The sequence below is a fragment of the Stomoxys calcitrans genome, chromosome 2 (assembly GCF_963082655.1).
Source record: "Stomoxys calcitrans chromosome 2, idStoCalc2.1, whole genome shotgun sequence".
Taxonomy (NCBI): domain Eukaryota; kingdom Metazoa; phylum Arthropoda; class Insecta; order Diptera; family Muscidae; genus Stomoxys; species Stomoxys calcitrans.
In genome coordinates, this window is record NC_081553.1 from 65,121,652 (window position 1) to 65,193,740 (window position 72,089).

Sequence of the window (72,089 nt, forward strand, 5' to 3'; positions counted from 1 at the left end):
CTGCAATAAAATTGTCATTTGTAAGCCGATTCTCTTGATATTTGGCAGGAAGGATTTTCTTATGACTCTCAATATTAAATGTGAATATTATAGAAATCGGTTCATATTTGGAAATAGCTCCCACATATATGTTGGTCCGATTTGCAGTAATACTGCAATAAAATTGTCATTTGTTAACCGATTCTGTCGAAATTTGGCAAGAAGGATTTTCTTATGACTCTCAATGTTACTGGTGAATTTTATAGAAATCGATTCTGATTTGGATATAGCTCACATATATATGTTCGTCCAATTTGCAGTAATACAGCAACAACGGTCATTTGTTGACCGATTCTCTTGAAATTTGGTAGTAAGGATTTTCTTAAGACCCTCAATTTTACTGGTGAATTTTATAGAAATCGGTTCCGATTTGGATGTAGCTTCCATATATATGTTCGTCCGATTTGCAGTAATACAGCAATTAAATTGTCATTAGTTAACCGATTCTATCGAAATTTGGTAGGAAAGATTTCCTTTTGACTCTCGACGTTACTGGTGAATTTCATAAAAATCGATGCAGATTTATATATAGCTCTCATATATATATATATATATATATATATATATATATCGGCCGATTTTTTCTCCTTGAGCCACTGCAAGCGCATTTATTAACCATTTTTCCCATAATATTGTACAACGCTTTCCTCTACAACTACAACAATATCAAAGAAGTTTGATCAATATCGGTTTAGATTTAGATATAGCTCCTCTATATACGTATATGTTCGCCGGATTTTGGATAATTTGCCATAATGTTGTCATTTGTCAGCCGTAGTTATAACAGTTTGAACATATTTGCTCGAAATTTCAGGTCCATAAAAATTTGGTTCAGAATTAGATATAGCTCTCACTTTGTATTTATAGGGTAGGTGTAGGGTATTATACAGTTGGCACCGCCTGACTTTTGTCATTCCTTGCTAGCTTTTAAAACTAAGTTTTGTCGCTTGACATTTCGCACAAATGTTTTTTATTAAAGTAGTCATGTGTCTAAGATAGTCATCCCTATCTCTTTTGCTAGTGAAAGTGTTGTGATTGACTTCTAATTTACATACATATTTATTCGCAAGCATATATCTATTTTCGCTAATCGCCAATCTGTATTTAGATTTTGGCACCGTCCGGGTTCGTTCAAAACAAAGCGATGAGTAAGAGAGAAAAGACATTTTTCTAAAGATTAACCTTTCTCAACTTTGCTACTACTATTGTTGCACTGTAAGGTTCAGTTGAGGTAAACAACATGAGTTCTCAATCAGTTTGAATATCGCTATTGATGCAAACAGACGCCGGAATCGTCTCTCCTCTAAGTCGTGATGTATAAGTCATCGAGTGCTTTTCTGTTTTTGTTGCCGGCAACACTATACCTAACCCTGTTTCCTGCGATTAATGGAGCCAATATTTTTGTTATACTACCCACCTTTAGTCCTTCCCATTTGATCTTTGAAACTTCGGTGGCCAAGACAATGGCCGAAAGAGGCCACAATGTAACGGTGGTATCTCTGTTGCCTCTGCGAGAGGAATGGTTACATCCTAGTATGACTTACATACAAATGGGGTCGGTAAAAGGAAATTCAGATTTGTGTATATCAGCTACACGAGGATTTGGCATAAGAAGGTTTCTAAATGCCTTGGATCTGATGGATACTTTGAAACGAGCCATGGCTGAAATGCTGGAGCATCCTAAAATGCAGGAACTATTACATAATCGCGACAATAAATTTGATCTCATTTTATATGGATACATGTATATTGACTTCGTCTATGGTCTGGCAGAACATTTTGATTGTCCAGTGGCTTTGTTATGGGCCAATATGCCTGTAGCTCCTTTGATGCAGATTATAGGAAATCCAATGGAGATGAGTTATACACCTTTGGGTGTAATGAATTCCATACCCTGGGATTACAACTTGGGTCTTTTATTTCGTGTGAAGAATATATTTTCAATTGCTGCAGAATATTTTATGCTGTTGTTGAATCATTGGAGCATCGAAGGAATTTACAGGTAAGAAAAAAATATTGGAATTTGAAAAGCTGAGCAAGGAGAAAATTTCAAAGACTATTTAAAAATAGTGTAAAATATTTAACAATTGGTTTTTTGCTAAATATTTCCCAAAAATACAGGGATTAAAATCATTGTGATGATAATGTGTTGGGTTATGATTGGCAAACCTAACAAAGGTTTAAATTATTTGATTTCTTTGATAACTTAAAATGGCTGTAACTCCTCAATTATCGCGATTCCATGTGCGCAGCCCAGTATTCAGTTATAGTTCCTGTAATAGTACTCAGTGGCCTATGATCAAAGGCCAGCAGTTCTTTCGTCCCCCTCCTATTGGCGGTCAGACTGTCCTGGAAGTTCAGAATCCAAGAACCGACCCCTCACCTCGGCAGTTGCGAGGCAACCAGTTGTCCGACAAGTGGCACGTATGCAAATCCAGCAACTGTTTTGCTTTCAGGGTAGGAGCCATTCCTGTCATAATCGTCATACTCCTCATTTTCGGGAATGCCATCGTTTCCGGGAACCCAAGTCAGCACTATGTTATGAGCCTGGAGAGGGATTCATGATGATGACAACCTCATCTCACTGTCCCCGAACTCTAGCCGTGAAGGCAGTTATACTGTCTAAATCGTGAGTTTCAAAGACGGTAAATCATTTCCCAGAATTTCCTTTATGGCTACCGCTATTGCGCAGACCTCTGCCTGAGAGACCGCACACTCGTCCGGCAGTCTCACTGACATGCCGATATTGAGTGTCTCGTTGTATACCTGACTACTGGAGCAATCTATAAAGATCGAGCTCTTATTCTATTTTAACACAGCCATAACCTTCTATTCCTCCCTGGAAAGCGAATGTCGAAAAACCTTTTTTGAATTGCTCTCGGTGCAAGGTAGTATCAGACCCTCCTCAGTCTGCACAGGGCATCCATAGAGTCCAGTCTGAAACCGTGGCTTCCCAGGAAAGCGAATCTCGAAGAACCTTTTTTGAATTGCTCTCGGTAGAAAGTAGTATCAGACCCTTCTCAGTCTGCGCACGGCATCCATAGAGTCCAGTCTGAAACCGTGGCCATATCCTCTCTCCGTCATTATGCCAAGTACCCTCAGCCTAAGAGCAACCTTGGAGGCACAGTTCCAAATATAGACCTCGATAAGTTGCATAAGCATCATTGTTTCCACGCTCTCGTGATTCCAACGTCCAGTCTTTGGCCCTTCCGGGACTCCCCGGAATCTATTATACCGCGATGGTATAACCTGTTCCTATCCTCTATCCATTCTCCCTTACCATAAGTCTCATAGCCGCTGTAGCTGCCTCACACTTGATAGGTACCTGTACAGTTTAATATTAGGTTGCTAATAATCTCCAAAAATACCCTTTTCTGAGGAGTTCCCTATGTCACTCGCCTTCTGATCACGCTATCTCTCAAGTCCGTGTCGATAATCCTTCAACGTAGCATACGCCCACTCGGGTAGACCCCAAGAGATACAGGGCGGCTACTAACGACCTTATCCAAATGCCTCCTTCAGTTGGAAAGACGTCTCGACATCTCGAACCATTTCATGGATGGCCTTCTCTACCAATTTTCCCTTCAGGTATGTATCTTCTGCCTCACTAAAGTCCGGCTTCCCTGCGTTCCATTAAGGTCTATCAGTCTTTCCAGTGTTTTGAGCAAAAACGATGACAGCCTAATGGGCATGGAATTCTTCGTTATGCTGTGATTTATCTTTTCCGCCTAGGGAACAACCACAACCCATATGTCTCCCCATTCCCTCGGTATGCAGAACAATGCCAGGTTCACCCTGAAAGTTCGTTCGCCGGCATCGCCGGAATGATTCTGTTCTGTCCGGGCGCTCATACTATCTTCTCCTCGTTAAAAATGTCGCCGATGGGCTCTTCAATAAATACAGCTCCTGTGGGTATTGCTGACTTCCTCCTGGCTACTGGGGAGTGCGTCCCCATCAGTAGTTCAACCGTCTCCTGGTCATTCTCTTTGTAAGTTCCGTTCCCTAATTCAGAGAGCTTGGCGTGCTGGCTTTTTCGAGAGCACTTTGAGCAACCTATATGCCCTCCAATTATCCGCAGAATTTCGTCTAGGAACTCTTCTTCGCTCTCCTCATACTCATCTTAAACCTACCCAGTTCCCTTGCGTACAATATAGGCTCCCCAAGCCTCAATCTGAAAACCTATCCTGCAGAGGTCCACCTTGTGACTTTGACCGAGTCACTGATAGTCCCCAGCGTTACATCCATATCCTGTTCCCGTTTGTAGAATGTTGGGGTATTTCCTCTGTTGCCAATATCTAAGTTGACGTTGTTGTTGTAGCAGTGTGTTGTACACTGAGGCAGCAGCCCTTGCCGTTGAAGAACTTCATCGGGTCAATCCGGTATGTATAACTGGCTGCAATGGGATCATGGTTATCTATTGTTCGTATTCACGCTTCTCCAAGTATGCATAGGTGTCGGTTCCAAGCATTTGGTGGTGTCCCTTGGCTTCGCACCATCTGACCAAGGCCTGGACCACGTTTGACGGGGGTTATCCTCATCATATGGAAAGTACATGGAAGCTATGACCTCTAAAAGCCTCTCCAGGCTTACTACCCTCAAGTCATCATTACTTTAACGAGAAATCATAGTAAGATTTAGAACCCTACTGGCTACGAATCAGCTTCTAATAATACCTTCTGTCGGGGGAGGGATGAATGTGAGATTGTGTGGCCTATGTCCAGGAACCTTAGAATCTCGTTACCAGGGTTCCTGCATGAGTGCCAAGTCAGTACCATCTCTTCTCATAATTCTAAGCAGCTTGTCGGTGGCTGCAACTGACTGGTGCAGGAAAATTTGCAACAGCTGCAGGCTCATGCGCCCAACTCAGTGGGTAGCGTTGTCGCCATCGGCCGGCAGGATCATTCATATTTTGTTTAAGCCTGACTATATCTCCTTGCGAAGACTTCAGGAGCGCCAATTATTCTGAAAAGACTCTCAGCCGGAGTTTTTTACATTTTCTATATCCATCGCATGTCCCCTCTAACCTCCCATAGAAAATGTTTATTCTACAGCTTCAGCTTATGGAGCATGAGTTCACCCTCCAGTACAGGAGAGGGTATCCCCACTCACAGCGTTGTCCAATGTGGGATTTCATCGATCGGGACCAGTTCTATAGTCTTGGGGGGTAAAGTAGATCAACTACTGATGCAGGTAGAGAGAAAATTTAATGCCTTCAAATGAACTTGTCGCTCTTCTGCCATTTTGTGCCATTGAGTTTCGTGAAGGAGGCAACCTTACCTTTTCGGCTGGCTTCCAATAGAGCTAGAATAATCCTCTTCTCAATCATCAACCATCTCTCAGTGGAAAGCCGGCTTTTGGGATTGTTCCGGTCCAGGATAGCCACTAGTAGTTCCGGTGCTGATGGCAAGCGGGTCGATTTCTTAGTCCGTATGGCCTCTGGTGCCTGCACATCGCCTGATCGCAGTCGCTTGCCCACAGTTTTGGTATTATCTTAAGAGTGAGGTGCCCTAGTGGGGAGTACATTCTTTTGGGTATATTAGTTAATAAAATAACCTTCAAATATTTTCAGAAAACATTTTGGTCAATACGCCAGCATGTCTAAGGCCAAGGAGCGAGTTTCAATGGTTCTCTTCAGCCATCATTTCAGTGAAAAACCTGTACCTTTGGTTCCAGCAATGATAGAAGTTGGCGGCATACACCTCAACGAACAACCAGATCCTTTGCCTAAGGTAAGTTTAAACCTCCCCTAAGGGCCCTGGATAACTACTTATCAAGCTATTTGTTTTTCATTTACAGGACATTGAAAACTTCATAACTGATGCCGAGGAGGGAGTCATCCTCTTCACTTTGGGCACAAATGTCAAGGAGGATCATCTACACCCTAAGACTTTGGATAAAATCTACAATGTTCTTTCAAAATTGCCCCAAAAAGTTCTGTGGAAGTGTGATGATGAGTACCGAATACCAGGAAATTCTTCGAATATACTTTTCCGTAGTTGGTTGCCACAGCGCGATATTTTGGCTCACCCAAAGGTGAAGTTACTATTTGGACATGGCGGCAAAGGTGGCATAACTGAGGCGAAATTTTATGGTGTCCCCATAGTGGGAATGCCTTTGTTTGCCGATCAATTTTTAAATATGAACGAAGTGGTTGTTAACGGTTATGGCTTGATGTTAGAACATGGTGAAGCCTTGAATGATGTTATCATCTATGCAACGGTTAACGAAGTTTTAGAAAACAAGACATATTCGCGAAATGTTAAACAATTTTCAAAACTGTATCGCGATAGACCTTTGAGCATTAAGGATAATGCTGTTTATTGGTTGGAATATTTAATACGCTACAAGGGGGCATTGCATATGCAGAGTCCTCTGAAAACCATGTCCTTTGTGGAAGCCAATAACTTGGATTTGTATTTATTGTTAAGTATTGCTTTATATTTACTTTGGAGAAGTATAAAATTTTTCGCCAAAGGAGTGGTAGACCTTGAAACGCATATAAGCAATTTTAAAATTAAAATGGATTAAAAAACAAAATATTTTAAGATGTATTTTTAGATATTAATAAATTATTTATTTATTGTCTTTGAAATTCGCTATAATTTAGTAATTAATAGGAGAAATTGGATGGAAAATAACCACCTTGGCAATGAATATTCCATTAAGGAACAGGGGCAAACTTCTCACATATCATCAATGGATACTGTCCGATTCAAGTTTAAGCTCAATGACTTAATTTGTATAGCCGAGTCCGATCGGCGATATCTCTTTGGGGAGAAGATTTTCCATGGCATAGTACCTCACAAATATCAAATACAAATTTTGCCCTTGAACATTCCACTAAGAAACAAGGGCAAACTTCTCACATATCAATGAGTGCAGTCCGATTCCAGTTTAAGCTCAATGATAAGGGGCCTCCTTTTTATAGCCGCGTCCGATCGGCGAACCGCAGTGCGACACCTCTTTGGAAAGAAGTTTTACATGGCATAGTACCTCAGAAATGTCGCCAGCAATTAGGAGGGGAAAACCACCGGTGAAAATTTTTTTCTGATGGTCTCGCCAGGATTCGAACCCAGGCGTTCAGCGTCATAGGCGGACATGCTAACCTCTGCGCTACGGTGGCCTCCAAATGTCACCACCGCTAAAATTTCTATATCCACCACCGTAGGATAGGGGGTATATTCATTTAGTCATTCCGTTTGCATTACATCGAAATATCAATTTCCGACCCTACAAAGTATATATTTCGGATCGTCGTGCAATTCTAAGAAGATTTAACGATGTTCGTGTGTCTGTCCGGCTATCCGTCCGCCTGTTATAATCATTCTACAGCCTTCGAAAAATTGAGATATTAAGCTGAAATTTGGCACAGATATGTATTTTTGATGCCCGCTGATTATGTTTTTGAACGGGCCAATTCGAACCATATTTGGATATAGCTGCTATATAGACCGATCTGACGATAAAGGGTCTAATGCCCATAAATACTTAATTTTTTCCGATTTCGCTGAAATTTGTGAGATGTTCTGAGCCTCCCGATATCCGATCTTAATATGGCTCAGATCGGTTTATATTTGGATATAGCTGCAAAAAGGCCAATATTTTGTTCTACAAAATTGAATAGTGACTTATATATATAAGACCACTCAATACGCTTAAGCTATCCAATTTTCACCGGATTGTGCCAAAAGGGGGTTTACATATACGTCTGAGGTGGTGGGTATGCAATGTTCGACCCGGCCGAATTTAATGCATCTTTATACCCACCACCATAGGATGGGGTTATACCAACCCAGTTATTCCGTTTGTAACACCTCGAAATATTCGTCTAAGACCCCATAAAGTAAATATATTATTGATCGTCTCGATCGTCTATGTAAACCACCTTTCTTCATAATCCGGTGAAAAATGCATAATTTATGCACCTATAGCAGCTCTATCGAAATACAGGAATGAGTTGGGGTCTACCTGAACACACTGTGCTAATTTCATCGACTTCGGGTAAAAAATGGATCTTTTATGCCCTCAATGCCATATATCAGGAGGTCGGACGGTCGGCCTAAGGGCAACCATATCCAAATATAGTCCGATCTGAACCACACTTCACAGAAATGGGTAGGGGTCTACCAGAACCCACTGTGCCAAATTTCATCGAAATCGACCAAGGACATCGAAAATGACCAATTTATTGCCTCAAGGCTTTAAGTCTGGAGATCGGTCTAAATCGGAGGATCGGTCTATATGGCAGCTATATCCAAATCTGGACCGATCTGAACCAAATTGACGAAGGATATTGAGGGGCCTAACACAACTCACTGTCCCTAATTTCAGCAAAATCGGAAAATAAATGTGCCTTTTGTGGGACTAGCACCATAAATCGGAGGACCGGTCTATATGGCAGCTATATCCAAATCTGGACCGATCAGAGCCAAATTAACAATGAATGTTGATGAGCCTTACACAACTCACTGTTGCAAATTTCAGCGAAATCGGATAAAAAATATGGCTTTTATGGGTTAAAATCGAAGTTGGGCTATATCGGACTATATCTTGATATAGCCCTCATATAGACCGATCCGCCGATTTAGGGTCTTAGGCCCATAAAAGCCACATTTATTATCCGATTTTGCTGAAATTTGGGTCAGTGAGTTGAGTTAGGCCCATATACATTCTTTGTCAATTTGGTTCAGATCGGTTCAGATTTGGATATAGCTGCCATATAGACCGATATGCCAATTTAGGGTCTTAGGCCCATAAAAGCCACATTTATTATCCGATTTTGATGAAATTCGGGACAGTGAGTTATGTTAGGCCCCTCAATAGCCTTCGTCAATTTGGTTCAGATCAGTCCAGATTTGGATATAGCTGCCATATAGACCGATCCTCCGATTTAGGGTCTTAGGCCCATAAAAGCCACATTTACTCTCCGATTTTGCTGAATTTTGGGACAGTGAGTTATGTTAGGCCCCTAAATATCCTTCGTCAATTTGGCTCTGATCGGTTCAGATTTGGATATAGCTGCCATATAGACCGATCCTCCGATTTAGGGTCTAAGGCCCATAAAAGCCACATTTTTTATCCGATTTCGCTGAAATTTGAAACAGTGAGTTGTGTAAGGCTCATCAACATTCATCGTTAATTTGGCTCTGATCGGTCCAGATTTGGATATAGCTGCCATATAGACCGGTCCTCCGATTTATGGTGCTAGTCCCACAAAAGGCACATTTATTTTCCGATTTTGCTGAAATTTGGGACAGTGAGTTGTGTTAGGCCCCTCAATATCCTTCGTCAATTTGGTTCAGATCGGTCCAGATTTGGATATAGCTGCCATATAGACCGATCCTCCGATTTAGGGTCTTAGGCCCATAAAAGCCACATTTACTCTCCGATTTTGCTGAATTTTGGGACAGTGAGTTATGTCAGGCCCCTCAATATCCTTCGTCAATTTGGCTCTGATCGGTTCAGATTTGGATATAGCTGCCATATAGACCGATCCTCCGATTTAGGGTCTTAGGTCCATAAAAGCCACATTTATTATCCGATTTTGATGAAATTCGGGACAGTGAGTTATGTTAGGCCCCTCAATATCCTTCGTCAATTTGGTTCAGATCGGTCCAGATTTGGATATAGCTGCCATATAGACCGATCCTCCGATTTAGGGTCTTAGGCCCATAAAAGCCACATTTATTGAAATTTGGGACAGTGAGTTGTGTTAGGCCCTTCGACACCCTTCGTCAATTTGGCCCAGATCGGTCCAGATTTGGATATAGCTGCCATATAGACCGATCCTCAGATTTGGGGTCTTAGGCCCATGAAAGCCACGTTTATTATCCGATTTTGCTGAAATTTGGGACAATTGTGTTAGGCCCTTTGATATCCCTCATCAATTTGGTGCAGATCGGACCCATTTTGGATATAGCTGCCATATAGACCGATCTCTCGATTTCAGGTTTTGGGCCCATAAAATGCTCATTTATTGTCCGATGTCGCCGAAATTTGGAACAGTGAGTTAAGTTAAGCCCCTCGACATAATCCTGCAATATGGCACAAATGGGTTAAGACTTGGATATAGTTGTCATATAGACCGATCTCTCTTTTTAAGGTTTTGGGCCCATAAAAGGTGAATTTATTACACGATGTCGCCGAAATTCAGGTATACAATTTTCACCGGATTTTGATGAATGGTGGTTTACGTATATTCCCGAGGTCCGGCCGAACTTAACGCCTTTTTACTTGTTTTATAGTAACTTATAGCTTTGAACGCTATTCGTGAATTTGACACATTTTGGCACCAAACGGCGCCGGGATAGAGTCTCATTTTCACATATCAGGCATATTTTCAGAGGCTGGATTGACAATATTTTGCGCAATAAGAAAGTGTCCATTCTTTGTATTCGTCACAAATTCTTGCAGTTTATAATAAAAATGGTCCCACCATTTTTCATAAATGATGAATTGAATAAATGAATGAATTATCTTTTTTTACCTGGAGTCATGTATATTATCAGATTTCTACGAGATTTCAGAACATATTGCCTTTTACTTGTTTTATATGAAATGGTGTTGCATGTATATTAAAAAGTAATTTACATATTAATTTTTTATAAGAGTCACAATGCGACTAGTTATTATCATGGAGCTATAATGACTTGCGTTCTTTGAGTGTATTATTATAAGACAAGACTCATTGTGAATTTCAAACTTGTTTATGACGTCTGATCAATAGACTCTCCGCTATCTAACACATTCGGGGGCTCGACAATCTATTGCGTCTAGTAAACAAAACTAAAAATTATCAATTAATCGGAAAAGAGCTCCAAAATTTCTACAGTGGCATATTAAGTGGCTACCACAAGCAATTTAAGGCAGTATTAAAGTAACTTTTAAATCGAACAAATGTGTTGCTCTTTTAGTTTGGTTACCAAATAAAAAAAAATCATAAAAATATTCTAAAAATGAAGGCTTGCCATATGCAAATTTTGTTATTATTGCTAGGAGTGTTCGCAGGCATCTCGAAGGCAGCAAATGTGCTGGCTTTTCTACCCTCAGCCAGTCCTTCCCATCTGATCATAGAAATGGCAGTGGTGAGAGAAATGGCCGAGCGCAATCATAATGTGACAGTGGTCTCTGTGCTGCCATTAAAACAGGAATGGCTGCATCCCAGCATGACTTACATAAAACTCGACAGAGGCCTCTTTGACATGAATTCGGCTATGAATGCAACCAAAAGCAATGGTCTCTACTTTATGTGGAATTTCTTTAAGATGTTTAGTGAAATGTCTTCGTCAATGGCAGAATCTCTGGAAGATCCCAAAATGTTGGAGTTGAGAAATAATCGTGGGAATAAATTCGATTTAATGCTGTATGGCTATATATTTGGTGAATTTTTTGTGGGCCTGGCAGAACATTTCGATTGTCCAGTGGCATTGTTGTGGCCAAATATTCCCTTGGTACCCATCATGAAATTAATAGGCAACCCATTTGAAATATCCTATACCATAGTTTCCATTTTGAATGTGAATCCAAATGGCAATGGAATTCTATTTCGCCTCAAGAATGTCCTATTTATGGCTGTGGAATATATCATGCTGACAATTCGAGAACAAGGGTCAAGATCTGTATATGAGTAAGTAGTGAGTAGATTTATAAATATATGTATTAACCATTAAGGAATGACAAAAGTCGGGCGATGCCGACTTTATAATACTCTACACCTACACTATTTTCAGAGGGTTATTAAACAATCCGTATTAAATTTCGAGCAAATATGGTGGACAAAAGACAACATTATTGCAAATCTGACAAACATATATATGGGAACTATATTTAAATCTGAACCGATTTCTAGCAAATTTCTTAGATATTGTGGTAGTCGTCGGAGAAAGCGATGTACAAAATTAGCGATGTACAAAAAAGATTGGTCAATAAATGCGCTTGCAGTGACCATAGAAGTGAAAATCTATCGATGTATATATGGCAGCTATATCTAAATCTGAACCAGTAATATCGAGAGTCATTAGAAAATCCTTCCTGCTAAATTTAGAGAGAATCGGTTAACAAATGACGCTTTTATTGCATTATAACTGCAAATCGGACGAATATATATATGGGAGCTATATTTAAATCTGAACCGATTTCGACTAAATTTTGTGGATATTGTGGAAGTCGTCGAGGAAAGCGTTGTACAAAGTTTTGGGAAGATTGATCAATAAATGCGCTTGTAGTTGCTCTAGGAGTGAAAATCGGGCGATATATATATGAGAGCTATGTCTAAATCTGAACCGATTTCTATGAAATTCGCCAGTAATATCGAGGGTCATTAGAAAATTCTTCCTGCTAAATTTCGAGAGAATCGGTTACCAAATGACCATTTTATTGCATTATAACTGCAAATTGGACGAACGTATATTGTATATAGAAGCTATATCTAACTCTGAACCGATTTTTTCCAATTTCAATAGGCTTCCTCTCTAGGCCGAAAAACGTGTCTGTAGCGAATTTGAAGACGATCGGATGAAAACTGCGACTTGTAGTCTGTACACTAATTAACATGGACAGACAGACAGATTCGTACAGACAGACGGACATAGCTAAATCGAATCAGAAGTGATTCTGAGTCGATCGGTATACTTATCAATGGGTCTATCTCTCTTTCTTTTGGGTGTTACAAACAAATGCTAATACCCTGTACCACAGTAGTGGTGTAGGGTATAAAATCTAAGTAAGTCGGATATACTAATAAGGGACCTCATCACACCACATAAACACTAACAGATTTATTTTTCCCCCCGGCACGTATTGACTATGTGCAACACACGGGTTGGAACTCTGAGCTCTGATTTGGGTGGTGTTCAACGGCACACAGTGAAATAGAATCGAAAAAACTAGTAAGACTATGCCATTTGAAAGCGGATAGAAATAACTCTTTGAAATTTGAAATGGTAGGTCCCTAGGTGGTCCAGGTGTCTCATGGCAGGCCCTTAAGTTGGTCGCCTCGGCATTTCAAAACATTCTTCGGGCTGCCGGGCTTATTCATTTGACCTCCAACAAGCGTGCCAAATATAGTATGAATCGGCCCATAACCTGACATTACTCTCATATAAACCGATCTCCGGAATTTAGTACTTGCGCCCCATAGGGGCTTATATACTTATCTTATAGGATCAGACTGAAATTTTACACAATGACTTCTACTATGGTCTCGTGCCCCGAATCGGCTCATAATTTGATATAGCTCCAATAGCATTATCAATATACAGCAATTCTTCTCCATTAGCTTTTCTTTGCTTATAAAGAGATATCGGGCAAAGAACTTGATTTTCTTTGATTTATACATACTAATTTCACAACTACCAGCCATTTCTATTTTCATTAATAAATTTTAATACCTTGCCAACCATAAAAGGGGTAAAAGTGTATGCACTAGTTAACCAATAATTAACAACCGATTTCTATGTTTTTAACGTATATAGTAAAATCATGTTAAGTAACTCCTGTTTGAAATCTGTACCCGTATACCCAACACTACGCATACATTGTAAAACAAACAAGTAGGAGTGTGCTAAGTTCGGCCGGGCCGAATCTTATTTACCCTCCACCATGGATCGCATCTATCGAGATCTTTGCGCAGTATCTCTTTTTAGGCAAACAAAGAATAATGAATATGGACGGAGGAGGGGGTCATAGTCCGATTCGGGTCTCAAGAAGCAAAATCGGGAGATCGTTTTATATGGGAGCTGTATCAAGCTATAGATCGATTCAGACCATATTGCACACGTATGTTGAAGGCCATGGGAGAAGCCGTTGTACAAAATTTGTGCCAAATCGGATAAGAATTGCTCCTTCTTCAAGAAGCAAAATCGGGAGATCGGTTTATATGGGAGCTGTATCAAGCATCGATTCAGACCATATTGCACACGTATGTTGAAGGCCATGGGAGAAGCCGTTTTACAAAATTTGTGCCAAATTGGATAAGAATTGCTCCTTCTAAAAGCTCAAGAAGTCATGACCCAAGATCGGTTTATATGACAGCTATATCAGCGCCTTCTAAAAGCTCAAGAAGTCAAGACCCAAGATCGGTTTATATGGCAATTATATCAGGTTATGACCCGATTTGAATCAAACTTAGCACAGTTGTTGGTTTATATTGGAGCTGTATCAGGTTATATGGGAGCTGTATCAGGTTATATGGGAGCTGTGTCAGGTTATAGACCGATTCAGACCATAATTGATAAGTATGTTGAAGTTCATGAGCGCTCTCTAGGGGCTCAAGGTCGGTTTATATGGCAGCTATATTAGTTTATGGACTAATTGAAACCCTATTTGGCACAGTTGTTGGAAGTCATATCAAAACACCTCATGCAAAATTTCAGCCAAATCGGATGAGAAATCCGCCCTATAGAGACTGAAGAAGTCAAGACCCCAGATCGGTTTATATGACAGCTATATCAGTTTATCAACCGATTTGAGCCACACATAACTCGCTTATTGGAAATCATAACAAAGCACCTCATGCAAAGCCAAATCGGATAAGAATTGCGCCCTCTAGTGACTAAAGAAGTCAAGATCCAAAATTCGTTTATAGGGTAGCTATATCAAAGCATGGACCGAAAAGGGCTCATTAACAATCCCAACCGACCTACACTAATAAGAAGTATTCATGCAAAGTTCTAAGCGGCTAGCTTTACTCCTTCGAAAGTTAGCGTGCTTTCGACAAATATGGCTAGATCGACTTAAAATGACATGACGATAAAGAATATATATACTTTATGGTGTCTCAGTGGAATATTTCGAAGAGTTACAAACAGAATGACGCAATTAGTATATCCCCATCCTATGGTGGAGGGTATAAAAATCAATTTATAAAGAAGCAATATAAGTTTTAGGATCGATACAAATCATACTAGATATGTATGCTGGAGGTCATAAGGGAAAGCCCCATGCATAATTTCGATCGAAATGGAGTAGTTTTCTGCCTTTTAGGTTGCCAATGAATTTACATCGGGAGATCGGTTTACATAAAAGCTATATCAGGTGCCCCACAACCTGATTCCGACCTTGTTTGGCATGACTGAGAAGATAAGTTGATAAAAGTTTAGAATCTAAACAAGTAAGAGCGTGCTTATATACCCTCCATCGTGGTTTGCATTTGTCGAGTTCTTTGCGTGGTGTCTCTTTTTAGGCAAACAAAGAATAGTGAATAAGAACTTTATGCTATTGTAGCTATATCAAGTAATAGTCCGATTCGGACCATAAATGAATTGAATGCTGGACATTGTAGATGTCATTGTGTAATATTTCAGTTCATTCGAATAAGAATTGCGCCTTATCGGGGCTCAAGAAGCAAAATCGGGAGATCGATTTATATTGGAGCTGTATCAAGCTATAGATCGATTCAGACCATATTGGATACGTATGTTGTAGGTCATGGGAGAAGCCGTTGTACAAAATTTCTGCCAAATCGGATTAGAATTTCGCCCTAGTGGCTCAAGAAGTCGATATCCCAGATCGGTTAATATGGCAGCTATATTAGGTTGTGTACCGATTTGCGCCATACTTAACACAATTGTTGGAAGTCATAACAAAAAACCTCAAGCAAAATTTCAGGCAAATCGGATGAGAACTGCGCCCTCTAGCGGCTCAAGAACTCAAAATTCTAGATCGGTTTATATATCAGCTATACCAGTTTAAGAACCGATTTGAACCATACTTAGCACAGTTGTTGGAAGTGATACCAAAACATCTTATGCAAAAGTTCAGCCAAATCGGATAAGAACTGCGCCCTCTAGCGGCTCAAGAACTCAAGATCCAAGATCGGTTTATATAGCAGCTATACCATGTTATGAACCGATTTGATCCAGTTATTGGAAGTGATACCAAAACACCACATGTAAAATTACAGCCAAATCGAATAAAAATTGCACCCTCTAATAGCTGAAGAAGTCAAGTCCCGAGAACGGTTTATTTGACAGCTATATCAGGTTATGAACCGATTTCAACCATACTTAGCACAGTTGTTGAAAGTGATACCAAAACAACACGTGCAAAATTCAGTCAAATTTGACGAAATTTGCGTCCTCTAGAGGCTCAAGAAGTCAAGACCCAAGATCGGTTTATATGGCAGTTATATCAAAACATGGCCCGATTTGGCCCATTTACAATCCCAACCGACCTACACTACTAAGAAATATTTGTGAAAAATTTCAAGCGGCTAGCTTTACTCCTTCGAAAGTTAGCGTGGTTTCGACATACAGACGGATGGACAGACAGACAGACGGATGGACGGACGGATAGACGGACATGGCAAGATCGGCATAAAATATCATGACGATCAAGAATATATACTTTATAGGGTCTTCGACGCTTATTTCGAGGTGTTACAAAAAGAATGACGAAATAAATGTGGTGGAGGGTATAAAAAAGTGGTATTTGCTATCAATAGTACATTGGGCTAGTATGAAAGGTATTATTTATAATCCCCCTTACTATAGTGGTGAATATAATGAAACTAATTTATTTTAATTGATGCTTACGCTAAGCTTCCCTAACAACTAAGTCGCATTTAAATTAACATGATAGGTACGTGAGAATCAGTGTAACAATAACCCTATCCAAGAGCGAATGTATTTACAATTGCATTTTGTAAAGAAATAACAAAAATACTATCGTGATAAGTGACAAAATGAATTGGTATAGCCTTATAAAATTCTACACTATTTTGCCAATATGCCTTGTGATCACCTGTTCGGAGGGAGCAAACATTTTGGCTTTTCTTCCATCGTCAAGCCCTTCACACTTAGTTTCGCAGATGGCTGTAGTCAAGGAAATGGCCCAACGCAATCACAATGTGACAGTGGTATCTGTGCTGCCTTTAAAGTCAGAATGGCTGCATCCCAGTATAACTTACATTAAACTCGATCGAGGTCATTTCGATATGTATTTGGCTATGAAAGCAATTACAAATTTTAATCTTGCCCGCATTTGGGACCTAATGAAGTTTTATGAAGATACCACCTTATCGTTGGCTGACTGTTTGGAGGATCCCCAAATGTTGGAATTGAGGAATAATAATGGAAATAATTTCGATTTAATACTCTATGGGTATATATTTGGTGATTTCTTTTTTGGTTTGGGCGAACATTTCGATTGTCCAGTGGCTTTGCTGTGGTCCAATGTACCATTGGGATATGTAATGAGGCTGATTGGAAATCCCTATGAAATTTCCTATAGCATTGTATCAATGTTGAATTTGGCAACACATCCTACAGGATTTCGCTTTCGTTTGAATAATGTTCTAACTTTGGTTGTAGATTTTGTAACAACAGCTGTACGAGAATATATGGAGAGATCCATTTATGAGTGAGTATGGAAATGGCTTAATTTATTGTGGAATATAGTGAATGCAATTCTTATTCGATCTGTCTGAAATTGAACACAATGACTGTTAAAATTTGTTAGGATTTTAAACAGCCATGACTAACAGTCCATAATTGTTGTAGCTCTCCCATTTAAGCCGGTCTCCGGATTAAAAAGAAACAAGTAAACCATATTGAACACGTATGTTGAAGGTCATGGGAGAAGGCGTTAAAAAAAACTTTCAGCTAAACGGATAAGAGTTGCGCTCTCTAGAGGTTTAAAAAGTCAAGATCCCCGATCGGTTCATACGGTAGCTATATCAGATTATGGACCGATTTGAACTTAGCACAGTTGTTGGAAGTCATTATGAAACATGTAATGCCAAATCGGATTGAAATTTCGCCCTCTAGTAGGTCAACAAGTCAAGACCCCAGATCGGTTTATACTACAGCTATATCAGGGTATGGACCGATTTCAACCATACTTAGCACAGTTGTTGGAAATCATAACAAAGCACCTCATGCAATCGGTTTATATGACAGCTATCTCAGGTTATAAACCGATTTGAACCACACTTAACACAGTTATCCAGTAACATAACAAAGCACCTCATGCAAAATTTCAGCCAAATCGGATAAGAACTGCGCCCTCTAGGGACTCAAGAAGTTAAGATTCCAGATCGGATTATGTAGTAGCAATATCAAAAAATGAACCGATTTTGCTCATATACAACCCAAACCGACCTGCGCTAATAAGAAGTATTCGTGCCAAATTTCAAGCGGCTAGCTTTACTCCTTTGAAAGTTAGCGTGCTTCCAACAGACAGACGGTCGGACGGACATGGCTAGATCGACTTAAAATGACATGACGATCAAGAATATATATATTTTATGGGGTCTCAGAGGAATATTTCGAGGTGTTACAAACAGAATGACGAAATTAGTATACCCCCTTTCTATGGTGGAGGGTATAAAAACACAGAAGCCTACAGAGAGATACTTATAAGAAGAATATTTAAAGAAAGCACTATTGGTAAGAGGTAACGCACAGTGGTCCAAAATGCAAACCCAACCGCTATATCAATAATTTATAATTTGGTTCACGTAGAATTTTTCTTTTGGAGATATGCTAATGAAGTCATTCCGTTTGTTACACCTCAAAATATTTGTCTAAGACCCCAAAAAGTCTCGAGGTTCTGAGTCGATCTAGCCGTGTCCGTCCGTCCGCCTGTCAAAATCACGATAGCAGGGGGGGAAATCCCTTGCCAGAATTTCCCTTGAGGCTACTGTAATGGCACAGACCTCTTCCTGAAAGATCGTACACCGTTCTGCCAGTCTCAGAGACATACCGACTCCATTTTAAAGCCATCGGTGTATATCGAGATCTCATCCTCCTCAAGTACAGCATTCGCCCTCCATTCATCCCTCCCAGAAAAACGAATTGCGAAAAATAGAAGGGGATAACTACTGCGAAAGATTTTTATACCCGCCACCATTCATTCCGTTTGCAACACCTCGAAATATTGATCTAAGACCCCATAAAGTATATATACTCTTGATCGTCTCGACATTCTGAGTCGAACTAGCCATGTCCGTTCGTCTGTCCGTCTGTCGAAATTACGATAGCCGTCGAACGCGTAAAGCTGGCAGAATTTTTGCACATATACTTTATATTAATGTAGGTCGTTGGGAATTGCAAATGGGCCATATAGCTCTTGATATAGCTCTTGAGCCCCTGGAGCCGCAATTTTTAACCGATTTGGCTGAAATGTTGACTTCCAACAACTGTGCCAAGTATGGTGCAAATCGGTCAAGAACCTTTTATAGGTCCCATATAAACCGATCTCCTGATGACTCCTTGATTCCCTGGAAGCCTCAATTTTCATCCGATTGGGCTAAGATTTTGCACATAGTGTTCTGTTACAACAACTGTGTCTAGTACGGTCCGAATCGGTCTATAACCTGATATAGCTCCCATATAAACCAATCTCTTGATTTGACTTCTTGAGCGCTTACAAGCCGCGATTTTTATCCGATTTGGATGAAATTTTATGTTATGACTCTCAACACCTAAGGCTAGAACGTTCCAAATCAGTCCATAACCAGATATACAATAGCTCCCATATTTTATCAAAATCCATGGTGGTGGGTTCCCACGATTCGGCCCGGCCGAACTTAGCACGCTTTTAATTGTTATACCCACCACCGAAGGATGGGGGTATATTCATTTTGTCATTCCGTTTGCAACACATCGAAATATCCATTTCCAACCCTATAAGGTATATATATTCTTGATCAGCGTAAAAATCTAAGACGATCTAGACATATCCGTCTGTCAGTTGAAATCACGCTACAGCCTTTAAAAATAGAGATATTGAGCTGAAACTTTGCACAGATTCTTTTTTTGTCCATAAGCAGGTTAAGTTTGAAGATGGGCTATATCGGACTATATCTTGATATAGCCCCCATATAGACCGATCCGCCGATTTAGGGTCTTAGGCCCATAAAAGCCACATTTATTATCCGATTTTGCTGAAATTTGGGACATGGAGTTGTGTTAGGCACTTCAACATCCTTCATCAATTTGGCTCAGATCGGTCCAGATTTGGATATAGCTGCCATATAGACCGATCCTCCTATTTAGGGTCTTAGACCCATAAAAGCCACCTTTATTATCCGATTTTGCTGAAATTTGGGACATGGAGTTGTGTTAGGCACTTCAACATCCTTCGTCAATTTGGCCAAGATCGATCTAGATTTGGATATAGCTGCCATATAGACCGATCCTCCGATTTAGGGTCTTAGGCCCATGAAAACCACCTTTATTATCCGATTTTGCTGAAATTTGGGACAGTGAGTTGTGTTAGACTCTTCAACATCCTTCTTCAATTTGGCCCAGATCGGTCCAGTTTTGGATAAAGCTGCCATATAGACCGATCCTCCGATTTAGGGTCTCAGGCCCATGAAAACCACATTATTATCCGATTTTTCTGAAATTTGGGACAGTGAGTTATGTTAGGCCCTTCGAGATCCTTCGTCAATTTGGCTCAGATCGGTCCAGATTTGGATATAGCTGTCATTTTGACCGATCCTCCGATTTAGGATCTTAGACCCATAAAAACCACATTTATTATCCGATTTTGCTGAAATTTGGGACATGGAGCTGACTTAGGCCCTTCGACATCTTTCTTTAATGTGGCCATGATCGGTTCAGATTTGGATATAGCTGCCATATGGACCGATTTCTCGATTTAAGGTTTTGGGCCCATAAACGGCGCATTTATTGCCCGATGTCGCCGAAATTTGGGACATTGCTCTGTGTTAGGCTCTTCGACATTTTTCTGCAACTTGGCCCAAATCGGTCCAGATCTCGATTTAAAGTCGTGGCCCATAAATGGGCAAAAGTAAGTAATTTTGTCTACATTATCTCTATTCACATTGTGCTCTCTCACTCTCACCCACTGTAAATTCATATCGTTTTCATATCGGCCATATACCACAATTTTACAAAGCAATCTAAAAATAGGAGGAATGCATACAAGATATTCAAATAGCCCTCAATTAAAACCAGACAACAGGTTGTACAGATAGAATACTTGAATGACATTCAATTGATATGGAGTGTGGAGAGGATGAATTTACAATTTCTATTTTTTGTTAGTCAACATTTAGCTTTTGACCAATTAGTACACAACGGAACCTAAATAACCACTTCATATAAAATTTTGTTAAAATGGGCAGAACATTTAATTGTATATTATTGGTGACAGCGTTTATCATTATCAGACCCTTGCCTTCAGACGGAGCCAATATTTTGGTGTTTTTACCCAGCTTTAGTCCTTCACATTTGATTATCGAGACAGCTGTGGCCGAAAAAGGCCATAATATAACCGTCATCTCGGTGTTGCCTTTAAGACCGGATTGGCTACACCCCAGCGTTAAACACATCCAATTAACTTTGGGCAATTTTGATATGGATGCGACCGTACATCTCTGCCAGTCAAAGGGCTTTAGGCGTATATTCAATGGCTTGGCTATATTTGGTGATATTTTTCGTTCTTTGGTTGAAACTTTGGATGATCCTGAAATGCAAGAATTCATGAAAAATCCTGGCAATAATTTCGATTTGATGATATTGGGTTATATTTATGGTGACATATTCTTTGGTTTGGCTGAACTTTTCAATTGTCCGGTGGCATTAGTGTGGCCAAATATTGCCATTTCTCAGATATTGCAGTTCATTGGTAATCCTTTGGAAATAACTTATACTTCGTCGACTATGTTCCATATATCGGTGGAGAGTAAGGGATTTATGTTTCGAATAACCAACTTGTTTGCGGTGATGCTGGATTTGTTGATTTCTTTGTGGCAACATTACTTTATGAAGCCTATATATGAGTGAGTATGGCCATAACTGTCCAAAGCTGATTTAAGGTATTGAGCGTATTTATTGTAGTTGTATTTGTCCCTCCGCCATATAGACTGATCTGTAGGTCTTGGACTCATAAAAAGCGATATGCGAATTCACTAGAATTTGGCACGGTTATCTGTGTTAGATCCTTCGACATCCCTACGGATAATGGTATAGGTCGGATCATATTTCGATATACATTCTTTCGGTACATTTTAATAATTTAAAACAAGTAAAAGCGTGCTAAGTTCGGCTGGGCCGAATCTTATATACCCTCCACCATGGATCGGATTTGTCGAGCTCTTGCCACGGTATCTCTTTTTAGGCAAACAAAAGGATAAAAGAAAATAATTGGTTCATTTCGGACCATAATTGAACTGAATATTGGAGACCATAGTACAAGTCATTGTGTAAAATTTCAACCAAATCTAGTAAGAATTGGGCACTTTAGGGGCTGATGAAATAAAATAGGGAGATCGGTTTATAGGGGAGCTATATTAGGCTATAAACCGATTCATGGCAAATTCGACACGTATGTTAAAGGTTATGAGAGAAGCCAAATCGGGTAATAATTGCGCTCTCTAGTGCTCAAGAAGTCAAGATCCTATATCGGTTTATATGGCAGCTATATCAGGTTATGGACCGATTTGAGCTATTCTTAGCACAGTTGTTGAAAGTTGTAATAAAACACCTCATGCAAAATTTGAGCTAAGTCGGATATTAATTGCGCCCTCTAGTGGCTCAAGAAGTCAAGATTCCAGATCGGTTTATATGGCAGCTATATCAGGTTATGGACCGATTTGAACTATTCTTAGCACAGTTGTTGGAAGTCATAACAAAACACGTCGTGCAAAATTTCAGCCAATCGGATAGGAATTGCGCACTCTAGACGCTCAAGAAGTCAAGATTCCAGATCGGTTTATATGGTAGCTATATTAGGTTATGGACCGATTTGAACTTTTCTTAACACAGTTGTTGGAAGTCATAACAAAACACGTCGTGCAAAATTTCAGCCAACTCGGATAGGAATTGCGCACACTAGACGCTCAAAAAGTCAAAACCCCAGATAGGTTTATATGACAGGTATATCAGGTTATGGGCCGATTTCAACCATACTCAGCACAGTTGTTGGAAGTCATACTAAAACACCTCATGCAAAATTGCAGATCCCAGATCGGATTATATGGCAGCTATACCAAACCGACCTACACTAATAAGAAGTATTTTTGCAGAATTTCAAGCGGCTAGCTTTACTCCTTCGAAAGTTAGCGTGCTTTCGACAGTCAGACGGACGGACATTGCTAGTTCGACTTAAAATGTCATGACGATTAAGAATATATATACATTATGGGGTCTTAGACGAATATTTCGAGGAGTTAAAAATAGAATGACGAAATTAGTATACCCCCATCCTATGGGGGAGGGTATAAAAAGACCTATTTAACTCAGAATGGATATCAAGAACTATGTTAGGTTAGGTTGAAAAGAGGGTGCAGATATTAATCCGCCTCATGCCACTATGGACATACACCTAAGCCAGTAATCGGCTTGTTGTTCGCTCTAAAAACTATAAAGGAACCTCGAAAAAGAAAATTTTAAATTAGGAATTCCGTGCCACTTACAAAATTCTTAATTGTTTTCAATACCACTCCCCTAAGTTAGTTCATGTCTGATATTGTGTCTCCACCTAAGTACCGGTATCTGTTGGACGCGTAAGCCGGGAAAAGGAAATGCTCCAACGTCTCATAATCTTCCCCGCATGCCCTACACATGCTATCACTTGCCGCACCGATTTTACATAAGTGACCTCGTAGTCCTATGCATCCCGTTATGATACCAATAGCTATACTGACCTCCTTCTTGCTTCCTTTCAGTAATAGCCTCGTATTCTCACGATCTGCTTCACCCCATATGATTTTCGCCGTCCTACCGACCGATTCGATCTTCCAAAATGTTGCATGCTCATTCGTTGCCCACACCCTTAACTCGGACTGCGTCGACCCGAAAGGCTTCGGGTTAACCAAGTTTATTGATATAGCGTGATATAGCTCATAAAGCTCATGGTTCATATGATGCCTATATTCTCCATTAACGTAAACTGGTTCATATATTTTACGAAGGATTTTTCTTTTAAACACTCCAAGTACCTGCTCATCTACTTTTGCAAGTACCCATGCTTCGGAGCCATACAACAGCACGGGTAGAGTCAGTGTATTGTGTAGTGGTATTATCGTCAGTCGAGAGTTGGCTTTGTTCCTCATCTGATTGTGCCATCTAAAGAAGCATCTGTTAGCCAATATTATTGTTTCAGTTAGGGTGATGCCAAGGTTGCTGAATATCTGAAAGATGTGGTTTCTAACTTCCTTGAAATTCTTTATCTCCTCCGGTTTACAGGATTTAATTTACTGCCAAACCCAATTTCGTTAATTCACCTTCGATACTTTCTAAGGCTGTAACTGCTTCTTCCGGTGACCGACCCATAATATCAATGTCGTCAGCATAGGCGAGTAGCGTGTGTTCTCTTGTGAGTAGTATGTCATGCCTATTCGCACCTGATTTTCGTATAATCTTCTTCAGCAGCATAGGCTGTCTCCTTGTCTGAAACCTCGTTTGGTATTGAATAGTTCTAAGAGGTTTTTTCTATTTTAACTGAGGAGCTTGTATCAACAAGCATTATCCTTCAAAGTGGTATCAGTTTTGCTGGAATACAAAGCTCAGACATGGGTGTCTTCCAGGATTTGACACAGAGTAAATATCTGGTCTATGGTGGATTTAGCAGGTCTAAAACTTAACACACAGTTCGCTCGATAGTATTTTATATGCGATGGTGAAGAGTTGTTGTTGCTGCTGTAATCACATTTTCACGTGGAGGTGGCGATCCTTGTCAAGCTCCTGTAGGCGAGTAAGCTCGTTCCGGCCTAAAGGACTGATCGCCGTGGGAAAAGGATGGCCAATAACTCGCCTTGTCATATCGAGCATCAAAGGCGCTCAGTATTTGTGCAAAGGGCGGTGCAACCCGACTTCTCACTGAGACTCTCCATTCGATACCGCTGATTGTCCGCGACTGCAAATACAGCTACTCCGTATGGAGAATTCCACTATCCGCAGCCTATGGACGTGCCCAGTAGCTCGCAGCTAAGCTTCTCGTGAAAGTAGTGAACACCACACAGATCGGAACTCAATGTTCCAGCTTGTGTGGTGCTTACAGCTATCCCGTGCCGCGAAGAGACTTATCCCTTTGTAGTTGGCACATACTGTCTTGTCCCCTTTCTTGTGTATGTGACATACTATTCATAGGGTATAGGTTCTTCTGGCCAGATTGCGCAGATGAGCTGATACATACGCGTTATCAGCGTTTCGCCTCCGGTCTTAAAAAGTTCTGCCGGCAACCCATCGGCCCCTGCTGCCTTATTGTTTTTCAGCCGGGTTACTGCTACGTAGACTTCGTTTTGACTAGGTGGTACACATTAGGGATTGGTTCTGCGGTATACACATGGCCACCATCATTGGATACCAGCAGCTGGGAAAAGTGCTCAAATATGCTCAACACATGATATGTATCAATTATCAGAATTATTTCTTTGTCTGTGTAGGATGTGACTGTACCATGCCATCGGTTTGTTGTTCAATTCTTTGGTAGAATTTTGCGGACTTCCTTCTGGCTCCTGAACATCTCGATCCGCTCACACTCACGTCTATCAATTTCCTTCTTCTTCTTGCGGAAGAGACGTTTTTTCTCTCTCCTTTTCGTCCAGTGTCATTTTGCAGGTTTCTCGCCACGCTACGACGTGTGCGAATCCATGCTGCAACAAGGTAATGATCAATTGTACATCTATCACACTGGTTGAATACCTCCCATCTATCACAACATGATCTGTTTCGTTTATCGTGTTTTTATCGGGTGAAAGCCAGGTGGCCGTGTGAATTCTTCGATGTTGGAATCTGGTACCGCTAACCACCAAGTTCTTTGCCTAGGCGAAGTCTATTAGCCTAAATTCATTATCGGAAGTTTCTTCCAGAAGATTCTTCGTGTGACCTAAATTTCCAACTGTTGGGCCAAAGATACTTTTCTTATCTTTTTAAGCTCCTTCCATGGGCGGGACAGCGGTCATATTCTCTCGTAGAAAATATCCTTGGTATGTTCGTCCTTGTCTTCCGTCGATGCATGGGCACAAATAAGGCTAATATTGAAGAATTTTGCTTTTATGCGGATTGTGCCTAGCCTCCAATCCACCGGAGTAAACCTGGAGTCAATGTGTTACAGTCTCCGACTGACCACAAATCCACGGCCAAATTCATGCCTCATTTTATGGCAGCCATAATATAGGGCGTCACCTCTCGGTGTTGTTGTATGGCCCTTTTCGAGCCATCGCACTTCCTGTATGACGGTATTGTCTGTCCTGTATTTGTCCAATACATACGCCAGTGCGTATGCTGCAACTTCTCTGTAAACAGTGCGGACATTCCAAGTGCAGATACGCAAATCATGGTCCTTAAAAAGTTTGCGGGGGTCGTCAATGTAGGGTGCATGTGTTATTAATCTTCCTCGTTTTTTAAAATAATCTCTTCAAGTTTTTCGGCTGATGGGCTATAAACCCGACGCCCCAACCCATATTTTTATCGTTCTAAATACATGTAAACTCGCGGCACATTTTAGCTCACTTCCTTTAGCGGATGTTAGGGGAAGGTACCCAGTTAAAAAAATTCAAATTTGCCCACGAACATTCCATTAAGGAATTGGGGAAAACTTCTCACAAATCAATGAGTGCTGTCAATTTTCAAGCTCAATGATAAGATAACGGCGTACCGTAGAGCAACACCTCTTTGGAGAGAAGTTTTTATATGGCAAAGTACCTCACAAATGTCGCTAGCATTAGGAAGGGATAACCAACACTGAACATTTTTTTGGTGGTTTTGCCGGGATTCGAAACCAGGCGTTCAGCGTCATAGGCGGACATGCTAACCTCTGCGCTACGGTGGCCTCCTATCATGTACCCAGGTGACATCTGTTAAAGTTCGCTACCCAGGTGACACCGCGGGGAGGTTTGTCTTCACATTTAAAATGAAGGAAGACCAAAAAAACTGGAATTTTGCCAAATTAAAACCAATCAGAACCGTTGTTTGGTTTTCAACATCTCCAAGTATCCCACTACTACTACTTACATTCTTTCCGAATATTATGCACATTGGACTACATTTGAATATCTACCATATAGACCTATCACCCGATTTAAGGTCTAGATAAGGCCAATTTCTAAGCCGATTTCGCTGAGTTGCTAAGAGTTTATTAACAGAAAGTCTATAAGACTTTTTCTTTCTTCATAAATTATTTTAATCACTCCTTTTTCTCTACTTCATTTTCAGAAAACATTTTCCCTCCGACAGATATGCCAGCTATGAAAAGGCCAAGGAGCGTGTGACCATGGTTCTTTTCAGCCATCACTTTAGTGAGAAGCCAGTAAGACCGCTTGTACCAGGCCTCATTGAAATAGGTGGCATTCACTTGAACGAAGAACCCAAGCCACTGCCGAAGGTAAGGCGATTCAAAACAACTACCCCTGTACGATTTTAATTCTCTCCTTCTTCAAAATTTCCAGGACATTGAAGACTTTGTTACTTCAGCCAAACATGGAGTCATCTTTTTCAGTTTGGGTACCAATGTTAAAACCACTCATTTACAACCTCAAACTTTGGAGAAAATCTACAATGTCCTCTCAAAGTTACCCCAAAAGGTGCTCTGGAAATGTGATGATGAGTCCAAGGTTCCTGGCAACTCATCAAATATACTCTTCCGCAAATGGATGCCGCAAGCCGATATTTTAGGTCATCCAAATGTCAAGTTGTTCTTTGGCCATGGTGGTAAAGGTGGCATAACTGAGGCCAAGTTCTATGGAGTGCCCATGGTGGGGCTGCCAATATTTGGTGATCAACCCATGAATATGGAGGAAGTTGTGCAAAAAGCTTATGGTTTGTCCTTAAATCACGATAGAACCCTAAGCGAGGAGCTCATTCTCAATGCAGTAAAGGAGGTCTTGGAGAATAACACCTATACGAATAATGTTAAGAAATTCTCGAATCTCTATCGTGATCGTCCTTTGAAGATTAAGGATAATGCCGTATATTGGTTGGAATATTTGATACGCTACAAGGGAGCCCCCCATTTGCAGAGTCCCCTTAAGACCATGTCCTTTGTGGAGGCTAATAATTTGGATGTCTTCGCTTGCCTGTTTGTGGGCTTGTATTTAGTTTTTCAAATAATGAAATTTTCTGCCAAATTAGTATTTAGATTAGTATGTGGGACAAGTAGACAAAAAACCAAAAAAGATTAGAGAATATGTGATTGGACAATACATGTGTGTCTTTTTTTTTAATGAAATTTTATAGTTAAGTCATAGTTGATATTTTTGACTCAAATAAAATGTATTTTTGTTATTTATTTTAAATGAAAAACTGCCAACAACAAAATGCCTAGTCACTATCATAACTAGGGTATTGGACATTTATTGGGATAGACTCGTTTTTACTGCGGTGCGATAATGAACTTCTGTTGACAACTGTTGTGGTATTTGATGACTTTACGATTTTTAATCGGTTATCTTAGAAGGTCAGTGACGCTGCACACTTGAATAACCAGGCAAAAAAGTGTGGGCTAGTTTGGATTAACGAAAAACTCGGAAAATAGATTAAACCAGTAAGGAAGGACAAAAGTCGGGCTGTGCCGACTGTATAATACCCTACACCTACCCTATAGGTACAATGTGGGAGCTATATCCAATTCTGAACTAACTTTGATGGACCTCGGCGGATGTTTTCCGATGGGTTATGGTTGACAACATTATTGCAAATTACCCAAATCTGACGTACATATATATGGGAGCTATATCGAAATCTGTACCGATTTCAAACAAACTTCTTAGATTTTGTGGTAATTGTCAAGGAAAGCGTTGTGCGAAGTTTTGGCAAGATTGCTCAATAAATACGCTTGCTGTGACTCCAGAAGCTAAAATCGGGTGATGTATACGCATTAGAGCTATATCTACATCTGAATCGATTTCCCGGAAATTCACTAGTACTGTCGAGAGTCAAGAGGCAAACCTTCCTGTCAAATTTCGAGAAAATCGGTTAACCAATTAACATTTTATTGCATTATTACAGCAAATCGGATAAACATATATATGTGAGCTATATCCAAATCAGAAGCGATTTTCCCAATTTCAATACTCTATGTCTCTAGGCCGATAAACATGCCCGTACCAAATTTTGAGACCGCATCGGATGAAAACTACGACCTGTACTTTGTAAACGGCCGATACGGGATAACTATGAGCACCACACAGGGTGGAACTTTGAGCTCCGACTAGTGTGGTGTCCATCGTTATCACGGGAAGCTTAGCTGAGAGCTACCGTCCACAGGTTGCGGATGGTGGAAAGCTCCGTTTTTATGTGGAGTAGCTGCAAATGCAGCCGCGGGCAGTCGGCGATTTTCGAGAGGAGAATCTCAGTGAGAAGTCAGGTGGCACTGGCTCTTAATTAAATACTGAGTGCCAATGATACTCGAGAAGACAAGGAGAGTTATTGGCGCCTTCAAATAACCAATGGGCAATATCAGCGTCTGTTCCCTGGTTAGGGGCGGCGGGAGGCGAGCGTCGGATCTTGGAGCAGGCGGCTCGCCGCAACGAGTGATACATGTGCAATCCCACAAAACCCATGGGGTTGAGGCGCTGGGCCAGTAACCCGCCCCCGGAAAACTATGAGAACTACTATGAGAAACAAAGGAATAGCAAAAACGGGCCCCACCCCCCACTTTGACGACCCACGCAAACGAAAAAAGGACCATGATTTGCGGATCTGCACCTGGAATGTCCACACTGTTTATAGAGAAGGTGCAGTATACGCGCTAGCGGATGTATTAGAGAAGTACAAGGCAGATATAAGCGCCTTACAGGAAGTGCGAAGGACTGGGAATAACGTCACTACAACACCAAAACGGTGACGAACTATACCACAGCTGCCATAACACGAGGCATAAATTTGGCTATGGATTTGTGGTTAGTCGGAGAATGAAACACCTTGTCTCCAGCTCTACTCCGTTGGATGAGAGGCTAGCCACAATCCGCATAAAAGCCAATTTCTTCAACATCAGCCATATTTGTGCCCATGCCCCGATGGAAGACAAGGACTAACAGACCAAGGATATTTTCTACGAGCGCCTAGAGGGAGAATATGACCGCTGCTCCGCCCATGATATTAAAATCGTTCGGGGAGATTTTAATGCGAAGATAGGAAGACATTTTTGGTCCAACAATCGGAAAGTTTAGCCTCCACGAGATAACGTCCAGTAATGGTTTGAGGCCGATAGATTTCGCCGCGGCAAAAAACATGGTAGTTAGTGGCACCAGATTTCAATAGAAAAATATTCACAAAACCACATGGCTGTTACCCAATCAAAACAAGAGGAACCAAATTGATCATGTTGTGATCGATGGAAGGCATTCATCCACCGTGTTAGATGTTCGATCGATCTGTGGAGCGAATATAGATTCGGATCATTACCTTGTTGCAGCAAAGGTTCGCACCCGTTTGAACATGGCCAAGGAAAGCACGATCTGACAATGCACGGAAGCTGGACATTGAAAAGCTGCAAACACAACAAATGGCAGCGGCAAACTTCACTCGACTGACCCAACTGCTTTATGAAAGCGCTCCTTGGTCCGATGATATAATGGCGCAGTGTCAAACTATTGCCCATTCCATGAAAAATGCCGAGAAATCGGTACTTGGGTACCGGAAGCCTCCAGCAAGAAACCCATGGTACGACCAAGAGTGTCGTAATGCTGCTGAAGCCAAGAATGCGGCATATAGAGCAACTCTGTATTCAGTTGCAACGATCCAGATGAAGGAGAGGTATCGGGAGAAAAGGAGAGAGGAGAAACGTCTATTCCGCAGAAAGAAAAAGGAAAGACGTGAGTGTGAGCGAATTGAGATGTACAGGAGTCAGAATGAAGTCTGGAAATTCTACCAAAGAATTAAAAATCAAACCGATGGCTTTGGTGCTGGCACATCCTCCTCCAGAGACAAAAAAGGAAATCTGGTCTGGAGAAAGAAGGAGTTCTGATTCGATTTAGCTTTGTCCGTCTGTCCATGTTAATTTGTGTACAAAATACTTTCTTTACTTTAATTGGCTATGACAGAATATTTGTTCCACTTCCCGAACGTAGAATAGCGTTCCAAGCGCCCTGATCTTTTGCGCTTATTCTTAAATCTATGACACCAAGTTTCGGGATGTCTCCCACCACTTGATCTTTCCATCAGGCTTTTGGTCGTCCCGGTTTGCGTGTGCCACCGCGGTTGCCTTCAAAAGATTCCTTTGCTGGAGGCTCTTCATCCCCACTGACAACATGATCTAGCCAACGCAACCGTTATATATTGATACATGTGGCTATGATATCTTGTATAGTGCTACCTTCGTCTGTGGCCTTCGAGGTGGCCTTGTTTCTAAACTGGCAACTTAATCCAAATTAGCATCTCTTTGCCAGCATTACTCTTTGTTTTATTTTAATGTAGATATAGTTGCCGATGTAGATATAGTTGCAGACTATCTCAAAGTTGTGGTTCCCAACTTTCTCCATTTTCTTTATCTGCTCGGTTGTACAAAGCGTTTTGGGAGTTGAAACCACCCATTTCGTCTTATCTCCATTTACTGCCAGACCTATTTTTACTGACTCTCTTTCGATTCTTTCAAAGGCTGCAGTTACTACTTCCGGTGACCAACCTATGTTATCGAAGTCGTCGCATTGACGAGTAGCATGTGTTGTCTTGTGAGTAGGGTGTCAAACATCGCGCAGACAAGCTGGTGCATACGCCTTATCATCGTGTCGCCTCCGTCTTTAATAGTTCAGCGGGTAACCCGTCGGCTCCTGCTGCCTTGTTGTTCTTCAGACGGGTCGAGGTATCCTCTTCGCCGCCATTGTCCAACACTGGCTTTTGAGTAAAATGTTCTTTCCATATCCTCAGCACACTATCTGTGTCGGTTACAAGATTTCCTTCTTTGTCTCTGCAGAAGGACGTGCCTGTACCAAAGCCATCGGTTTGGTGTTTAATTCTTTAGTAGAATTTTTATACCCACCACCGAAGGATGGGGGTATATGCATTTTGTCATTCCGTTTGTAACACATTGAAATATCCATTTCCGACCTAATAAAGTATATACAATATATTCTTCATCAAAATCCAAGACAATCTAGCTATGTCCGTCTGTCTGTTGAAATCACGCTACAGTCTTTAAAAATAGAGATATTGAGCTGAAGATTTGCACAGATTCTTTTTTTGTCCTTAAAAAGATTAAGTTCGAAGATGGTCTATATCGGACTTGTAAAAAATATGTCATTAATGACATATTATTGATGTAGCCCCCATATAGACCGATCCTCGTTAAAACAGCGTCACACAACAACACACACATTACGACAATGCTCAAGGGAAACAATTGAGTTGGATACCCTACCGTCGCCAATCAAAGCCAAAGCTCTCTTCTCTGAACGTGGTTCAGAAGTTCCAAGGATGATTTAGAAGCTCCAGCCCATACATATGAATTATATTCCATCTGCGGCCTAATGTAGGTAGTATAGATATTGAGAAGGTTAGAGGCAGTGAAGTAATTCTTGCACCGATTAAGAAAGCCGTTATTGGGGCCATTACACCCATTTTCATCATACTATCTAGTTCCACTTGTAAACTTTTATACATTTCTAATGGAGTTCTTAACTTTTTGTCATGGCTCCCATATAAACCGATCTGCCGATTTGACTTCTTGAGCCCCAATTTTTGATCGATTTGGCTGAAGCTTTGTACATAGTGTTCTGTTATGACTCTCAACAACTTTTCACAGTACGGTCCAAATCGGTCAAGAACATGATATAGATCCCATGTAATCCGATCTACCGGTTTGACTTCTTGAGCTCTTACAAGCTGCGATTTGGCTGAAATTTTGCACATAGTGTTCTGTTATGACTTTCAACATCTGTGCCAAGTTTGGTCCAAATCGGTCTATAACCAGATATAGCTCCCATATTTAAGCAGATGGTGGTGGGTTCCCAAGATTCGGCCCGGCCGAATTTAGCACGCTTTTACTTGTTTGATTTATTTGTATTTCTCTGACTTGTATTTAAATCTGTGGTATAAATATATACATATATATACTCTTCCTGTATTCTATCCCATTTTTGGAGGTAAACATTATTTTCTTCGCTGGTCCAATTTGAAGGCTCGCTTCAGTTGAGTCGATGTTTGACCGATTATCTCGCCCACATCAAAGATCTGCTTGCCAGCGGCTTTCTGCACAAAAAAATAAAGAAGAAAAGACAAACGACTTAATGACATATTTTTTAACAGTTACTGAGGGTAGATTAGAGTGGCAGTCTGTTTTCAAAATAGACACCACATTTTTAAAGATCCGCACTTCCTCTTGTGTCTATCCAATTTGGGGGAAAAAGTGTACTCTGCTGCCAAAGGCCTTTTATTGCTGTCATATTATATCCTGACCGGCCTTCATATATTATTTTTGCCTTTTATTTTGGGTAGGATGGATTGGGCTCTGACACTTCATTTCATTTGACTACAACATATTCTCGGTCGTCCTACATGAGACTTTGGTGTTATTTTTTTCTGTTAGGAGAGGATCTGTCTCCCCAACTCTAAGACCCAAAAGACAATTTATTTGAGTCCTTTATTGTCGCGATCTACATGACCTGCTGAACGGCAGGACCTGTACCCACTTTTGATTTTGAGCAGTACTTTTGGTGCGGTTTTGGGCTTGAGGAGGCGCCCTTAGTACTTGACATCATATTCATATTCTACTCCCCCATACCTTTCATTTAAGTCCCATATTGTCCCGATCGGTCCACTTTGATTTTGGGCGGTTTTGGGCTTGGCGCGGCTGCCTAGATACTTGGATCCAATTTTTACTATCATTTTCATACTCTTCTCATTCATTTCATTTCACTTCATTTGATACCCATATTGCCCAAAGGGCTAAAAGTGTCCTATTGAGTAGTGTTTTTGGGGGTTGAGGAACCCCCGATACTGAGGGTGAAATTTTTATGGCAAGTTCGTATTCTACTCTTAAATACCTTTCATTTGATACCCATATTGTCCTAATCGGTAAAGATGTCCGTTTGAATGTGTTTTAGGATGGGGTTATATGACCCCCAGGTTATATGACCCTAACATTTTATACCATTGTCGTGTTTTTAAGGCATCATAAGTTGGCATACGAAATTTCGCTTAAATCAGTGCACAGTTGTTGGAAGTCAAAATAGAATACTATGTGCAAAATTTCAGCCAAATCGGACAATATTTGGGGCTTCCAGGGGCTCAGGAAGTCAAATCGGGAGATCGGTTTATATGGAAGCTATACCAGGCTATGGACAGATTTGGGCCGTACTAAGCACAGTTGTTGAAAGTCAAAACAAAGCACTATGTGCAAAATTTCAGCCAAATCGGATAAAACCTGCGGCTTCCATGTGCTCAGGAAGTCAAATCGGAAGATCGGTTTATGTGGGAGCTATACCAGATTATGGACAGATTTAAACCGTGCTTGGCACAGTTGTTGAAAGTCAAAATAGCACTATGTGCAAAATTTTAGCCAAATCGAACAAATATTGCGGCTTCCAGAGGCTCAAGAAATCAAATCGGGAGATCGGTTTATACGAGAGCTATATCAGGTTCTTGACCGATTTAGACCGTACTTAACACAGTTGTTGAAAGTCTGAACAACTGTTCTGTTATGACTACTATTCTGAATTAGGTACAAAACACTATGAGCAAAATTTCAGCCTAATCGGACAAAAATTGAGGCCTACATGGGCTCTGGAAGTCAAATCGGAAGATCGGTTTATATGGGAGCTATATCCAAATCTGAACCGATATGGCCCATTTGCTATCCGCAATGACCTACATCAATATAAAGTATATGTGCAAAATTTCAAAGGGCTAGCTCTACACGTTCGACCGCTTTCGTGATGTCGACAGACGGACGGACGGACATGGCAATTCTACAATAAACTATATTTCAATGAGCGTTGACTCACTTTTGACGCTCATAGTATATTCACCCCTCTTACCATATGTTGGACAATATCTTCATGTTTTAATCCATTGCTAGTTTTCACAGCTAAAACACTCAAAACTAAGAATAGGAAAAACAGTTGGAACCTCATTTTAAAAATTTCTTGTACAACACTTGCAACGACAATCGATCATTGACTGAATGTTAGCCTGCATGTATATTAGCATTTATATGATATGCGTTTGCCCTTTGAAAGTTATTGTGGCTTGCGGCTTTATAAATTTTTCTGCAATTTATTTATATGGAGAAAAATAGCATTTGGATACGGAACTAAGATCTTGAAATAGTTAAGATAGCTAATTTTGATATAAAAACCAATGAATCGATCATAAAGTTAAAACAAAGACACCAGTGCTTAGACCATACTTGGGTGTCGATAAAAATGGTTTTCTGACTGGTACCAATTGTACTGGTACCAATTGTACTGGTACCATTAGTACTGTACCAATTGTAGTGGTACCAGTTTTTTGCCCGGCATCTCTTTATTGGCATATAAAGGATAATGGATAATAATTGCTAAGCTATTTGAGCTATATTGAACCGATTCGAGCCATACTTTGTTTGGATGATGAAGGCCACAATAGAAGTCATTGTGCAAAATTTCAGCTCCTATAGGGGCTATAGAAGTAAAATCGGGAGATCCGATATATTTGGGAGCTATATCAGGTTATGGGTCGATTTGAACCATATTTGGCACAGGAAACTATTTGGAAAATAGTACACAAATTTGGGCTTCTAGGGGCTCAAGAAGTCAAATCGGGAGATCGGCTTATGCTACGAAATATTCAAATCGGTTCATAGACTGATATAGCTCCCATATAAACCCATATTCCGATTATACTTCATGAGCCTCTAGAGGGCGCTTATTATTCGGCAATTTTTATCCGATTTGGTTGAAATTCTCCTATGACCTTCAATATACGTGCCAATTATGGTCTAAATTGGCCTTTAACTTGATATAGCTCCCATATAAACCGTCCAAATATTGTCTGATCTGAACGATATTTGGGTGGGATTTTGTGAGTTTTAAAGCAGCTCACTTTTTCAAATTTCAACGAAATCGGATAACAAATGCGACTTTTAAAGTCTTTAGACTCTTAAGCTGAAGATCGCTATATATGACCATATGACCGATGTGGACCATAATCGGGACAAATATTGGGAGTCTTGATACAACTCATTGTTCAAAATTTCAGCGAAATCGGTAAGTAAATGCGGCTGTTATAGGTTTAAAACCCAAAATCGGCAGACATGTCTAAATTCCAACTATATCCAAATATGTTCCGATCTGGACATTTTTTGGTTTGGATATCAATAGGCTGGCTTAATAATGCTTACTATTTGAATTTCAGCGAAATCGGGTATTATATGCGCCTGTTATGGGCTTACGGCTCTAAAAAGGCAGATCGGTTTATAAGGCAGCTACACCTAAATATGGGCCGATATGGATCATATTTGGCTCGAATCTCGATAGGCTTAATAAAGCTTACCAATTTTGGCGAAATCAGGTAATAAATGCGCCAGTTATAGGCTTAAGACTCTAAATCCGCATAGCAGTCTATATGGCAGCTATAACCCAGTGTAGTCCGCTTTGTTCCGTTCAAGCTCAGGGAGATATACTCTGCTTATATCAGCATGTCCTTTATATACCTGTGGGATGGGGGGACACAAAGGTCATTTTCATTCCGAAAGCAGGAAAATCTTACCACACCAAGGCGAAAGATTTTCGTCCTATCAGTCTGTTATCCTCTATGCTGAAGACTCTTGAGAGGTTGATAAAAACATATGTTAGGGGAAAATCACCGGAGATCGCCTTTTGCGGCAGCAGCATGCATATAGTAAAGGCAAATCCACTGCAACAGCCCTTTATGACTTGGTCGGCTACATACAGGATTCTCTCGCTGTCAAGGAATATACAATGGTAGCATTTCTTTACATGAAAGGTGCTTTCAAAAATGTTAAACCGACGCCAATCATGAAGGAGCTGGATTTGCTAAGCATCAACTCTACCGTAAGAAAGTTTATTAAGAACTTAATTACTAAAAGTTGAATTACTGCAGGCTTGGGATATGTGGATCTAAAAAGATGGATCAGCAGAGGAACTCCTCAAGGTGGAACTGACTCCTCTACTTTGGAGTATAGCTATTAACAATGTATTATTGTCTCTGGAAGAAAAAGGTGTAAAAGTGGTTGCGTATGAACTCTAAGAGATATACTTCAGGAAGCTTTACGTGCGCCAACGAAGTGGGCTACCGAAAGTGGTCTCGGTATATATCCGTCCAAGACAGAAGAAGTTCTTTTCAGCTGGATATACAAGTTGCCTACAGTGGCACCTGGCCCAAAATGCCTGGGTGTTTTGCTGAACAGGAAATTGAACTTCAAATCCAAAATTTTGGAAAGAGCAAGAAGGCCATTGGCAAAAGTTGGGGAACAAGAGCACGAGTCATTCATTGGGTATATACTACAGTTGTCAGACCTATAATGCTATATGGTGTTGTGGTCTGGTGGACGGCGTTTCAAAAGTCCACCTACTGTTTAATACTCAACTGGATCCAAAGGATGGCTTGTTTGTGCATCACAACCGCACTGAGGACGACACCATCCAATTTACTGAATTTAATGCTACATCTAACGCCTCTGGACATTGTGGTTAGAAAAAATTGCTGGGACCACTGCCCTGAGGCTAAGGGAGATTTTTCAGTGGTCATGTGTAATATACTTAACACAATGTTCCATGTTCCTGGCAGTGTGGATTACACCCTACTTGAGCTTTTTTTTGATAAAAAAAAGTTCTGTACCACTATTCTTGATAGATCCGATTGAATCTACGATATCCCTGGTAATAGAAGTTACATAGACTTCTATATGGATGGTTCCAAACTAGACGACCATGTGGGCTTTGGGGTGTACTCTCAAGATCTAGAATTGGTCATATCGAAAAGGTTACCTGACCACTGCAGTGTGTATTAAGTGGAGATCTTTGCACTTATGGAACTGGTGGAATGGCTAAGATATAATGTCAAGATGACGATTGCCAGCTCTCAGACAGCCAGGCAGCCATTAAATCCCTGGGGAACGTATTTCTGAACACCTAAACCGCCCACGACTGTCGCAGATATCTCAACGAGATGGCTGGCAGTTCAAAATTCACCTGTTCTGGGTGCCGGGCTACAGAGATATCCCAGGGAATTATAAAGCGGACGAGCTTGCGAGACATATTCCAGGAAAACTGGAATCTGTAAGCTAAGTTTTCAGGACCAGGCCCGAAGGACAACGAATGATAGATGGTCACAAAGAGGGGTCTGTGAGCATTCCAGAACTATGTGGCCTAAACTAGGCTTGAAGAGGTCTACTGCTTTGCTGTCATTGGCTAGAACAGACGTCTCAGTCATTGTGTCCGTCATGACAGATCACTGTCTAATCGGCAATCCCATGTCAGCCGGTTGTATGTACCGGATTGACCCGATGAATTCCCTCAGTGTAAACCACACTGCTCTACAACGACAACAACAACTGTCCAATCGGAAAACACTGAAGGTTGCCAGCAACGACTTTTGCAGAAGCTGTGAGAACATGAAAGTAGAGGAGACTATAGAACAGCTTCTGTGTGTGTGTTTCGCACTAGCAGTCAGAAGGAGTTCCACTTTATGTTCTAATTTCTTTGAGAACCTGCCTGATTTAGTGGATGTGAACATTCGCAAGTTGTTGGGCTTTTTAAAGCGATCTGGATGGTTCAACAGTAGAAGCAAGAAGGCATCTTCCTCCTTCTGTTTCTTTGGTATTACAATGGACCAAAACGTCTAAGTGACGAAACCTTACCTGGTTCGTTCAAGAACTTAACCTGCATATGGAAGAGTCTGTGCAAACTTTTCAACTCAGTATCTCAATTTTAAAATATTGCAGCGTTGTTACAACTAATGGACACACAGACGGACGGACAGACATTGTAAAATGGTCTTAGAATTTTCCGACGATCCGAAATATATATACTTTGTGGGGTTGGAAATGGATAATTTGATGTGTTGCAAACGGAATGACTTAATGAATATACTCCCTTTCCGATGGTGATGGGTGTAAAAAAATACCCCGCGTAGTTTGATAATGGCTGTGATAAATGAGGAGCAATTTGTTGAATAATAGCATGTTAGTGGCGCCATCTGGCTGTGGCTGGCTTTCTCCAAACAATTGTCTATACTAACGGTGGTGAATATTACAGCGGCATTAGCGCGACACCAACTGGGCAATAGCGTGAAGCATTTGGTTAGAATATATGCTTTAAGGCAGTGTATTCAAGTAGGCCAATGCTAACTTTAAGGCTCATATTAAATTGAATGCAACAACAGAATCATACCAAACCATTTGAAACTAAACAGACTTTTATATTGTTTTAATACCCACCACCAAAAACGAGGTGTGTTCCCATTTTTATACCCTCCACCATAGGATGGGGGTATACCAATTTTGTCATTCTGTTTGTAACTCCTCGAAAAATTCGTCTAAGACCCCATTGCCCCAGCCATGTCCGTACGTCTGTCTGTCGAAAGCACGCTTACTTTCGAGGGAGTAAAGCTAGCCACAATAAATTTTGCACAAATACTTCCTATTAGTGTAGGTCAGTTGGGATTGTAAATGGGCTATATCGGTGCATGTTTTGGTATAGCTGCCGTATAAACCGATCTTGGATCTTGACTTCTTGAGCCTCTATAGGGCGAAATTCTTATCCGATTTGGCTGAAATTTGGTATGACGTGTTTCGGTATGACTTCCAACAACTGTGCTGAGTATGGTGGAAATCGGTTCATAACCTGATATAGCTGTCATATAAACCGATCTGGGGTCTTAACTTCTTGACCCTCTAGAGGGCACAATTCCTATCCGATTTGGCTGAAATTTGGCATGACATGTTTTGTTATAACTTCCAACAGCTGTACTAAGTATGGTTCAAATTGGTCCATAACCTGTCATATAAACCGATCTGGGATCTTGACTTCTTGTGCCTCCAGAGGGCGCAATTATTATCCGATTTTGTATAACGGTTTCTCTCATGACCTTCAACATACGTGTCAAATATGGTCTGAATCGGTCTATAGCCTGAAACAGCACAACGGAGATACCAGGAAAAGAACTCGACAAATTTGATCCATGGTGGAGGGTCTTAGCACGCTTTTACTTGTTATACAACACTTCGAAATAGCCATCTCTGACTTTGTTTGTTTGTTTGTTTGTTTGTTTATTATTTATGACATTACTAGTACAACAAGACATAAGTCTTATAATTGACTGTACTAGAATCACAAGAAGATACACAGTAATGGTTTACAAAAATTAGAAGTAGGAAAACATTTTATAAATAAAATTGAAATTTGTGTAAATAAAATTGAAATTTGTATAAATAAAATTTAAATTTGTATAAATAAAATTTAAATTTGTATAATTAAGAAACAAAATTAAAAAAAACAATAATCAAGCATAAAATTTAAAAAACTCAGTCTTAAAAACAGAAGCATTGCTTAGTAATTGCAAATAATTAGGGAGCGAGTTCCAAAGACGAATTGTGTTGATGAAGAATTGGCGTTCGGAGGAGAGTTTTTTGAACCTGGGAAGAATGAGTTTTTTGCCTCTGTTGGATCTGGCGAACTGCACACGATTATAAAGATAAAAGGGTTCTTTTGTGTAAATTATATTATGCAGCTGTATTAAGCATCTTATCTTTAAGTAGTTGCTAAATTGAACGTTGAAAATTTTGTATGCGAATTCAGATATTCTGTCTCTCCTAGTTTTGTTAAAGACATAACGTGCGATGTTGTTATATGCAACATTTAGTGTCCGGGAGTCATTGTAGTCACAATATGCAAAGACTTCACATCCGTAAAGCAGTGTTGGGAGTAAATATGTCTTTGCAAGCATCATACGAATATTAAAAGTAGTACATGTACGCACATTCCATAAATTTCTCAGCATACCATATACTTTGCCAGAAGCGCGATTAATGTGGTTTGTCCAAGTCAGCTTTGTATTGATCGTTAAACCCAAATTGGATGAAGACTCTACTCGTTGTATTACATTGTCTGAAATTCTTAATTCGACGTTGTATTGAAGAGATTGATTTTTACCAATAACTATGAGTTTCGATTTTGATGGGTTGAGATCCAAACAGTTATTACTTGCCCACTCATAAACAGATTTTAGATCGTTGTTAATTTTCGTAATACAGGTACTCATATCCACGGTTTTAGTACTTGCATATAGTTGCACATCATCTGCATACATTTGTATGCTACAGGTCTCAGGAACGTGAGGAAGATCATTTATGTACAGGGTAAATAACAAAGGGCCCAGAATGGAACCTTGGGGTACACCTCGTAATACATTTAATGATCTAGATTTCCTATCGTTAAGAACAACACACTGAGAACGATTTGATAAGTACGATGAAATTAAATTGCAGGCGGTATCGGTAAAGTAAAAAAATCTCCTTAGTTTTGACAACAATATATCATGGTTGACTGTGTCAAACGCCTTGCTGTGATCCAGTAGAACAAGAAAAGATGTCATGTTTTCGTCCTGGCTTTTACGAAGATCTTCAACGACATCGATAAGAGTTGTGGTGCAGCTTATTTTCTTTCTAAATCCAGATTGGTTTTCAGTCAACAGTTTTTCCTTTTCAAGAAACGAGGAAATCTGAGAATTTAGTAAACGTTCCAAAACTTTAGACAAAAAAGGTAATATTGCTATAGGTCGGAAATCATTATTTGACTTAGGTATTGGTATAATTTTTGCCAGTTTCCATTGTCTAGGAAAGGTAGATTGTGTAATTATACTATTTAGCAAATATGTTATGTATGTTAATAGCTTGGGCAGCACAAATTTTATAAAAATTGGACACAATTCGTCGGTTCCAATAGCATTTGATTTAATTGCAAAAATGCTTTCCATAACCTCATTATTGTCTACGCATCGGAATGAAAAAACGTTTTCAATTGGGGCTGTATGTACACAGGAATATATATTAGAATTGTTGACGCTGCTATTCAATTTTATAAAATTCTCATTTAACTTATTTATGTCAATATTTTCAGCAGTAGATTGTTTAGTGCCAATACCAATTTCGCGAATAGTCTTCCATTTTGACTTGCTGTCTATCGCAGATTTGAATTTTTGGCTATAGTATTCATATTTAGCGGCATTAATACTTTTTACAACTGCCCGCCTGGCAGATTTAAACATATCGTGAAGTTCAAATGTTTTAAAGTGTTGCCACCTTTGATACGCAATATCTCTTTTTTCAATTAAAAACTTAATTGTATTATTGAACCACGGCTGTTGTTTATGATTTACCACCTTGGTTTTGAGAGGGACACAGCTGTTATAAATCATGTAAATGTTATTTTGTAGGAACGCAAGTTGGTCATCCACATTGTGAAATGAATAAATGGCATTCCAATTGACTTCGTCGAGACAAGAGCTTACCAGACTTTCATCAATGTTTTTTATAACGCGATACGTGTATTTCGTAGGCTTGGTATTTACATGCATATCATACGTAAAAAATAGCAGATCATGCTTTGAAAAGCCGGGAGCACAAAGTTGGTCATAGATAAGTACTTTGGATATGTTATTGACAAAGACTAAATCTAGCAAGCTTGAATTGGTACTGGTGAAATGCGTGGGTATGCTGGTATTAAATGGGACTAGTCCAAGTGTTTCCATGATGTTAGATAGGTTGTTGTCGATTATCAGATTGCTGTTGAAATCCCCAACGATGATTGTATCATTATAGTTTAAAGATAAAGTTTCTATAGCATTTCGAACAGGCTCGAAATCGATGTGGTTATTGGGTCTATAAACACAACCCAAGAGGATATTAGCTTTGTTTTCCATAGTAATTTCAATAAAAAGGTATTCCATATTGGATTCGTCGTTGGATCTGAGCTTAAGGTTGAAATTAAGCCCAACTTTTATGTATATGGCCACTCCGCCAGCATGAGACCTTCTATCAGCCCTTAACAATTTGTATCCTGGAACATGGAAAATACCGTCATCTATGGAGGAATGAAACCAAGTTTCAGAGACACAAATAAGGTCCACTCCTGAATCGCAAAAAATATGTCTGAACTCATCCAGTTTGTTGTTAAGGCTTTGCGCGTTAATATGTGCCACACATAGACCAGATTTCTGTTTGACCATTATCTTAAGCATGCAGCTGAGACTGTCATTGGAACTATAATTTTCATCACTCATCAATGTATAAACAACTTTGCAATGCTTCTGTGGTTGTAGAAAATACGATAAAAAATAAGGAGCTTGGGACTATTAAGTTTAAGATATTATGAAATGCGATATAAAAATGTTGATTCAAAAAACACATAAAAAACATATAAATGAAATCAATATAAAGAACGACAGATATAATACAAATGGTGCTATTCATCGGTATTAGTTGAGGGGTTGCTAGCTGTTTCTCCTCGTTGTTCAGGGTATTCTCGAAAAAATTTAGATAGCAGTTCGACCTCATCTATTAGGTGAGGTGGATCAGATCGTCGTTCTTTGACATAAATGAGCCCACGGAAGGAGTATGCAGATTCCACGATTTTCTGCCTTTTTAGTTTGAGCGCGCTCTGTAGAATTTTGTAGTTGGTTGCCGTCAAGTTTTCATTTATATGTATGACGTTGGGGGAATCAAAGCCAATATGGTTTAGTGACAGAAGAGTTTTGTTATTACGTTTAAAATAAGCGATTGATTTAAGTATGCAATTTTTATCATAGGGTGACATCAAATTCACAATTATTGTTGTGTCATAATTTCGTTGTATTTTTGGTTTAATTCGATATATAGATTTTATAGAAGGTGTATGTATGTTCAAACTATTGCATATGCTGTTGAACAATGCATTTAAATTTTCACCTTCATAGAAAGGAATACCGTTTATTCTTATTTCAGAAGCAACTTGTAGATTTTCTTGCTTCAATAACTGAGTCTTAAGGTTTTTAATTTCATTTTGGATTTCATTATTTTGAGGATTTAAAAATTTTTGTGCTTTCATTTCCAAGACTTCTTGTTCAATCATATCAATTTTTTCAGCTACTGTTTCCATTCTGACAACACGATCTTTAAGAGAAATAATTTCGTTTCGGAAGTCACTTAGTCTCTTATCAAGTTCATTTAGCAAGCGCGTTTCACTCTCTTTAATTAATGTTTGGATGAGTTCGTTTTGCTTCTCAAATCTCTTGTCGATAATCATAACAATGCGTTGAGGCGACTCGTAGTTTGACAAGCGAGGTGTTTTGCAAATACTCTCAGAGTAAGAGGTTTGCATTATCTCTCGCATACGCTTTGGTGCTTGCGGGGGGATAGTACTCTCACTGCATTTTGTAATTGAGCGATCAAAACTGTTATTATTCATTGTTCTTAATTTTCGAGGTTGAGATTGTGAGCGAAAATATATGGTGCTTGTTCTTATTGTTTTGTTTGGTGCCTTTTTGTTATTTTCTAAAGTTTCTTTTCTTTTTTTATTATTCACCGGTGGTAGTTATGTTAAATTGTATTTTAATATTTTTAATGGTTAAACTCGGCTAAGCATCAAGCGGAAACTTTGTGATGTTAAAGCGGCAAAAGTGCAAAATAAAATGTTCACTTCTAAAGAATAACTCAGTTCGCAACAAATTAAAAAAAATTAATTTATTATAGAGCCTCAAAAAACACAACTGTTCTGTTCTATGTTTGTGGTCTGAATCGGTCTATAGCCTGAAACAGCACAACGGAGATACCAGGAAAAGAACTCGACAAATTTGATCCATGGTGGAGGGTCTTAGCACGCTTTTACTTGTTATACAACACTTCGAAATAGCCATCTCTGACTTTATAAAGCCTTTATTAATGGTCGTAAAAATCTAAAATGTTGTTGAAATTACGCAAAAGTCTTCAAAAATTAAATGAAGCTGAAACTTTGCGCAGAAAACTTTGCTACCATAGGCTGGTTATGTTGCACAGGGCGGTTCAAGTGCTGGGATGTCGAGAGCCCAAACCGTGTAAAGTCAGGTGGTTGACCAGAAAGCTGGCATCGATGTGGCGAAATGTCAAGCATCGGATGAAGAGATTCGAAAGATCCAGAATTCCAATGCGGGGTATCTTGGCTCACGCCGAAACTACTACCTTTGCTATTTGTGAACGAACAAGCAACTGTTGATTAGGAGTTAGAAAGACCACTCAGGGAAATTTCTTCAAGAGTCAGAAAGATCACTTAAGGAGATTACTTCAAGACAATAGAGATGATTCAAGAGGAAAACCGAGTGTTTTTGGACTGTGCATGGCTTGGCACCTAGTGCATGTTGGTGCTGCTCTGTTGTTTACCGTAGCCTTATGGTTGAGTCGGCTATCCGTTAGGTTGGCCATTATTATTGTTAACACCCTGATGAAGCTGTTATTGATACCCATTTCAGGAACAATTTTCTGATGGTCTACCCCTTTCCCAAAATACCCCACAAACAGCAATTTTTTAGAGACCATCGCAATATGGTGCTCAAATAAAGGTATTTGGGAGTAGAATAAGATATTGATATCCAAATATAGGACCATGTATTTAGGGCATCAACCCTTTCACAAAACACCCCCAAAGGGAAAACATTTTTTGACCATGCCAATATGTGGCTCAAATCAAAGGTATTTGAGATAAGATTTGATTACCTATTTTGGGTCCATGTGTTTGGGGGACGCCTCATCCTGTAAACTCCTCTTAAGCCATTGGCAATATGGGGTTTAAATAAATGGTATTTTAGAGAAGAGCACGATACTGATATTTTTCAGGGCCAAGTATCTGGGGGACCACCTCTCTCCCGAAAACACCACTAAAGCAGACATCATGAGAATATCGGGCTGAAATGAAGTATTTTAAGAATGGAGTACACCTTACATCCAAACTTAAATTCGTAGAGCAATAAAGATCATGTGGGATTCAGATAGAGGCACTTGTATTGTTAAACTGTTAGTCAAGTTTGCATGGTATTTCATTAAAAGATCTTTAATTCTCGAAAATAAGTATTCCAATGAAACTTTTGCTCCATATAAAGTTAAAGAAGGCGCAGCGGAGCGGGCCGGGTCAGCTAGTAAAGTATATATATTCTTGATCAGCATAAAAATCTAAGACGATCTAGCCATGTCCGTCTGTCTGTCTGTTGAAATCAAGCTACAGTCTTTAAAAATAATGATATTGAGCTGAAATTTTGCACAGATAGCCCCCATATAGACCGATCCGCCGATTAAGGGTCTCAGGCTCAAAAAACCACATTTATTATCCGATTTTGCTGAAATTTGGGACAGTGAGTTGTGTTAAGCCCTTCGACATATTTGGCTCAGATCGGTCAAGGTTTGGATATAGCTGCCATATAGACCGATCCTCCGATTTAGGGTCTTAGACCCATAAAAGCCACATTTATTATCCGATTTTACTGAAATTTGGGACATGGAGTTGTCTTAGGCCCTTCGACATCTTTCTTTAATTTGGCCATGATCGGTTCAGATTTGGATATAGCTGCCATATAGACCAATCTCTCAATTTAAGGTTTTGGGTCCATAAAAGGCAAATTTTTTGTTCGATGTCGCCGAAATTTGGGACAGTGAGTTAAATTAAGCCCCTCGACATACTTCTTCAATGTGGCACAGATCAGTTCAGATTTGGATATAGCTGCCATATATACCGATCTCTCAATTTAAGGTTTTGGGTCCATAAAAGGCAAATTTATTGTCCGATGTCGCCGAAATTTGGGGCAGTGAGTTAAATTAAGCCCCTCGACATACTTCTTCAATGTGGCACAGATCAGTTCAGATTTGGATATATAGGGTGATTTTTTCATTCATTCATTCATTCACCGTTCATTCATTCACCGTTCAGCGATGAGGCTCATTTCTGGTTGAATGGCTACGTAAATAAGCAAAATTGCCGCATTTGGAGTGAAGAGCAACCAGAAGCCGTTCAAGAACTGCCCATGCATCCCGAAAAATGCACTGTTTGGTGTGGTTTGTACGCTGGTGGAATCATTGGACCGTATTTTTTCAAAGATGCTGTTGGACGCAACGTTACGGTGAATGAACACATTTCGAACCGAACACTGATTTTGGTAATAAAATTCAATGATTTGCAAGCGTTGCTCGTTAGTAAGTCTATTCATGATGAAATGTCAAAGCATACTGAGCATCTTTCTCTTTGACACCATGTCTGAAATCCCACGTGATCTGTCAAATACTAATGCATGAAAATCCTAACCTCAAAAAATCACCCTTTAGCTGCCATATAGACCGATCTCTCATTTTAAAGTTTTGGGCCCATAAAAGGCAAATTTATTATCCGATTTTGCTGAAATTTGGAACAGTGAGTTGTGTTAGGTCCTTCGTAATATTTCTTCGATTTGGCTCAGATCGGCTCAGATTTGGATATAGCTGCCATATTGACCGATCTCTCGAATTAAGGTTTTGGGCCTATAAAAGGCGCATTTATTGTCCGATGTCGCCGAAATATGGGGTAGTGAGTTATGTGAAGCCCCTCGACATATTTCTGCAATATGGCACAGATCGGTCCAGATTTGGATATAGATGCCACATAGACCGATCTCTCGATTTACGGTTTTGGGCTATTAAAAGGCACATTTACTGTCCGATTTCACCGAAATTTGGGACAATGAGTTGTGTTAGGCTCTTCGACATTTTTCTGAAACTTTGTCCAAATCGGTCCAGATTTGGATATAGCTGCCATGTAGACCGTTTCTCTTGGAGCCATAAAAGGCGCATTTATAATCCAATTTCACTTAAATTTGACACATTGACTTATGTTAGGCTTTTCGACATCCATGTTGTATATGGTTCAGATCGGTTTATTTTTAGATATAGCTACTAAAAAGGCCAATATTTTGTTATACACAATTGAACAATGACTTGTTCTTATTAGCATTTGGTCCAAATCGGAACATATTTCGATATAGCTGCTATGGGACATAAAGTATACATTTTTTACCGGATTTTGAGGAAATGTGGTTTACATATATACCCTAGGTCGTGGGTATCCAAAGCTGGGCTCGGCCGAACTTAACGCCTGTTTACTTGCTTTTAGTTTCTAATGGATTGTGAAAAAAAATTCCCATGTATTGGGTTGCCCAAAAAGTAATTGCGGATTTTTTAAAAGAAAGTAAATGCCTTTTTAATAAAACTTAGAATGAACTTTAATCATATATACTTTTTTTACACTTTTTTTCTAAAGCAAGCTAAAAGTAACAGCTGATAACTGACAGAAGAAAAAATGCAATTACAGAGTCACAAGCTGTGAAAAAATTTGTCAACGCCGACTATATGAAAAATCCGCATATAAAGGGTGATTTTTTTGAGGTTAGGATTTTCATGCATTAGTATTTGACAGATCACGTGGGATTTCAGACATGGTGTCAAAGAGAAAGATGCTCAGTATGCTTTGACATTTTATCATGAATAGACTTACTAACGAGCAACGCTTGCAAATCATTGAATTTTATTATCAAAATCAGTGTTCGGTTCGAAATGTGTTCATTCACCGTAACGTTGCGTCCAACAGCATCTTTGAAAAAATACGGTCCAATGATTCCACCAGCGTACAAACCACACCAAACAGTGCATTTTTCGGGATGCATGGGCAGTTCTTGAACGGCTTCTGGTTGCTCTTCACTCCAAATGCGGCAATTTTGCTTATTTACGTAGCCATTCAACCAGAAATGAGCCTCATCGCTGAACAAAATTTGTCAAAATTTGAACACATTTCGAACCGAACACTGATTTTGGTAATAAAATTCAATGATTTGCAAGCGTTGCTCGTTAGTAAGTCTATTCATGATGAAATGTCAAAGCATACTGAGCATCTTTCTCTTTGACACCATGTCTGAAATCCCACGTGATCTGTCAAATACTAATGCATGAAAATCCTAACCTCAAAAAAATCACCCTTTATATTTTCAAGGCCAACTCACGAGTGGCCGCCCCTCCCCCAAAACACCCCCCAAGCCATGTCATGTCATGTTTGCCGACAGTGGATATATAGGGCTCATTTTATTTTATTTTATTTTTTCAAACTAATATTATAAGCCATTGGCTAGGACTTGGACAATTTATCTTTCAATGATTGTATAAGTTGCTGAATGCCTCCAAGTTGCTCCTTTAGCTTGGGTCCCAATTGCTTCTATTGGAGTAAAGAAAAATAATTTTTTTTACATATAGCATAACCACAAAATGTATTTTACATCATTGCTACATACCAATTTATCGCCAATCTTATCCAATGACCCTGTGGCATGACTATGGTCAATAACCACAATCATTATCAATGAAATGATAATGAATACTAATGTTAAGTTCATCTTAGAGCGAGCATAAAATAAAACAAACCTCTAATATGAATATCAAATGGAAAATGGCTAAAGAATGCAACTTTAGTGCTTATTTTATACAGTTTCAATGAATGAAAATTAAAAGCCATAAAGAAACAAACCTCAATGACCAACATATGACCTCAATGAGGAGGAATATCAAATGTAAAGTAGCAAAGTATTAAATTTTAGTACTAATTTTATAGTACGGAATGAATGAGAATTGCTGGTCATAAAGAATCAAACCTCAATGAAATCGTTAGAGTGCTTTTGAATTTCTGCTGCAGAGGAAAGTTTTGAAGTTTATTTTGAAGTATTAAAAATATGGCTTTTTTTTATCTAACACAATAGTATAGCTTATAACTCTTCGAAGTTGATTTATACCACATGGATACCCACTACTGATATTATGTTCAAGCTTCCTCTGTTTCTTCAGTGTAGGGAACTACATGCATGTCAACATCTTCTGGAGTTTTTTTCTGGGGTTTCTTCGGGAGTTTCGTCAGTTTAAAACTGTTTTTAGTTTCTCCTGGAGTTCCTTCAGTATCTTCACATGTTTCCTTCACTTACATAGATTGAGTCTCTTCACATTCGAGAGCTTGAGATTCTTCAGGTACTTCAGATTGTTCAGTCTGAGTGCCGCTTGCTTCACCAACATTCTGATCAATAGGTTCATTTATAGTTGGCTGCACTTTATTGATGACAACATAAACAGCAGCGTCATTAGTCTTCTTTAATCCTTTAATCTGTGATATTTGTTTATAAGAAACTATTATACCCTCCACTATAGGATGGGGGTATACTAATTTCGACATTCCGTTTGTAACACCATGAAATATTCGCTATGATATTTTAGGTAGATTTAGTCATGTCCGTCCGACCATTCGGACGCGTAAAAAGGCCTCTGGGGTTACCTAAATATATGGTCGCAAATTTGGATATCACATTCGTACTCTGCTCCCAAATACCTTTATTTGAGCTCCATATTTCGATGGTCAGTGAATAGTTGCTGTTTGTGGGGTGTTTTGGGAAAGGGGTATTTCTACAGCAAATTGGTCCCGAAAGTGGGTATCAATTTCGTGGTCTACTCCCCAAATCCATTCATTTGACATGGTTGGTAAATATGTACGATTAAGGGGAGTTTTGGGGAGCGGGTGGTAACCCAAACACTTATTCATGAAAATATATCAGCATCGTGCTCTACTCTAAAATATACTTTATTTGATCCGCATATTGCCATTGGTCTCAAAATTGGGTATTTGTTTTCTTTTGGCATAAATTTGTTTTCCTGTTGTAAAAGTCAGCAAATATGTCCGGTTTGAGGGTTGTTATGGGGGATGAGGCAGTCACTCAGTGACTTTGCCCTGAAAATATATTGGGTTGCCCAAAAAGTAATTGCGGATTTTTCATATAGTCGGCGTTGACAATTTTTTTTACAGCTTGTGACTCTGTAATTGTATTCTTTCTTCTGTCAGTTATCAGCTGTTACTTTTAGCTTGCTTTAGAAAAAAAGTGTAAAAAAAGTATATTTGATTAAAGTTCATTCTAAGTTTTATTAAAAATGCATTAACTTTCTTTTAAAAAATCCGCAATTACTTTTTGGGCAACCCAATATATCAGATTCGTGTTCCACTCTAAAATACCGCTTATTTGAGCCACATATTGCAATGGTCAGCAAATACGCCCTTTTTGGGTGGTGTTATTAGCGTCATGGACACTTTTCTCGATTATTGATATCAGATTCCTTCCATGAAGACCTTCCATTTGAGCCCCATATTGCTATGGTCGTAAATTTTTCCTCTTGGGCGGCCGCACCAAACATTTGGTCCCACATTTGAGTATCGCATTCGTATTCTACACTCAAATACCTTTTATTTGAGCCCCATATTGACATGGTCAGTAAATAAGTCCTGTTTGGTGGGTGTTTTGGGGAAGGGGTGAACCCCAGAAACTTGGTCCCACATTTGGATGTCAAATTCGTATTCTACTCGCAAATACCTTTCATTTGAGTTCCATATTGCCATGGTCGGTAAATATGACCGATTGAGGAGTGTTTGGGGGTTGGGGTGGTCCCCTAAACGTTTAGTCCGAAAATTGGATAGCAGATATGTTTTCTAATCTTAAATAACTTTCATTTAAGTCTCATATTGTTGTGATTGGAGGCCACCGTAGCGCAGAGGTTAGCATGTCCGCCTATGACGCTGAACGCCTGGGTTCGAATACTGGCCAGACCATCAGAAAAAATTTTCAGCGGTGGTTTTCCCCTCCTAATTCTGGCAACATTTGTGAGGTACCATGCCATGTAAAACTTCTCTCCAAAGAAATGTCGCACTGCGGCATGCCGATCGGACTCGGCTATAAAAAGGAGGCCCCTTATCAATGATATGTGAGAATTTGCCCCTATTCCTTAGTGGAATGCTGCTTCTTAGCTTTACTACTTCATTTTTATTCTATTTTTGTTTTATTTTTATTTTTCAATATTCAAATGCAAATGTCAACGACATTTGCGCCAAGGATTCGCGGTAATAAAAGTGTATTTTCAGCATTTTCTCTGTTTAAAAACGTGTGGAAATGCTTTGCATATTTCCCAGCAACCACAACAACGAATTCTTCAAATTCGCACAAAACCTTTGACTACATGAGAATTTCTAACATATCCGATGTTTCACAAAAACACAACACCAGCACATTGCACAAGGATTATCTACTAGAAATGTAAATAAAGAAAATAAATCTCCTAATACTATCATCCGTTCAAGCCTTAAAAGGGCAAAAAGTATATTCATTTAAAATTCAAATTTATTCCCTAACATCACACGAAAAATAATAGAAAAACTCCAAAGGTTGGCGGGGCAAAAAATGTTGCACATCAGTTCTCAATCGCAGGTTGGGACATGAAATGGCAACAATCGATTCCATCGATATTCAATGGAAATTCGCAAATAGGTATAATGTATTTTATAGATTTAGTGAGTCCCATCGTCAATACGCCTCGCTGCTGCATTCGATTTTAGATTCAATGACATGTAGAGCTTTGGTGGAGTAGATAGAGTTGCCGTAGGAAATGTGAAAATTGGATTTTCTTAGAAAATTCTTGTAACTAAAAAATAAAATAAATAAAAATGTGATCAGCCGAGCCGAGAACATTGGAATTCCACCATAATGGATTCTGCAAAAAATCTTCACAAATGACTGCAGGTGAAGGCATATGAGTATTTAATGTACGAAATTTTTGAAAAAATTTAATTTTCTAGATGCCGTAGAAAATTACGCCTGATTCCGTTGTCCGATTTTAGCGTAATTTCATATATTTTCTTGATTTTTCGAATATCTTTCGGCTCGACTGGTTAGTGGATCGAGATTTCTGTTACGCCATGTAACTTCATCAGCACTTTTGTGAAATTGATTAAGGTGCTCTACATACCCAACGACTATTGAGTACAGTGTAGAGTACGACTTTGTTTCGAAACAGGGTTCAATAAGTCCTCTAACTCTCCCTAGCGCAGCAAGAGAGAAGAAAGCCTTACTCGCCACTATTCCGATACAAACTTATCTTCAATGCTAAGAACAACAAACACATCAACATTGCCAAACTCAAAATCCTGCACTACACCATACTTATTCAAGGGGTTATGTATGAAAAATTTTAATGCAAATCGACTACTCAAATTGCATGTTTAGCAAAATTACAAACCGCCTAAGGTCGCGTTTCACGGTGAAGTACCCATGCTTTTCACGATTTCATCAAAGTACTGAAGCTATAAAACTAAGAGATCCGCAAGCAGTATAAAATTCAACTCTGACTTTATGACCAAATGTCACCGCCAAAGGGTCAGTTCCTACAACCAAAAGCGACGACAATTAAAAAAAAAATAAATAAATAAATAAAAATTGAAGCATCTTTCCAATTTCACAGTTAGAGGAAATTTTTGACAATTTTCGATTTTGAAAATATGTGGGGTGGGCCCCCCCCAATAAATAAAATCCTGGCTACGTCCCTGATGGGAGCTATATGCAAATCTGAACCGATATAACTCATTCGCAATCTCCAACGACATACATCAATAAAAAGTCTCAGTGCTAAATTTCAAGCGGATATCTATATTCGTTCGACAGCTACCGTGATTTCGACACACGGGGGGACGGACAGACATGGCTAGATCGACTTAAATGTCAAGACGTTCCAGAATATATACACTTTATGGAATCGCGGTGTTACAAACGGAATGACTAAATTAGTATACCCTCATCCTAAGGTGGTGCGTATAAAAACTCTCAGAATCTGATTTTTAGAAAAAAATTTTAATTTTTTTATACCCACCACCATAGAATAGGGGGTATATTCATTTAGTCATTGCGTTGGCAACACATTGAGAAACTCATTTTCGATCATACAAAGTATATATATATATATCGGATCGTCGTAAAATTCTTAGGGGGAGGGTGCAGATATTAATCCGCCCCATGCCACTATGGACATACTCCTAACCCAGTAATCGGATTGTTGTTCGCTCTAAAAACTATAAAGTAACCTCTAAAAAGAAAATTTTAAGTTAGGAATTCCGTGCGACTTACAACATCCTTAATTGTTTTCAATACCACTCCCCTAAGTTGGTTCATATCTGATAATGTGTCTCCACCTAAGTACCGGTATCTGTTGGACGCAAAAGCCGGGTAATGACAAAGGATATGCTCCAACGTCTGATCATCTTTCCCGCATGCCCATCACATTTTATCACTTGCCCCACCGATTTTACATAAGTGAGCTCGTAGTCCTATGCGTTCCGTTATGATACCAATAGATATACTGACATCCTTATTGCTTGCTTTCAGTAATAGCCTCGTCTTCTCACGATCTGGATCCCCCCATAGGATTTTCGCCGTCCTACCGACCGTTTCGATGTTCCACAATGTTGCATGCGCATTCGTCGCCCACTCCCTTAATATGGACTGCGTCGACCCGAAAGGCTTCGGGTTAACCAAGTTCATTGTCGTGAGTCCTCTGGCCTTCAGCGCCAAATCGTCTGCCCTTTCATTTCCCCTTACTCCATTATGGCCCGGCACCCAAACGATGCTGATTTTCCCCTCCTCAGCGAAGGCGTTAATCTTCTTCTTACACTGCAAGACTGTTTGTGACCTTGCCGTCCTGATTGTTATTGCCCTTACGACAATTTTACTGTCGGTAAAGATGTTCACAATCGACGTCGTCGCGTTAGCACCACACCACTTCAAGCATTCCATGATCGCCCGGATCTCCGCCTGCAGGACCGTATAATGGTCGGGCAGTCTAAAACAGATTTCAGTTCCTGGGTTTTCAATGTAAACCCCCAGGCGCACTCTGTACTCTGGCTTTGATCCATCCTTGTAACATGATCTTCCAGATGGCAATACTAGGGTTCCGTCAATCCAAGACTGTGCCGATGGCAGCAGTGCGTCACACTCAACTGCAAGGTTCATCTCAGGTATCCGATCGGAAATCTATCCACTTCCTTCCAGGTTTCCTATAGTCGCCTCGGTTATACCGCGATGGTATGAGCCGGTCCCATCCTCAATCTATTCCCCCATCGCCTTAAGTCTCATAGCCGTAGTGGCTGCCTCACACTTAATCTGTATGTCAATGGGTCGGATATCTAGAATAGTCTCCAGTGCCCTAGTGGGCGTGGTCCTCATCGTTCCACCTACGCCAAGACTGAACCTGTTGTATGGCCTTTATGTTGCACTTTTTCTCAATAGCAGTCCACCAAACTATTGAGGCGTAAGTAAGTATTGGTCTAATCACGCTCCTATAGAGCCACTGGACTATTCTAGGATTCAGGCCCCATTTCGAGCCTAAGGCTCTACGGTCTACATAGTGCCCAACATTTGTGAGCCTTCACTTCCAATTCAGCTTCCTGTCCAAGATCACACCTAAGTATTTAACCTTGTCAGATATCGAAATCGTCTTTTTGAGGAAATATGTTGCGTTAAATTGGCTCACCTTCGTCTTCCTCGTGAACAGGCATATTTCAGTCTTCTCTGGGTTAACATTGAGACCTCTGGGTCTAGCCCAGTCATATGCCATATGCAAGACCCTTTAGGCTCTTCTGCATAGCTCGATCGGATCCTTACCTCTCAGAAGTATTATAACATCGTCTGCCTAGCAGACGGGTTCAAATCCCTCCTCAGTCAGCATCCGACAAAATAAATATCCATAAAATACACATTTTTTACCCACCATCATACTCAGATACTAAATATTGATGTAGGACGTTGGAGATTGCAAATGGGTCCTACGGTTCAGATTTGTATATAGCACCCATATAAATCGATCTCCCGATTTGACTTCTTGAGGCGCGATTTTTGGCCGATTGGGCTAAAATTTTGCATGTAGTGTTCTGATATGACTTCCAACAACTGTGCCTAGTACGGTGCGAATCGGTCTATAACCTGATATAGCTCCCATATAAACCGATCTTCCGATTTATTTTCTTGAACCCTTACAAGTCGCAATTACTGTCTGATTTGGTTGAAATTTTGCATGTGATGTTCCTTTATGACTTTAAGCGACTGTGCCAAGTACAGTGCAAATCGGTCAATAACCTGATGTAGCTCCCATATAAACGGATTTCCCGATCTATCTTCTTCATCCCTTACAAGCGGCAATTTTTGTCCAATTTGGCTGAACTTTTGCTTGTGGTGTTTCGTCATGACTTCCAATAACTGTGTTAAGTACGGTCTAAATCGGTCTGTAACCTGATATAGCTCCCATATAAATCGATATCTCGATTTGACTTCTCGAGTCCTTACAAGCCTCAAGTTTGGTCCGATTTGGCTGAAATTTTGCGTTTGTTCTGCTACGACTTCCAACAACTCAATTTTTGTCCGATTTGGGTATATAGTGTTTTGTTATTTTTCAACAACTGTGCCAAATACGGTCCAAGTTAGTCTATAACCTGATATAGCTCCCATGTAAACCGGTGTCTCAATCATCCTTATTCGGTTCCTAGAAGCTTTAATTTTTGCTGGTTTGACGGAAGTTTGGTATTTAGAATATAATTATGCCCTTCAACTAAATTTATTTTGTATACATTTTTAGTAGAATCCATGATGGAGGGCTCCCAAGATTCGGCCTGGTCGAACCTAGCACGATTTTATTTGTTTTTGTTAACTTTGGCGAAAATGTCGCGATCTATAGAAGGTTGTTCAGATAGACGAGTTGCTAGCGTGCTAGGATTACCAGTGCTTGGGACGTGGTTTCGATTCTCACTAGAGGAGTCGTTTGTCCCTAATGTGGTATCATAATGGAACAGACTGCTACTGTACCTTAACGAGTGGTCGAAATGCGTCAAATCATAGTTGAGATGGCGTATCTCCTGTGGCTAAGCTCATCTTGAAGGAGAAATTAACACAAAAACGTATGAAGTTCAGCCGTGCCATGGATTTAATCACCATCCTATTTTTTTTAAATCACCTAACCATATCCCATATGCTATATCCAAATAAAGACTGGCCTGGACCATATTTGATTCAGGTGCCGAGAACTCTTGTATAAGTCACAGTTTCAGATAGACTAGTTGGAAGAGTGCTCGGACTATCAGGGTCGTTGTATCGATTCTCACCAGAGGAGTCGTTTGTCCCTAATGTGGTATCACAATGGAACAGACTGCTGATTTCTATACCCTCCACCATAGGATGGGGGGTATACTAATTTCGTCATTCTGTTTGTAACTAATCGAAATATTCGTCTGAGACCCCATAAAGTATATATATTGTTGATCGTCGCGACATTTTATGTCCATCTAGCCATGTCCGTCCGTCGTCCGCTCGTCCGTCCGTCTGTCTGTCGAAAGCACGCTAACTTCCGAAGGAGTAAAGCTAGCCGCTTGAAATTTAGCACAAATACTTCTTATTAGTGTAGGTCAGTTGGTATTGTAAATGGGTCATATCAGTCCATGTTTTGATATAGCTGCTATATAAACCGATCTTGGGTCTTGACTTCTTGAGCCTCTACAGTGCGCAATTCTTAATTGATTAAACTGAAATTTTGCACGACGTGTTCTGTTATGATATCCAACAACTGTGCCAAGTATGGTTGAAATCGGTTCATAACCTGATAAAGCTGCCATATAAACCGATCTTGGGTCTTGGCTTCTTGAGCCTCTAGAGTGCGCAATTCTTATCCGATTGGAATGAAATTTTGCACGACGTGTTTTGTTATGATATCCAACTACTGTGCCAAGTGTAGTTCAAATCGGTTCATAACCTGATATAGCTGCCATATAAACCGATCTTGGGTCTTAACTTCTTGAGCCTCTAGAGTGCGCAATTCTTATCCGATTGGAATGAAATTTTGCACGACGTGTTTTGTTATTACATCCAACAACTGTGCCAAGTATGGTTCAAATCGGTTCATAACCTGATATAGCTGTCATATAAACCGATCTTGGGTCTTGACTTCTTGAGCCTCTAGAGTGCGCAATTCTTATCCGATTGGAATGAAATTTTGCACGACGTGTTTTGTTATTATATCCAACAACTGTGCCAAGTATGGTTCAAATCGGTCCATAACCTTATATAGCTGTCATATAAACCGATCTTGGGTCTTGACTTCTTGAGCCTCTAGAGTGCGCAATTCTTATCCGATTGGAATGACGTGTTTTGTTATTACATCCAACAACTGTGCTAAGTATGGTTCAAATCGGTTCATAACCTGATATAGCTGTCATATAAAAAGATCTAGGGACTTGACTTCTTGAGCTTCTAGAGGGCGCAATTCCTATCCGATTGGACTGAAATTTCGCATGACGTATTTTATTCTTACTTTCAACAACTGTGTCAAATAAGGTTCAAATCGGTTCATAACCCGATATAGCTGCCATATAAACCGATCTGGGATCTTAATTTCTTGAGCCTCTAGAGGGCGCAATTATTATCCAATTTGCCTGAAATTTTGTACGACGGATCCTCTCATGACCATCAATATACGTGTTTATTATGGTTTGAATCGGTCTATAGCCCGATACAGCTCCCATATAAATCGATCTCTCTAGTTTACTTCTTAAGCTCCCAAAGGGCGCTATTCTTATTCGAATTGGATGATATTTTACACAGGTCTCCAACATATAATTTAATTGTGGTCCAAACCGGACCATGTCTTGATATCGCTCTAATGGCAGAGCAAATATTTTTTATATCCTGTTTTGCCTAAGAAGAGATGCCGGGAAAAGAACTAGACAAATGCGATCCATGGTGGAGGGTATATAAGATTCGGCCCGGCAGAACTTAGCACGCTTTACTTGTTTTTTTTTTTAATTTTAGATTTTTAAAAAGAATATTTATATAAAGATGGTTTTTTTATAATCTTTGCTTTAACTTTTTTGTGGAAAGGTATTTTTTAAATTTAAAATGTTAAAATTTTATTTTTTTCCAATTTTTGGTCAAAATGTTCTTTCCATTGAATATTTTTGTCAACATTTTCCTTCTACTGAAAATTTTCTCTTATATTAATTTCTTACGAAAATTTTGCCTAAATCATATGAAAAATGGCAACACTGTGCACAGTATCATCATCCTCATCCACGTCATCATAGGAACAAAATAGTTTTTCCAAACTAGTATACTTGCCATTGAACACTGTTTGTGTGTGTGTGTGTGTGAATGGTTTTGTAACTGACTGACAAACTGATTGAATGAGTGATTGAGTATATGTCAATGTATATCAGAGTGTATGTGTATGACGATGTTGTTACATCTTTTATAGGATCTTTCTTTGCCAATGCTGTTATTTTTATGGTAACAATCTGTTGATTGCCGTGATGATTGCCTGCAAAATGTGAATTGATCCAATTACCCCGATATTCATCCCAGTACTTGGTCCAACCATTCACCTATACTGTGCGCAAATAGACTTGCTGGCGCTTACTCATACTCATTGGCAAACCAACCGGCAAGTTGTTACCAGGAAAATTGAGCCACGTTGTGTATTTGCCAAAAAAAAAAAGTAAATGCTCATTCAAACAGTATTAGTTTTTAAGGAGTTTATGGACAAATTGGTAGCAAAGTGTTTGTGCATTGCTGTTCGTTACGAAGTAAGGTAATGTAGAACATATTTTCAGATTTAGGAGCTATTTCGGGAAAAAGAAACACATGTTTGAATGAAAGCCAATATTGGTTAGCCAGAGTCTAAGCATTAAATAACGTTGAGACACGTAAAAAACGTGGGAAAAACTGCTTACATTAAAAAAAAAAATCAAATTCAAACGAGTTAAAAGTTACAAGTAAAAACAAATAAGAGCGTGCTAAGTTCGGCCGGGCCGAATCTTATATACCCTCCACCATAGATCGCATTTGTCGAGTTCTATGCGCGGTATCTCTTTTTAGACAAACATAGAATATTGAATAAAAACTGTTATGCTATTGGAGCTGCATCAAGTTATAATCCGATTCGGACGGTAAACGAATGCTGAACATTGTAGAAGTCATTATGTAATATTTCAGTTCATTGCGATAAGAATTGCGCCTTGTAGGTGCTCAAGAAGCAAAATCGGGAGATAGGTTTATATGGGAGCTGTATCAAGCTATTGATCGATTCAGACCATATTAGACACGTATGTTGAAGGTCATGAGAGAAGCCGTTGTACAAAATTTCAGTCAAATCGGATGAGAATTGCGCCCTCTAGAGGTTCAAGAAGTCAAGATTCCAGATCTGTTTATATGGCAGCTATATCAGTTTCTATATCGATTTACGCCATACTTAGCACAGTTATTGTAAGTGATACCAAAACACCTCATGCAAAATTTCAGCCAAAACGGATGAGAATTGCGCGCTCAATTGGCTCAAAACGTCAAAATCCCAGATGGGTTTATATGACAGCTATACCAGATTATGAACCGATTTGAATCATACTTAGTACAGTTGTTGAAAGTAGTAACAGAACACTACGTGCTAAATTTGAGTTAAATCGGAGGAGAATTGCGCCCTCTAGATGCTCACGAAGTCAAGACCCCAGATCGGTTTATATGACAGCTATTTCAAACCATGGACCGATATAAACCATTCTTAGCGTAGTTGTTGGAAGTGATACCAAAACACTACGTGCGAAATTTCAATGAATTCGGATAAGAATTGCGCCCTCTAGAAGCTCAAGAAGTCAAGATCCAAGATCGGTTTATATGACAGCTATACCAGATTGTGAACTGATTTGAACCATACTTAGCACAGTTGTTGGATATCATAACAAAACACGCCGTGCAAAATTTCATTCCAATCGGATAAGAATTGCGCACTCTAGAGGCTCAAGAAGTCAAGACCCAAGATCGGTTTATATGGCAGCTATATCAGGTTATGGACCGATTTGAACCATACATGGCACAGTTGTTGGATATCATAACAAAACACGTCGTGCAAAATTTCATTCCAATCGGATAAGAATTGCTCTTTCTAGAGACTCAAGAAGTCAAGACCCAAGATCGGTTTATATGGCAGCTATATCAAAACATGGACCGATATGGCCCATTTAAAATACCAACCGCCCTACGCTAATAAGAAGTATTTGTGCTAAATTTCAAGCGGCTAGCTTTACTCCTTCGGAAGTGAGCGTGCTTTCGACAGACAGACGGACGGACGGACGGACAGACGGATAGACGGACAGGCGGACAGACGCACGGACATGGCTAGATCGACATAAAATGTCGCGACGATCAAGAATATATATACTTTATGGGGTCTCAGACGAATATTTCGAGTAGTTACAAACAGAATGACGAAATTAGTATACCCCCCCTCCAATGGTGGAGGGTATAAAAATGTATAGGACATTAACACTGCAGTAAGACAAACACACATGCATTGGAAAAGTGACACAGGCAATAGGACAAAGTATGGGGATTAGGTAGCGTGTTGTACGCATTTCATAGAGGTTCTTTCACAATTTCTTCGAGATAAATACAACCTACCAGTGTACGACACTCTTTGAAGCCCTCACACCTAAAGATTTCTGATTATAACCCCCCTTAGGTGAGGTTAAGCTGAAAAGAAGGTGCAGATATTAATCTGCCCCATTCTACTATAGGCGTATACCTAAGCCAGTAGTTGGGCTGTTGTGCACTCTAAAAACTAAAAAAGAGAAAATTTTAAGTTTTCCATACCACTCCCCTTGGTTCATGTCTGATATGGTGTCCCAGCTAAGTACCGGTGTCTGCTAGCCGCGAAAGCTGGGCAATAACGTAGCATCATCTTTCCCACATGCCCTACACATGCTATCACTTGCCGCACCGATTTTACAAAAGTGAGCTCGTAGTCCTAGGACGTCAAAAGTTAAACTGACCTCCTTCTAACTTCCTTTCAGTAATAGCTTCGTCTTCTCACGGTCCGGATCACCCCATAGGATTTTCGGCGTCCGTCCGACGGCGCTTGTAACACTTTTCCATAGAATTACAAGCGCGTCTGTCGCTCACGCCCTTAAATCAGACTGCGTCGACCCGAAAGGCTTCGGGTTAACCAAGTTTATCGACAACAGTCCTTTGGCCTTCACTGCCAAATAGTCTTCCCTTTCATTCCCCCTTACTCCGCTATGGCATCCAAACGATGCGGATTGTGCCATCCTCAGAAAAGGCGTTAATCTCCTTCTTACACTGCAAGACTGTTCGTGACCTTACGCTCCTGGTTGTTATTGCCCTTATTACCATTTTACTGTCCGTAAAGATGTTCACACTCGACGTCCACGCGTCAGTACCACACCACCTCACGCATTCCTTAATCGCCCAAATCTTCGCATGCAGGACCATAATATGGTCAGGCAGTCTGAAAGAGATCTCAGTCCCTGGGTTCTCAATGTCGACCCCAGGCCCTCTCTGTCGCCTAGCTTTCATAAATCCGAGTAACATGATCTTCCCGACGGCAAAACTAGGGTTCCGTCAGTGCAAAACTGTTCCGCTGGCAGCAGTGCCTCGCACTCGCCCAACTCACAGTTCTGAATTACAGCGAAATCTGGTAATTAATCAGGGCTTCATAGGAGTAACACCCTGAATCAGCAGTTCGATCTAGATGGCAACTATATCTGATTATGTTTCGATGTGGACCATATTCTGGTCGGATGACATGAGGTTTAAAACAATTCCAAAATTTGCAAATTAGCCCACGAACATTCCATTAAGGAACGGGGCAAACTTCTCACATATCAATGATAACCCCCTTTGGGGAGAAATTTCTACATGGCTAGTGCCTCACAAATGTTATCAGCATTAGGATGGGATAACCACCGCTGAAGTTTGTTCTGGCATTCTCGTCACGATTCGAAACCAGGTGCGCAGCGTCATTCACATGGACTTGCTTATCTCTACGCTACGGTGGTCATCTCTACGCTACGGTGGCCTAAAAAAAACTCACTATTTAAAATTTAAAATTTCAGCGAAATCAGGTTATAGGCCTAAGACCCTAAATCGGCAGATTGGTCGTCGTGGTAGCTATATCCAAATATGGTCCGATTTGGCCTGTTTAAGAACTTAACCTGCGTACAGAAAAAATACGGATCTGTGCAAAATTTCAGCTCAATACTTCAGGTTTTGAAGGCTGTAGCGCGATTACTGGAGACGGACGGCTTAGAATAACTACAATGACCAAAAATTTATTTGCGGAAATTGATATCTCAATGTGTTTCAAACGGATTGACTAAATTAATATTCCATCCTTATAGTGGTGGTGGGTATAAAAACGACACAAATTCGGCTGCACCGAATCTTGGACACCCATGTCCATTGATTTTGAACTCAGTTTATGTCTCGACTAATTTGAAGGGGTCGACTTAATTTAAGTTCTTAGAGCCTTAAGAAGCCAATTCGAGAAGTCTCGAATGCCCTTGCAATTTTAAGAGCCCCCTTATTGGTGCTTTGATTGTATCGATTGTATCGGTTAATTTATACTTTATCGGAAACTTAAGGTGGCTTTGGTGAAAGGTGTCAGTAGTGGCTTTCGTTGTGTAGTTTGAGTTTTGGCCTGGCTGAACTTGCTGAACTGCAAATTAGAATAATGTCCAAAGTTTGAGGAGCTCCCCTGTACCTTCACGTTCGTACTACGGTGAGTAAAGTTGACCAGAACCTGATGTCACATCAGACAGCGACAGGTGAGAATCGCCCAACAACACCCAGTGTACTCTACCTGGTCTTAGCTCCCAACACCTCTTAAAGATTTACGACAAGAGTAGAGCACATTTATTCCTCTTTTGAACCCTTATTCAACGTTTCTTATTTTGCTTAGTTTCTTAGTTTTGCGGAAGCTGCCAAGTAAAATAGCAAAATTTTCCCCTGAACATTCCCCTCCATCATTAGGAGGAGATAACCATCGCTGATTTTTTTTCTGATTTTCTCGCCAGGATTCGAACCCAGGCGTTCATCGTCATAGGCGGATATGCAAACCTCTGCGCTACGGTGGCCATCGGGATGTTAGTAATAATATATTTGTTATGACTGTACTCCAAAGAAGTGGAGTGAGAACACCTCTTTGAGGAGTCCCTCTACTAACCCATCGGTGTAGATCTACAGGTCCCAAGCCTGCCTTGATACATAAGGCACTATCAGTGTCAAGAAATATTGCCGTGGTGTATTTCTTGGCAGCGAGAGAGCCCTTTATGTAAACAGCAAGGTCATGAAGGGAAGGATTTCTATGGACTTACCATTGCTATAGGCGTGATGTTGTCGAGGCAGGCGATCTTTACAATTCTTCGCCCTTAGTAATGCTTAGTAACGCTTGCAAATCATTGAATTTTATTACCAAAATCAGTGTTCGGTTCGAAATGTGTTCATTCACCGTAACGTTGCGTCCAACAGCATCTTTGAAAAAATACGGTCCAATGATTCCACCAGCGTACAAACCACACCAAACAGTGCATTTTTCGGGATGCATGGGCAGTTCTTGAACGGCTTCTGGTTGCTCTTCACTCCAAATGCGGCAATTTTGCTTATTTACGTAGCCATTCAACCAGAAATGAGCCTCATCGCTGAACGGTGAATGAACACATTTCGAACCGAACACTGATTTTGGTAATAAAATTCAATGATTTGCAAGCGTTGCTCGTTAGTAAGTCTATTCATGATGAAATGTCAAAGCATACTGAGCATCTTTCTCTTTGACACCATGTCTGAAATCCCACGTGATCTGTCAAATACTAATGCATGAAAATCCTAACCTCAAAAAAATCACCCTTTATCTAACAACCTCTCTACAATTTTTAGCATAATTTTAGTATGGTATGGTCCCACATTCCACAGGCATACATGAAAAGCCGATGCAGGCTAAGTTCATCTCCTCCAGCCATAGAGGCAATCTTCCGGAAATCGTTTGTAGTTCTATCGGTGATGCATTATATGGTCAGGGCGATTTGAAGGAGTCAAAACTTTTAATCGCCCAAGGAACCCTTGACTAAGACAAAATTACCTCAACATTGCACCACGTTGTTCGTTGGAAAGTTTCTTGCAAAATGTGTATTTATGAGTACTAAGCTTCTACGGTGGAGGCCACCGTAGCGCAGAGGTCAGCATGTCCGCCTTTGACGCTGAACGCCTAGGTTCAAATCCTGGCGAGACCATCAGAATGAATAATGCGGACTCGGCTATAAAAAGGAGTCCTAAACTTGAATCGGACTGCACTCATTGATATGTGAGAAGTTTGCCCCTATTCCTTAGTGGAATGTTAATGGGCAAAATTTGCATTTGCAAGTGTCTCCGCACTGGACATTGTCCATACGTTGTCTGGTTGGTGTCCTTCGTAGCCATCTCATGTATCTTCAATAGGAAGTATCTGTGTAAAATTCCAGACATACAGGCTCTTAGGTTTAAACTCTATCATGACGTCCTATGACAGACGGACGAAAGGATGTAGCTTTACCTGCTTAAAATATTAAGGCGGTCCAATGGACAACTTTGCCTACAAGCATACCAAATTGGAACTTAGGTAGGAGACTTCTCTCTCACATCAATTAATGCTGTTCGCTTCAAATTTGAACTCAACAAGTAAGAGCGAGCTAAGTTGGGCCGGGCCGAATCTTATATACCCTTCACCATGGATCGTATCTGTCGAGTTCTTTGCGCAGTATCTCTTTTTAGGCAAACAAAGAATAATGAATAAGGACGGAGGAGAAGGAGGAGCTATATCAAGTTATAGTCCGATTCTGGACTCAAGAAGCAAAATCGGGAGATCGGTTTATATGGGAGCTGCATCAAGCTAGAGATCGATTCAGACCATATTGCACACGTATATTGAAGGTCATGGGAGAAGGCGTTGTAAGAAATGTGTGCCAAATCGGATGAGTATTGCGCTCTCTAGAGGTTCAAGAATTCAAGATCCCAGATCGGTTTATATGGCAGCTATATGAGGTTATGGACCGATTTGGACCATACTTCGTACAAATGTTGGAAGTGATACCAAAACACCACGTGCAAAATTACAGCCAAATCGGATTGGGCTCAAGAAGTCAAGACCCAAGATCGGTTTATATGGCAGCAATATCAGGTTATGAACCGATTTGAACCATACTTCGCACAGTTGTTGGAAGTGATATCAAAACACTACATGCAACATTTTGGTCAAATCGGATGAGAATTGCGCCGTCTAGAGGGTCAAGAAGTCAAGACCCAAGAACGGTTTATATGGCAGCTATATCAAAACATGGACCGGTATGGCCCATTTACATTCCCAACCGACCTACACTAATAGAAGGTATTTGTGCAAAATTTCAAGCGGCTAGCTTAACTCCTTCAAACGTTAGCGTGCTTTCGACTGACGGACGGACGGATGGACGGACGGACAGACGGACGGACAGACGGACAGACAGACGGACGGACAGACGGACGGACAGTCGGACGGACAGACGGAAGGACAGACGGACGGACAGACGGACGGACAGACGGATGGACAGACGGACGGACAGACGGACGGACAGACGGACGGACGGACAGACAGACGGACGGACAGGCGGACAGACAGACGGACGGACATGGCTAGATCGACATAAAATGTCGTGTCGATCAAGAATATGTAAACTTTATGGGGTCTTAGACGAATATTTCGAGGAGTTACAAACAGAATGACGAAATTAGTATACCCCCATTCTATGGTGGAGGGTATAATGAAATGAAACCTCGTTTTCATAGCCGAGTTCAAATGGCATGTTGCAGAGCGAAACCTCGCTTTAGAGAAGTTGAACATGGTTCAATATGAGCATTAGTGATGGTATGACCACTTTTGAAGGGCTTTTTAGAAGTTCTTGCCAATAGTCAAACTCGAGCGATTGACGTTATGGGCTAAGATGCTACAGTTGCTTTAAATTTTATGGTAGTGGGTATAACGATATCTTTAATGTGAGTTTGTACATCTTTTTGTTAAGTCTACATCATTTTGCAGTAATTTTTTTTTTTTTTTGTTATGTCAACTTAATATTGTCAGACTAAACGCTTTGACTTACCAACTTAAAGTCAATATTCTGCCACCAAAAAATTGGCAAAACTTATTTGGCCTAATTTGAATTTTTAATTTCTGAAGCTGTCTACTTACTGCGAAATTCTTAATTACCATTCAGGGGCTGCGATGTGGCGTGGCGGCAAGGAACATTAAAAGGACACATGGAACATTTTATTGAATTATTTATTTATACGAAAAGGATTACGAAAGCAATGTAAATAAAAATCCATAAAGATGATTGCCTTAATTAAATTCTACGCCATTGTTGTAGTTGTTGTTGTTGTTGTCTTTCAAGCCATCATGGCGATGGTGTGTCTTGGTCTCGGTCTCATTCGCCGTGTTGTCATTGTTCATCACTTGAAGCGGTCTCCGAGGAGGCATCCGAGATGGTTGGAGATGGTGGGGCTTTTGTCTTCTCTGCAGATGTGGGTAATGCGGCATTGACGACATCGGCGGCCTCCAGTTCCTCCTTATCAATTTGCAATTTGGTGACTTTTCTCAGAGTCTGCATTGTCTGCTGATATAGTTTCTTGGCCAATTCTTTATCCTGTCCCAAGGGCGAAGAAGCGGCTACTTCGCAGTCACTGCCAAAGGATAACAAAAGGAGATTAGCCCAAGTAATGAGAAATGAATGTAGCAAAGAGAAAAACAAAAACAACAACAACAACAAAACTGAAGTGATGTTGATGAAATATAGCAAAGATTATTCCGACTTCTAGGTGGTGTGGTTGTTATGCAAATTCGCCAACATGGCCAACATATAGAATGTGAAACTTAGACGAACGAGCCTAGTTTCTACTCCAAAAAAATGTTGCCAGCTAAAATTTTTAAAAATTAATAAATCCAACTCACTTGAAAAATTCTCCGGTTACTTGTTTCAATTTGGGGTCCGTGGCCAAACGTATGGCACATTGTGCCCCCTGCGAAGGATTCTTCATAAAGAGCCACATCCAGGGATAGGTCATGACGCGAACGCAAATGGCCGACATTAATGGTGAACTGTGGCAAGCAACAAAAGGCAGAGTCAGTCATTCATCCAACAGCAAGCCAGCAATCCACCATTGGTGTTTGTCGAATAAACCAACGAAGGAAGGAAGTGTCCAGCCAGAAGAGCACACCAACACAAACAGACCAAGTATTATAGGCAGGAACGATAACGGCAGCATCAGCAACAGAGGACATGAAATAAAGAAAATGTAGAGAAAACTTCTATTACTCAAATGTTTGGATACCATAGTTCGAGTAAATGCATGGCAAAGAGGGATCTGCTGTGAATTGGCGGAAATAGAGGAACATTTTAGGTTAAATACGGAAATGCCGCATTTCTCATCTTGGTCAGAAGTGTAAATGCAAAAAAAAAAAAAAAACAAAAAAAAAAATGCATTGACGTTACTATTGGAGAAGGGAAGGCCAACCTATGGGGTATCACGAGCAGAAGTTACAAAAAGTTCTTCAGAAGTGGTCTTACCAAAGCTCATATTGAATCATGTAAAACTTCTGTATAAAGAGTTTCCGCTCTGCAAAATGCCTTTTGAACTGGGCTATGAAAACGAGATCCCTTGTCATGTGAGAATAGATGTGAAGGAGAAGTCTTCTACCTATGTTCCAAATTGGTATGCTTGTGGGCAAAGTTTGGTCCATTGAACCGCCTTGACAATCTAAGCAGGTCAAGCTACATCCGTCCGTCCATCTGTCATAGTACGTCATGATGGTGTTTAAACCTATAAACCTGTCCGCCTGAAATTTTACTAAGACACCTCTAATCGAAGGAACATACGACACCTATAGGCTACGAAGGATCATATCCTCCACACCTATTACGGAACAGTACATTCAGAAGCCAGACAACGTATGGACAATGTCCAGTGCGGATACTTGTATATACAAATTTTGCTGGAAACTTTCCAACGAACAACTTTGGACATTGTCGATGAAGATAAGATATTGCGTTGCCCAAAAAGTAATTGCGGATTTTTTAAAAGAAAGTAAATGCATTTTTAATAAAACTTAGAATGAACTTTAATCAAATATACTTTTTTTACACTTTTTTTCTAAAGCAAGCTAAAAGTAGCAGCTGATAACTGACAGAAGAAAGAATGCAATTACAGAGTCACAAGCTGTGAAAAAATTTGTCAACGCCGACTATATGAAAAATCCGCAATTACTTTTTGGGCAACCCAATAGTTTCCCGACGTTTCAATCGACCAGATGGAACGGCCTATTGGAAAAATCCCTTGGAATTACCCTCTAATGGCTGGAACGGATTTTTAGGCAATCAGCCGTTGGGAGGCCACCGTTGCGCAGAGGTTAGCATGTCCGCCTATGACGCTGGACTCCCGAGCTCGAATCCTGGCGAGACTATCAGAAAAAATTTTCAGCAGTGGTTTTTCCCTCCTAATGCTGGCAACATTTGTGAGGTGTCGCACTGCGGCACTCCGTTCGGACTCGGCTATAATAAGGAGGCCCCCTTATCGTTGAGCTTAAACTTGAATCGGACAGCACTCATTGATATGTGAGAAGTTTTCCCCTGTTCCTTAGTGGAATGTTCATGGGCAAAAATTTGCTTTTGCCGTTTGAATTTTTCGTGAAATTATTTTCTCAGCAATCCACATCTCTAAACAGAATGACTATTGAACACAGATGAACCACACTACTCCCCGAATCCCAATCCCTTTTTATCCAAAGTTTTTTTCTCAAGTTTTGGTAACCAAAGGTTGACCCTCACTGCTCGCTCTAAATGCTCGACAATAGATTTTCATTTCCCTTACTCGACACACAGCCAGTCAGTCAGTCAGTATAAATTGCTGGGACCAGATTATGTTACAGCATTGAGAAAAAAAGGAAAGGCTACAGCAACGGCAATGGCTTCGACTACGGATCTTGCTCCGGCAACAAGAACCTCTCAATTGAGGTCAGGGTAAAATTATTGAAATGAATGTACCAACAACTGGAAGTATCGACATTCCTTCCGTGCTACGGCGGATAGCCAGCACAACTGAGGTGAAGAGCTTGTTTGCTTTGGCCATTGGATGAAGTGAAGTCTCAAGTCGGTTAGTGTTAACATTAAAGTTTGGCAATTAAAAATTTTCAGTACTTTAGCAAGTAATTAAATTGCGATAATCTTCTAATGTTGTGCACACACAAAGGACAACAGGCCATGAAATGACTTCGATAACGAATGCGACACTCAAGTATGCAGGGAAACTTTTTTTTTTTGCAATTGGGAAAATGTTGATGAAAATTAATATAGTGCAGCTAATGCCATTGACAAGGGGGACAATGGGTGATGTATAGCGCATTGGAAAACATAAATAAATGAATGTACAGCAAGGGATTAGGAGACTAAGAACTGATTTTGGTGTTTAGTGTTTTGCAAAAGCAAAAGTTATGCGGATTAGAAATCAAACGAGTAAAAGCGTACTTAGTTCCCTCCATCATGAACTGCATTTGTCAAGTTCTTTGGCCGATATCTCTTTATAGGCAAACAAAGGATAATGGATAAGAATTGCTATGCTATTTCAGCTATACCAAGTTATGAACTGATTGGGGTTGGTTTGGCTGTTGGAGACCAAAGTGGAATTCATTGTGCAAAATTTCAGCCAAATCGGATAAGAATGGCGGCTTATAGTAGCTCAAAAGCTATATCAGGTTATGGACCGATTCAGGTCATATTTAACACGTATGTTAAAGGTCAGACAAAAAGTCGTTGTGCAAAAATTCAGCCAAAAAGTGCATGCAAATTTTCAACCAAATCGGGAAATATTGGGTTGCCCAAAAAGTAATTGCGGATTTTTCATATAGTCGGCGTTGACAAATTTTTTCATCGGCTTGTGACTCTGTAATTGCATTCTTTCTTCTGTCAGTTATCAGCTGTTACTTTTAGCTTGCTTTAGAAAAAAAAAAGTGTAAAAAAAGTATATTTGATTAAAGTTTATTCTAAGTTTTATTAAAAATGCATTTACTTTCTTTTAAAAAATCCGCAATTACTTTTTGGGCAACCCAATAATAGCGCCCTCTAGAGGCTCATGAAATCAAGATCCAAGATCGGATTATATGAGAGCTATATCAGGTTATGAACCGATTTGAACCATAATTGACACAGTTGTTGATGGTAAAAACAAAACACCTAATGCAAATTTTCAGCCAAATCAGATAATACTTGCGGACTCTATCGGCTCACAAAGTCATCATCCGAAATCGGTTTATATGGGAGCTATATCAGGTTATGAATCGAGTTGAGCCATACTTGGCCCAGTTGTTGATGGTCATACCAAAACCCTTACGGCAAATTTTCAGTCAAATCTGATAATAATTGCCCCCTCTGGCTGCTCAAGATCCGAGTTTGGTTTATATGGGAGGTATATCAGGTTATGAACCGATTTGGATGAAACTTGTTGGAAGTTAAAATAAAGCACTTGGTGCAAAATTTCTGCCAAATTAGACAAGAATTGTGCCCTTTAGCAGCTCAGGAAGTCAAGACCAGATATAGGTTTATATGGTAAATACACCAGAATATGGACCGATTTGGCCCATTTATTGGGTTGCCCAAAAAGTAATTGCGGATTTTTTAAAAGAAAGTATATGCATTTTTAATAAAACTTAGAATGAACTTTAATCAAATATACTTTTTTTACACTTTTTTTCTAAAGAAAGCTAAAAGTAACAGCTGATAACTGACAGAAGAAAGAATGCGATTACAGAGTCACAAGCTGTGAAAAAATTTGTCAACGCCGACTATATGAAAAATCTGCAATTACTTTTTGGGCAACCCAAACCCAACTGACCTGCACTAATAAGAAGAATTAATGCAAAAAATCGACGGACGGACATGGCTAAGTCGTTAAAGAATGTCAATAATGTACTTTGTTGCGTCTCAGATTAATGTTTTGATGTGTTACAAACAGAATGACGAAACTAGTATGGAGGTTATAAAAATTAGAGTTGTGCGTATTATAAAGGGTGATTTTTTAAGAGCTATGGGAAAGTTAAAAAAACACATAAAATTAAAAACAAGTAAGTTCGGCCGGGCCGAACTTTGGATACCCACCACCTCGGGTATATATGTAAACCAGCTTTCATCAAAATCCGGTGAAAATTGCATACCTTATGTCCCATGGCAATGCATATCGAAATATGATCCGATTTGGACAAAATACTAATTAGTACAAGTCTTTTTAGTAGCTATATCTAACAATAAACCGATCTGAACCATATACAACATGGATGTCGAAAAGCCTAACATGAGTCAATGTGTCAAATTTCAGTTAAATCGAATTGTAAATGCGCCTTTTTTAGGGCCAAGACTTTAAATCGAGATATCGGTCTATATGGCAGCTATATGCAAATCTTGA

At 40.0% G+C, this 72,089-nt stretch overlaps 3 protein-coding genes and 1 long non-coding RNA gene across 6 annotated transcripts in view; 2 read left to right on the forward strand and 2 right to left on the reverse strand.

Annotated features, from left to right (window-relative positions):
- The first annotated feature begins 1,352 nt into the window (after positions 1–1,352).
- LOC106094060 (UDP-glucosyltransferase 2-like) lies at positions 1,353–6,567 on the forward strand. The gene is made up of 3 exons (XM_013261231.2): positions 1,353–2,041; positions 5,609–5,768; positions 5,836–6,567. Exons 1-3 carry the CDS (start codon positions 1,353–1,355, stop codon positions 6,565–6,567), a joined length of 1,581 nt encoding a protein of 526 aa, XP_013116685.2.
- A 4,307-nt stretch (positions 6,568–10,874) lies between these two features.
- LOC106094062 (UDP-glycosyltransferase UGT4) lies at positions 10,875–28,250 on the forward strand. 3 transcript variants are annotated; one of them, XM_013261233.2, is made up of 3 exons: positions 10,875–11,665; positions 27,168–27,336; positions 27,401–28,250. In XM_013261233.2, the coding sequence occupies exons 1-3, from the start codon at positions 10,995–10,997 to the stop codon at positions 28,130–28,132; spliced, it is 1,572 nt and encodes a 523-aa protein (XP_013116687.2). In that variant the 5' UTR covers positions 10,875–10,994; the 3' UTR covers positions 28,133–28,250. The 3 variants fall into 3 exon arrangements, with proteins under 3 accessions (XP_013116687.2, XP_013116686.2, XP_013116688.1); XM_013261232.2 differs by lacking the exon at positions 10,875–11,665 and adding an exon at positions 16,651–17,397; XM_013261234.2 differs by lacking the exon at positions 10,875–11,665 and adding an exon at positions 21,087–21,790.
- A 4,683-nt stretch (positions 28,251–32,933) lies between these two features.
- On the reverse strand, positions 32,934–35,207 carry LOC106094065 (uncharacterized). Its single transcript, XR_001222466.2, has 2 exons — positions 34,925–35,207; positions 32,934–33,137 (listed from the first exon to the last, which is right to left on the reverse strand). It is a non-coding gene; the product is annotated as an uncharacterized LOC106094065 (long non-coding RNA).
- A 31,695-nt stretch (positions 35,208–66,902) lies between these two features.
- The window catches only part of LOC106094064 (retinol dehydrogenase 13), a 195,111-nt gene continuing 189,924 nt past the window's right edge, over positions 66,903–72,089 (reverse strand). Inside the window, exons 4-5 of the mRNA XM_059363462.1 lie at positions 67,591–67,737; positions 66,903–67,322 (exon numbers count right to left, since the gene is read on the reverse strand). Coding sequence (XP_059219445.1) covers positions 67,082–67,322; positions 67,591–67,737 — 388 coding nt within the window. The 3' untranslated portion in view covers positions 66,903–67,081. The remainder of the gene's footprint in view (positions 67,323–67,590; positions 67,738–72,089) is intronic.

What these genes read in the sequence shown, in the direction of transcription:
- LOC106094060 (XM_013261231.2), top strand. Translation starts at nt 1,353, where the DNA reads ATGTATAAGTCATCGAGTGCTTTTCTGTTTTTGTTGCCGGCAACACTA. An exon ending in AGCATCGAAGGAATTTACAG is followed by an intron (nt 2,042 to 5,608) that starts GTAAGAAAAAAA and finishes AAATATTTTCAG; the next exon opens with AAAACATTTTGGTCAATACG. An exon ending in AACCAGATCCTTTGCCTAAG is followed by an intron (nt 5,769 to 5,835) that starts GTAAGTTTAAAC and finishes TTTCATTTACAG; the next exon opens with GACATTGAAAACTTCATAAC.
- LOC106094062 (XM_013261232.2), top strand. Translation starts at nt 16,721, where the DNA reads ATGAATTGGTATAGCCTTATAAAATTCTACACTATTTTGCCAATATGC. An exon ending in ATGGAGAGATCCATTTATGA is followed by an intron (nt 17,398 to 27,167) that starts GTGAGTATGGAA and finishes CTTCATTTTCAG; the next exon opens with AAAACATTTTCCCTCCGACA. An exon ending in AACCCAAGCCACTGCCGAAG is followed by an intron (nt 27,337 to 27,400) that starts GTAAGGCGATTC and finishes CAAAATTTCCAG; the next exon opens with GACATTGAAGACTTTGTTAC.